This window comes from Haliotis cracherodii, unplaced genomic scaffold (genome assembly GCF_022045235.1).
Source record: "Haliotis cracherodii isolate W230 unplaced genomic scaffold, xgHalCrac1.p SCAF_11, whole genome shotgun sequence".
NCBI lineage: Eukaryota > Metazoa > Mollusca > Gastropoda > Lepetellida > Haliotidae > Haliotis > Haliotis cracherodii.
Window position 1 is genome coordinate 23,236,290 of NW_027266266.1, and position 64,218 is coordinate 23,300,507.

The following is a 64,218-nucleotide window of genomic DNA, read 5'->3' on the forward strand; positions in this document are numbered from 1 at the left end:
TCTAGTAGTAGAGCGTCCGTCCGGAGAGCGGAAAGTCCGGGGTTCGATCCCCGGCCGCGTCATACCAAAAGACGTTAAAAGATTGTACTTGTTGTTACCCTGTCTGGTGCTCGGCATTAAGGGGCCTAAAACAAGGACTGGTCGGCTTAGAGTCAGTGTACTGTGTCTGAGTGGGGTATTCATGTTAAACTGCGGCATGGTATCTCAGTGAGCTATCACTATACATCGGCATGAGTCCGGACTAGTACAAGCAGTCACACACACACACACATATATTGAAATCAATCAACCCGCACCATAAATATAGCTGAACAAAATTAACATACAACATACATATTTGTATGTTGCTTATTGCCAATATAATCACTTTGTTTAATAAATACAATTCAATGACAGCTAACATGTTAATATCAAAATCTAATCAAAACAATGTATGCAATATTGTTTATTGGTGTGAGTCTGTAGATGATACACGTTTACCACTTAGCAAAACCCGACGAGCACCGATTTGATTAATGATCTATTGTACCCTGTACATCAACGAAAATCGTAATGAAAAAATAGCGTCCTTCCAAGACGAGCATCTGTTAAGTCAATTGTTGTGATTATTCCACACAAGTTGGCAATGATCATACTTGAACGAACCATGTTGGATGTCTCGGAACCAAATGTCCCCCTTGCCATTTCAACAACCTCTGTTGAAGTGTCCAGTTTTGTTTTCAACAGTTGCGTTTGGCACAACTGTGATACCCGCTGATACCAAACAAATTGCGGGCCTATCACCTCTGTGCCTGTGATATCGGTATAGTCCGTTGAAGTATTAGAATACCATGATGCATTCGCACAATTGCGCTGAAGATATTTCTGTCATTTTTACCGTTCAAGTAATTAGTGTTGAAATAGTTGAAATACACAATCTCAGTTTTGTAACAATGTCGATCCGACAATACTAGTATAATTTTATAAAGGTTTTCTTCAACAAAAAACTGATTCAACATATTGTTGATGTGATGGTTGTCATTGTCAATGATAACCCGAGTAGGATATGACAGACGGGTGTTCAAAGGTCCGACTGACCATGGCTACTCGTTTCACGTTCTTGTCATGCTTATGTTCTCTTTCGCATGTCAAGTAAGCAGGAACAGTCTTGGAATCAATACCCGTGTATATGCTCAAACAAATTTTGTGTTCACATTGTCAACTCCAAGTGAATGAAATTATCACGAATACAAACGCGATCGTTCACTTCTCCCCCCTGAGTTTGTCAAACATTTTGGTACTACTAGATGGCTTCTGTAAAAGAAATATGGTTTATCGGGGTTGTTTATGTACTCTGAGTTGTGAGAATAACCGATGAAGCATCCTTGATTGTTGAGTGACACCAACTGTCTTTGTAAAGAACGGAACTAATATCGGCCTTCGACTAAAATTAGTCCCAGAAGTAAAGTTGTCCTATTTAAACATATAATTATGTCAACAAAATAAAAAAAATAAAATCCAAATGAAACCCTGAACATGCTTAATTTCAGACTAGATTTGCCAAATCATTATGGACTTGAGTTTGATGTGTTGTTTTTTAATTTATTCTCCTGTGTCTGGGAGATACACTGCCCTTAGTCTGTGCACCTATCAGACCAGATTTGCCAAATCATTATAGACTTGAGTTGGATTTGGTTTTTAATTATTCTCTAGTGTCTGGGAGACTGACTACGCACTATAAATCGGCATTAGTCCGGACTAGTACAAGCAGCCACACACACACACGTGCATGCAGGTCGCTATTTAAGTGCAATAATCTTGGACGCGACGTTAAACCCCATTTCACCTCACCTCACCTCACCTCACCTCACCTCACCTCACCTCACCTCACCTCATGACGTGTATTCTGTCTTTATTCAACCAATAATCTGTGTTCTACTTGTAATCTATACTGAACAACAAAAGTTCCTGTGACATTGAATAAGATTTGATGCAAAGTTATGATTTTTACCAAATCTGGGCTTGGCTGTTGCATCAGATTCACAGTAAAAGAATATATCAGGTTAGAATGTCCACAAACACAATCGATAACATCAACGTATTCCAATGAGTTTCAAACGTCTGGAACTCAAGTTTTATGTTGTGTGACAAACAAACATCACCACTACCATTTAATCACGTAATTACTTTATGTAAACAATCCTGTCATCAGTTTTACTTTCAAACCCCATGGATACAGTTGAGGCTGGTCTTGTTTTAATTTCAATTATTGCCACACCTGTATAACACTGATCGCATAAAATTCTTTCATTCTGTGACACGTGAAGATCCGCTTTACAATAGCTCTTTAGCAGCAGCCCATGCATGTTCTGTCCTTATTAGGTGTGAAAAATGTCGTAGGTGGTGTATGGTAGATGACTGAATTAATTAATCTGTACATAGTCGCTGCGTGTGGAGAGAAAAATAACACAACCATTGTGGGACCAATTAATTACAAAATGTGATCAATGGACGACCCGTTCTTTAGTACGCGTTATGTATGATACATATTAATTCATATTATTAAAAATTCAAGCGTTTTTTTAAACAATAAACCTAGGATGAGCTGTGACAACTGACCGGACATTTTTTAAGTTGCTGGTCCAGATGCTGTCGAAACCGATCAATATTGATGAATCGCACCAAACTCTGGTCGATACATATATCTGTTTATGAATGTCAAACCGCAATTAATCCCATGTTGCTTTTGTAATATGTTGTATTTATATATTTTATTTTGTTCAGCACGATTGCCAACCAAATAAAGGATAAAAAACAATTGTCGAACAACTTAAAAGAAGGAACAATAATTAACTTAATATTTATGTAGATAGGAGACATATATTGGACATGGTCATCAAAGCCAGTCACGGTGTGGGGAACATCTGTATTTCTGGAATTATAACATGTGGACAGCAGTTTACAGTTTGGAAAATGTATATGTTGATGGATTTTTTCTTACAATATGAACCTTTAATTTAAACTATATATTCTGTGACTGGCACAGTTTGATGTTATTCTAAGGGTTTTATCATCCAAAACTGAGTGAGTTGGGTTTTAGCGCCGCATTCAACAGTATTCCAGTTATAGCACGGCGTCAGCTTAATGTGGGAGGAAATCCCAAAGTGATGCAGGTCTCAGACGTTTAACACTCAGGCCCCTTGTGACAACCATCTGGTTTCAAAACAACGTGCGTTGGCGGAGAATTAACGAAGACCGAGACTTGGTATTGTGTAAGGCTGATTTGACCTTCTACAAAGCAGGGATAACTGACCTGGAGAAGAATGTTGAACTGCAAGAGGGCAATTTTAATTTAAAATATTTAAATCTCACAACAATATTCCAGTTTTATGTTTCCTAGGCTCAAAACGCTTTTAAAAAACCCTCGTTAATCATTTAGTGAAGACAGCCTCCCGAGCTGTCCCATATCGCGTGAAATGTGTACGTGTGCACTGCGCAATCGTCCATCGAATACATGAGTGACCATCCCCTGCTCTGCCGGTGATACAAACACACGCATAGGCAAGTCAGACGGATGAACACCTCCCACCCCCACCCCATCAATGATGATTCAATCAAGGAGATAGAAAAACAGATAGACGTTTGAGCAGATCTAAGCAACGGATCCATTGAAACTATTATTTATGAACATTTACAGATGAAAATAAGAGATCTGTTCGTTGGGTGCCACAGTTTCTGAATTGGGATCTTAAGGAAAAACGATCTGACACTGTCAGAGAAAATGTAGAGCTAATTGAGCAGGATTTTGTCAAAGAGATTAGCAATGGTTTCACCACCATGATCCCGAGTCAAAACGTCAATCCATAGAATAGCACCATTCCACTTCTTCAGCACCAAAGAAATTCAAGTCTTCAAGATCCGTGAAGAAAGTTATGGCCACTGTAATCTGGGATGCAAAGGGTGTGATCCTTGTTGATTACTTAGAATGTCAAAAGATGATTACCAGTGCCTACTATATTCATTTGCTTCATGGCCTGAGATATTCTATCAAAGAAAAGTGGCGAGGAATGCTGACTGCTGGGGTTCATGAGTTCTGCTACTATTTCATGACAATGCTCTTCTCTTCTCACCACTCGACATGCAAAGACTGCTGTGCGACAATATGGGTTCGAAGAGATTCTACACACCCATACACGCCAGACCTGACACCAAGTGATTTCCGCCCTTTTCCGAAACTGAAAGAACCCTTCATGGAAAGGGCGATGACGACACCGATGACCTCAAAGTTGCCGTGAATGGATTTTTTCAGGTTGGCTTCAGATAACTTCTTCCTGATTAGAATTGAAAAGCTTCACTTCACACGATATGAGAAGTGTATTGAAAAGCAGGGAGATTATGTTGAAAAATAAAATTTAAAACACTTTTAAAATTGTTAGTTTTTGGGGTGGGGGAAAATATTTGTACAAGTATCACTGGTCCCCAACTTGTATGCCCCAACTGCCCCCTACTCCACCCCCCGGCTGGCTGCGGCACTGATACCAACTCGTTAAAAATAGTTGGTTCCATTCTTAATTCATCACAGTTCAGTTCTTCCATTGCTCATTTACCTTGACATTCGCAATTCGTTCTATCTTTTATCACCCTTCGTATCTCCTTGCTTCCACTTTTTAATGTCTGCTGCGACGTTTTGATAAATGATGAATGGAATGAAGCATTCATAAAATCCACATTTTGTGTCCGACTGGAAGATAGCTTACAGTGAATATCTCATATGATAAATGGACGACTCATGGTCGTTGTTTGTCGTACAATAAAACGCTGTGCCCCTCATGGTTTATTCTCCCTGTGGTGTTTCATCGTACAAAAAACAACCCCCTCTCGTCGTATTTTTCTTGAATGCATATAATGGACGTGTGACGGTTGAAATAAGGCATTTGCTCATTTTACCATGTGTTCATCAAATAATTATATCTCGTTATGCAATTTTACCCACGCCCCTCCACCCAACCAACAAGCACGGACACGCAGCCGACAGACTCACCTCCGAAAAGCAGATTCTGGTACAATTAAGGGACGCAACTCTCACAGTGACGCATGTCGGGTACCCGCAAGCGCGTTAAAATCATATCTTATAGACATCGACAATGTAAATAGATTCACGAAATATCGCGAAGATCATTTTTGAAGATAGATGCACGTGTGCTGATACTTGTTGAGGGAAAAAACGAGCCATTCCGGCGGTAAGGAAGACAAAAACTGCCAAGTGCGTCACCGGACTGCCAATTCTTACCTGCAAATCAAAACTCAATGATGGTGTTTATCGCAAGCAAAATAGATATTTCTTGCATAGTTTTTTAAATAAACTCGAAATAACGATAGTTAATCAAAGTAACGAGAAAAGAATCGAAGTAACGAGAAAGAACCCGAAATTTCGAGAAAATAGTTGAAATAACGAGAAATTTCGATGTAAAAGTTGCTTCTAAAGTGTCACCATTAGGCTTTCGTAAGGATTTAACAATTCACACATGAAATAATTACAGCAATAACAATTTATTTTTCATTTGTTCAGATTGAGGGTTACATACAAAACGTTACATACATATACACGTATTGATGTACTCAACACATATTTGATACACATAAACAGTGCTCTATATTCGAATATGGAAAATACAACAAACATGATTATCAGTAGGTATTAAAGGCGGACCTAGTGGGGAATTGCACACGGTATGAACAATTGCGGGCTATCGAGATGTCAACATACAGACTGTACATGTGATACAACACATACGTGTAACTGACTTGTTGCTTAACATTGCTGCATAACAATATCATATTTCCATAAGTGTAAACATATATATTCTTTCATAGAAATATGAAAATACATCACAACATTTCTAGGACTATCAAGGGCTACAATTGCCAAATATATGTCAAGGACTAATCAAGGTCTACAATTGCCAAATATATGTCAAGGACTAATTAAGGGCTAAAGTTGCCAAATATTGGCTTACTTTGAAGTTTCCAGATAGCAAGTGTTTCCGTTATGACAAACGTCCGGTTGCAATCCTATGCTCTGGAGAGACGACCCTTGGTGCACGTACACGCTACTGCTAGAGGAATTGTCCGAGGCTGGTAAGTGAAGACTCCATTCTTACATCCAGTTCTTTCTAGAACTTGGATGTTGATGGACACAGGTTCACACATGTTGATGTTGTTACGGACACAGTTGCGACAGCGACATCTGGCCTCTGTAAGCTGCTGTGGGTAGTAGGTGTCTTCATACTTAATGACAGAGTAATACCAAGGGCAGATAGAGCGTGCACACACTGGGTCATCAGGATTGTAGCTGACGTCCAGCGGACAAGTCTGGAAACCGCAGGGACTTCCAGGTGTTCTCGATGTTTCAGTCAGATTGTTTAAGCTGGTGAAGATCAGTGCAAGGTTTGACGGCTGTATACACTTCGAGCCTGGGTGAGCCCTGGCAGTAGCATGCACAGCGAACGTTATCATGACGACGACCATCAGTGCAGAGCATTGCATCAGTTCCATGTTCATCAACAAACGTTCTCTGCAACGTGGGTAATCTTCTCGGGAACTTTAAACTTATGTTTCAGTTGAAGGCGAGTTGAGGTTTGTCTGTCCAACAGCGAAGAGGTTATTTTATACCTTAGGGTCACCCACATTGTCACGAGGAGAAGTAAGGAAAATGAAGGGACAGTGAAAGAGATTTGTGACATCGCCTACTGCCGCAGCTACAACTACGTCGTCTCCAACAGCTACGTCATATTCGCATCACCATTTCCGGGTTTCATCTGGGGAGGTTTTCATATTTGTGTCATGTGTGTTTCTGGGGGCGTTTTATCGTATTCTTTTATTGTTTATCTGGTTCAGGATGTAGAGGACAATGGTGGGGACATCGCAGACATATCAGTTGAGAAATAGATCAGATAACACTTTATCATAAATTATACCGCCTCAAATGTCTCTTGCTTGGTATCAATAACACCTACACTGCTTGAAGAGGATGTATTAATCATGCACTGAGAGGGAATCATTGTCAGTTTTTTTTATCTTCACTAGCAAACATTCACTTGTCACGAATGTACATACCATTCAAACAGGATCTTGACATTAAACCTGTTGTTCGATGTCGAATGGACATTACAATTCCTTTGAATGGCTACGCTCACCTGAGATTATTCCTATTTGATGGCGATCCATAAACACACGCTAATGATATGGTCGGATTCATACAATGGACTGTGCTTTTGCGCAGATTTTTCTTATGCTTATGGAATGTTTTTTTCTCGCTTATTTTTGTTTGTTTTCGTTATCTTCTTCCACGCTGTAGTTGTTTTGGTTTTTTTTCATTGTGGTGATTATGAGGGTTAAATTGTTTAAACTTTCTTTATAATTCAGAATTTGAAAAGATTTAACATGTGAATATAGTTTTGGGATAGGTCACTGAATTTTCTGTGTACATTCGCAGTCGGCGAGACGGTCTATTGAAAATTCCATGAATATTTTTACTGCATTGATCCCTTCTAAATGATACCTTTCTGTGAAGTTTCCACGCCTGTATAGCGATAACCTAAGCCCTCATTAAAGTCTTGAAGGCAACATCATTACCTCATTAGCTTCAAAGTATAATGCATAGACTCCTAAATCTACGGCCCTATAATTTCAGAGACTTTCCAAAGATTAATGGATGTAGAACAATGTTAATTCAGTGAAAATGTTCAGCTAGTCATTGCATTGGAAAACATCATCATGAAACTATGATTAGGAAATATACCTCAATATAATTAATGAATCATTAGTAATCCCATTCTTCCTCTCTTCTGAATTGTCACAAGAACTGGATACTCGTGAAATATTCTAACCAATAAAATCAAATTTGATATGACCTTGGGGACCTATATGTACAAGTATCCTGTCCCGGTTTACGATCTAGATGCGTCACATGTTTCATTCTAAAAAGATCTGATTGTTTTGATAAGATGGCATGGAAGAGAGTGATTGAGTGAGTGAATATCGCTTTACGCCCCGTTTAGCAATATTCCAGCAATGTCACGGCGATACACACCAGAAATGGGCTCAACACAGAGTACCCAATAGAGAATCGAACCCGGGCATTCGGCGTGACGAGCGAACGCTTTAACCACTGGGCTACCCCACCGCCAAGTGTAAGAGAAGCCTCACCATGGCAGACATATAGTAATGTGTAGATTGGGGTAGGGAGATATTGACCGTGTCTGGGTGTGGTGGGAGTCTTCTGATCATGTGATTGTGTTCTGTATAAATTTGTGTTGTAGGATTCTGATCTCGCTAAGTGAGATTTTAACAGTTTTAAGGGTGCGTTGGATAGTTTTCAGTTATACCACTAACACAGCGTGTCAGCTTGATGTTGGGGGAAAGTCCAAAGTAATGCAGGGACGGTATTCATATAAATTCTTAGAGTGCTAAAGAGGTCTGAGAAAATTCTAAGAAATACCAAAAGTTACACTTAAATCTAAGAATTTTCTTAAGTCATATTCATAAAAACTTTTAGCACTAAGAGTACGCCTAAGATGCTTTTCATGTAAACGATTTGTAGATTTACATATTCGCACGTATGTATAGTTACACATGTGTAAAATTACTTACGTTAGTAGATGTTGTGCATGTGAACGGGGTATAAAATAGACAATTGCGGCGCCCTTTCCGTACAAAAATACACATCTGTTAAAGTTGTACTTCATGTAAATGTTGCCTGTTCTGTGGTCGAATGACAAGTATCTAATAAGTGGTTTTCTATAGTTTGACATGCACGTACATGTACGTGTGTTGTGTGGCTGCTTGTACCAGTCTCGGCTAACGCAGATTTTACCTGAGATACCCTGCCGCAGGTCAACATGAATACCCCACTCAGACACAGTATACTGACTCCGAGCCGAGCAGTCCTTGTTTCAGCCCCTTAATGCCAAGCGCCAGACAAGTAACAACAACTACCATCTTTTAACGTCTTGTGGCAGGACGCGTTAGCGGGGATCGAATCCCTGACCCTCTGCTCTCCGGGCAGACGCTCTACCACTAGGCCACGAAGGCGGTCGGGCTGACAAGTGGCGTTAAAGAGGTTGGCAACACCCTTTGGCACGTCGGATGCCGATCCCTGTTACATGGTATCGACCTGGGACATTTAACAAGCATAAATACCCAAATTGTAACAAAGTTATTTGTTGCAACGGTGCAACGCCTTATGTTGGAATATAAGTCTAATTGGAGGGACAAATTATTGTTTGAGTAAGGAAACCGTGGAAGAAACAAACTAAGAAGCTACCCCCTCAACCGTGCTCACAGGAGCTCCCCAGCTAAATTCAGATGCGGAGTGGCGCCTTTAAAGATAGAGACTGGACGTTACACAAACATACCACCAGAAGAGAGATGTTGCTTTAATTGTACAGACCATTTGGAAGACGATATCCATGTTTTACTTATCTGCCTTTATAAGACGACGTGAAGGCTGATCTTCTGAATAGCTGTTGTTTTAAATTTACTAATTTTAAGAATTACTCTTATTGTGAAAAGGGGGCGGTCGGGTAGCCTAGAGGTTAAAGCGTTCGCTCGTCACGCCGAAGACCTGGGTTCGATTCCCGACATGGGTACAATGTGTGAAGCCCATTTCTGGTGTCCCCCGCCGTGATATTGCTGGAATATTGCTAAAAGCGGCGTAAAACCATACTTACTCACTCACTATTGTGAAAAGTTTACACAGATTTTATCAAACGTTGATTTTATTTCTTGCGTCGCCCAAACTGCCATAATATTTTAGCAAAGCGACGTTCCATTTTATATCATGATGTGTATATGTATATATCTTAGCGCTGTGTATGTCGTCTAGCGACTGGTTGTAGAATTGTATGTGTATACTTCTTTTGATACATTATAAGTGTATTCTACGAGTGAGACGAAAATACACGTGTCTGTCTGTCTGGTATCCCGAATGCGCAATGCAGTATGATGGATGCCATGAAATGTTTATCTGGTACGCGGATACCAATATTTCAACTTTGAAAAACATTTTTCGACTTTGTTTTCTTGCAAAGACAAATAAATATAATATTTGGCCCAAAGCTTTTGAGCATGCTTATGCATACTATGTGAAAATCTTGACACCCTCACTTGACACATTACATACGCTGATATGACTCCTAAGTTCTTAAATTGAAAGCCAACACGAAATACGTGGTATGCAGGATGTTTGGGGATGGGTGTTGCACCTTCGTAATGACCCAGCCCGATTTAGAAAATTGGTATTTCTCGCATTTTAGTCTGACTTCAAAATCATCGTTTCTTTCCTGGTTCCTTGTCCGGTAAATCTTCTCCGATGCGTTTTATAATGCACGTCAATGACAAGAACGCCAATTTGGGCTAAGCAATCAATTTAGAATGATTTTCACAGGGCGTGTCGTCATGATAGCGATCCCGATGTCACAAAACGTGACGTCATTTGATCCCGAACAAACTGAAATTTATTTCCGCATTGCAAAGGAAGTTCAATTAGGTATAAGGGTTACCTGATACGCTAGACTGGTAGATTGTGTGGGTTGTCTTCGATTTATATCAAGATTAGACTTATATCTTATTTTGTAGATCTGTGTTTATTTTAAAAATACACGTTTCTCATATGTTGGATCAATATTGTACCCAGTGCATACTCTTTTGTCAGTGCATACTCTTTTGCAACATTGTCACAAAATGGTAATTAAACTGCAGGGTAAAAAAGTATACACCCATGTTTGATGGTGGCTAAAAATGAAACAAACACGAAAAGGCTATGTGATGGTGGTGTATTTGATACAGGTATCATTGATGTGTTTGATACTTTTGCATCGTTTCGAAGTCTTAGACTGTTTTCAACCTAGTAATGTTTTTGCCTAATCCAATTTTCAAGTGCATACTTTCTTGTGACAGGGCGTTTAACATGGCACACAGTTCGGCACATGGTCCCGTGTACATCACACAGGTCACAAATCAGGCGAAGTTACCCGGAATCGTGACCGGGTGGAAGGGTTAGTTTGCTTGAAAGTTGTTTAACGCCGCACTCAGCAATATTCAAGGTATATGACGGAGGTCTGTAAATAATCGAGTCTGGACCACACAATCCTGTGATTGATATCATTAGCATCGATCCACGCAATTGGGATCGATGACATGCATCAACCAAGGCAATAGGAATACGATGACATGCATCGATCAAGTCAGCGAGTCTGACCACCTGATCCCGTTAGTCGCCTCTTACGACAAGCATAGTTGCCTTTTACGGCAAGCAAGGTTGCAGAAGACCTATTCTACCCCGGATCTTCACAGGTCGCAATCCACATGTGATTTCAAAGAAGGGATAAACACCTTTATTGAGTTTTGATTTGCAGGTAAGAATTGGCAGTCCGGTGACGCACTTGGCATTTTTTGTCTTCCTTACCGCCGGAATGGCTCGTTTTTCCCCTTAACCGGTATCAGCACTCATGCATCTGTCTTCAATAATGATCTTCGCGATGACATGCATCAACCAAGTCAGCGAGCCTGACTGCCCGATCCCGTTAGTCGCCTTTTACAACAAGCATGGACACATTTTACGGCAAGCATGGGTTGCTGAAGACCAATTCTAACCTGGATCTTCACGGGTCATGTTTGGATCCGGGCCTACCCCACCCTGAACACGGTGTCTACCTGAGGCAAGAGACTTTTCCCCAGCAAGATGAGATAATAACTTTTGAAAACCTTCTAGTCTTCCATATAAGATAGCTTGAGGTGTATACTCCCCGGGGGGTCTTGAATAAAAAAACTATGTGCAAACCGATCCAATAGCAGGGGTATTTATAATGTAGCGGCGTGAACATTCACATTGACAATGACGTCAAACATGACGTCATTATGACGTCATACAACAGATTCGAGATTGAAAAAAGCAGAGAGGCACATCTCAGTCCAAAATTACGTTCGGCCAGCACTGGCAGGAATATATTATGGGACACGTTTCGTGCACGTAACATAACACAACCTGGCGGCAGTCGTAAACCTTCTATGACTCTTCAGATTGTTTCCATTTGCTTTTGTCTTCAAATCAAAGTGTATACATTTTATACATATATATTCACCTCAGAATAGCTAGTCAATAACGTTCGTCGGATAAAGAGTTACATTGTCCGTATCAAATACACTCTAACCCCATTAGACGGGTTACAGTGTATAGTGTATACTGTTAGTGAAAAGCCCAGTCGCGGGACGATCATCGTTGCGGCGTCCGTATTCACAAAAGGACCACGTACCCATAATTCATGTATCCAGACATCTATTAATCCGGCGCTTACACTAGGACAAGTACCGTCCGGATGAACGGGCTTTCATTCTGTGTTACATATGACCAGCCAGACATATTTCAAGGTCGAATAAAAAAGTAAGGAAGTTGGCAATTCAAATATCTTAGGTATGAATTACGATTACGAGCGTCTAAAGTTATCCACTCACATCACCTGTCAGGATTTGTCAGTAACCCTGATTTGTGGTGTAATTGATATGCTGGTCGCCATAACAGCTACAGTGCTTACAACCTGAAATAGAATCTGCCTATATTACCCGATTTCAGAGACTAGATGTTAGTCTACCCGGGTTGTGACCACCTATTCAAAATTCAATGATGATGTTTGTCGCGAGAAAGGTGGATATTTCTTGAAAAGCGCACTTTGCAATTTCTTTTTATTGCTATGTGTAATATTCCCTATCGACGGAATGGCTTGGTGTCACTTACAAGTATAATCATACACGCAGCTGTCTTCCTTAATAAATCATCGCGATATTTCGTGATTCTCGTTCAAGTGACGAAGACGATACTACCTTGTCGTGTCCGTAAGACAGCTGATTAAAACTATACTGCCGCGCAAAAGAAAGTTAAGACCAATGTCTGACTGTGGTTAAACATGAAACAAACAAACATTATTTGATGGTTATTTATTTGAACCAGTATTGGACCTGAAGTTTGCAGTGTTTTGGCTACTGTTTCAGACTAGTCACGTTTTGTTAATGTTTCTAATATTTGGTCAAATGTGTATACAAAGTGATACTTATTTTGCCTTACCGTTTATATCAAAGCCTCAATTGTACGATTCCGATTCACTCCATCTATCCCCACGTCACATACTTTTGAGCCTCATCTATTTTCGAGCCCCAAAATGATGTAATCCACGTATATATATATATATATATATATATATATATATATATATATATATATATATATATATATATATATATTTATATATAGATTATTTTTTTTATTATTTTTTTTTTAATCCACGTAGATGCCTCAAAGTCCACTGAAGACGTCAAGGTGTTCGCCACTTGCCGCTGAAGAAATGTTAAAGAAATTAAGCTACACGGGGTAAGATCTTCAATTAGTAATGAAAATATACATCAAAATTTACTTTTTCATGGGCCCATGGGCGACATAGTTCAAATGTTGAGTTTTAAAAAATATTTTTTTACATTTTCTCTTCCTTGTTATGTACCCATGAGAACAGCATGTTCAGTTTTGTAATACCTTTGGCAGAGAGTGGCCATAGCATGAAGAGTTTCTGGACAAATGGGTTTCCAGAATTAAAATGGGACGTGTTTATTTATTAAATTTATTATCTGCACATCTGCGAGGCACGTACATCTGTGAGTGTCTTATCTCCAGCTTGAGACAGTGATTAAGTTTGGTTTAATTCGCTTTGAACCAAACAATTATATATATCAAGGCGTCAGCTTGAGCGTAATGTGAGAGGAAACCCCAATATGATGAAGGTCTTAGACGGAAACTACATGAGGAAAGCCCACTGTGAAAACTGGATTTTTATAGACCGTTAATACCTTTGCCTCGGAAAGATGGACATGCAGCTGTGCTCGAAAATAATGGTTGCTCCCTCCCTACTCGATGCGGGTGTAAGAATAATATACAGAAGCAACAAGAAGATGGCTTGTTTTATTTCAGCATTCACTTGCAGTATATCACTCTTTGCAGGCCAAATGCTCAAAATATTAAAAAATAACGACATTCACGCTATGGCGTCCGCAAAGGTTATGGCTTCAGTTTCCAGACTTTGACGTAGTTGATTTGCATAGCCGCATCTTCCCCATTGTTTTGGTTCGGTTTCCAGGTGGGGTACCACAGATTCCTGGCGTTCCAGAACGCGGTACTGTCGGCATCTTTCCAGGGCTTGGCGTACGCAGTGTTGGTGAAACTGTCGGGGAAGAAGTTCTGTCCGCCCACGGCGACGTTGAGGATGATAAAGAACTGCAATAAAAGCGACAAAAAGCAATATATCATAATCGTAATGATAATCATTACCTTATTATACGAAATCTGAACTCAAAGCAGAGACCACTGTACGATTCCGGTTATATCAAGTGTTTATGAATCACTATCAAATAGTGGTGTTCGCGAAAAGGTGAGCGTATCCTGTCCCTTCAATAGCAACCCTCACAAACACATGCAAAGGCAAATGAATTGTTCACCTGAAAAAACACGTGAACAATAGGGAATTGCATCGGACATCAATTCTGTCACTGATACGAAATTTGATCAAAGGGATTTATCAATTTTTATGTCCGACGCCATGAACATCGAGCGTATTTTTCCGTAGAGTCATCTTCGGAGAAAACGTGACTGAGTGATTGTGTTGGATTTAACGTTCCTATGAATAGTGTTTAAGGTATATCAGATTGATACAGCTTAATGTTGGAAACAAGTGAAGATGGTAGTTGACATTTACCCACGAGGAACCCACTCTTGGATTTGGAGGTGACAAACATAGGAACATAATTGGGAACTGTGGGTCTTGAATCCATGACTACTAGATCATGACTTGGATGAGGAATGCCACAGCGTTTATCTCCACCAAACGAGTTGAAATACGGTGCGAGGCTGCCGCGTTTAAAACCGCACGTGCACCCGCCCGTGCACCCGCCCGTGCACCCATGTATTATTAGGAAAGCGTTATTGGACGTCAGCTGGCCCTTATTCAATGTTAAATAAGCGTTTAGTCGACGAAGTCATTTATATCCCCCGCCCATTTGAATACGTTATAGACCCAAACCAGGTAACTGACCCAACATTTCTCTTAGCCCATGTCAAAAGCTGCAATGGAAATTCTAAAATAAACTCCTTATTATCAAATGGCACCAGTTTAGTATGTGTCTGGTAAGCATGCCAAGTCTTGTTAGAAAGTATTGAATGAGTTTTGAGTTCCGGAAATGAACACCACCCTTATGGAACCTAAGTCCAACTTGTTGCCATGGAAACGTAAAAATTAAAAAAATCTAAAATTCCTAAATAGCAAAAGGCACCGTTTCAGCATGAGTCTGATAGACATGCAAACTTTCGTAGAGAAATATTTAACGGTTTCTGAGTTATGCTCCGGAAACGATTTCGGGACGCACGCGCACACACGGACGGACGGACGGACGGAACCCATTTCAACATCCCACGCCAACTTCTTTGGGGCGGGCATTACAAGCAATGTTATTAATGAATATATGAGTCCAAAATCTGTACAAAATGGTACTCAATAGTAACGGAACACAGAAGTAGTACATTATCCCAGCTTACCGAAATATGAGGCAAATTTTAGGCGCTTACCATTCCCGGACCCACAACCTCGTTTAGAAGTTATAGCTAATGCAAGGCTTCGGTACACATATTATCATATTGGAGCTTTGAAAATCCGGGTTAGAATTGATCTTCAGCAACCCATGCTTGTAAGTATGTTCACGTGTTGATTGTCAAAGTTGAATCGCGAAGGTTAACCCAGAAATCGTACAGAACTTAATTGTGAAATAAATAAATAACAAATAAAGAGAAAATGCAATTGTTCCAATATGTATCAGTAGCAATATTACCATGGTAACAGGCCCTATTACCTAATGGGGCCTTTACACAGGATGGCGACCTTCGTGCCTCCCGTGTGTGACCATAAAATTTGCCAGGTCGTCCTTGGAGGCTCAAAGGAGGCAGAATGGTTGCCTAGGCCGTTCCAAGGTGGTACACAGGAGGTTCAGACATCGCCATGGACGCCATGGTTGCCGTACATTTTTTAACATGTTCAAAACAGTCGCACAAAGGTCGCTGAGGAGATTGGTTGCTGAAAGGTGGCTCAAAGGAGGCAGAAGGGAGGCATAAGCATTGCCGTTGTTGCAGAATGAAGGCACAGTGCTCGCCCAATTGTCGCCAGGTAATTTTTCCCTTCTATCTGGGTAATGCTTCTGCATACCTTGTGCCTCCCTTGAGACACCATGGCATTGCTTCTGCCTCTTTTCTGGCTCCTTTGAGCTACCTGTAATGCGTACTCAGCCTGCCTATAAATAGAGGTCTTGTATCTGTTGTGATTAATTGTGATTGCAGACGCTGCACAACACGAGTAGTTCCTGCTGAACAACTGCTGGAGCAGTTACATAGAAACATAATTTTCTGGGTTTAGGCGACCATTGAACGTCCTGGCCAGTTTTCGATCGCTCAAAGGTGGCACAAAGGTCGCTGCCCTGTGTAAAGGGGGCTTTGACAAGATGTCTGGTTTTGCAGGTGTAGCTGAAAAATATGCATCTCCATCCCAAAACATCCAAGCCCCCTTCCTCCTCTCACAACAGGTGTTTTATAGTGTAGGTCAGCTATATATTTACCTCTTGGTCAAAGGGGGCCATCTTTGATGCTCCAGCCCAAGGATTGGTGAAATGTGTTTTGTCATAGCCGCCATATTTCCAGAAGCCGTCGTTACCTGGATCCACAGTGAGGATTAACTCATCGTCAAGGAAGAATCTGATTGCAGGGGTAAAAACAGAAAGATGAAGACCGCTGCCGGAATGGGGTTTGTGTAATATGGCCAGGAAAGGTCGAGGTGGGATAAGAGGTCGTTATGGGGTGCTTGAAATGACAAACCTAAAAGTAATATTCAACTTTGAAATATTGGTATTGGAATTATTAGTCTTAAATATGTCTTACATTTGTAGGTTTTGCAACCCCTACATGTTAAACAGCATCAGCCTATTATCATTATTCAACCTATATTACTCCTTCCCCCGGGCCCTCAACCTGGCCCCCTATCCCCACCCACACATACGCGCCCTCATAAACATAACAACGACTTCTACCCTTTGGTTGGCTATCTATTTGTCAGACAGTCAGTTGTTTGACAACTGGTCGCTAGACAGTGGAGTTGGGGGTCAATTTTGAAATTACCAATTGATAGAAAAAAACAGTTAAAATCAGCGGGCTTTACTCAGCGAGGAATACTTTGAACAGGCAGATAAATCTTAATTCCTCCAATGTAGAGGATGTAAACTCAGTAGCTATTTCCACTGAAACATAGTTTAATAAAACAGTCATCATATCTAACCAGAGACAGTATGGAACGCCTTTCAAAGAAAAGCTTATACTCCAAAGTAGAATTTCCTAATATAATCATCGTCTTGGACCACATTTTAACAGCATCATTTACATCAACAATGCAAATGATGGAGTCAAACATCTTATTTCTTTCCTGAAAATTGCGAATATTAGGACCAGTGAAGATCCGAGGTAGAATAGGTCTTCAGCAACCCATGCTTGCCGTAAAAGGCGACTATGCTTGTTGTAAGACGCGATCAAAGGGATCGGTGATCAGGCTCGCTGACGTTGATGCATGTCATCGTATCTCAAAACGCGGAACACGAGACTTCGATTTTAAATCGGTCACGGTAGAAAGGAGATAGAGAGGACTAAGATCTGCTTTTATGAAATTGGTGCTATACATACTTCATGTTATTTTCGTCCCACTCCAGGCCGTACTTGTGGAAGGAATCTCCAAAAGTTCCATGTTTACTGTCCCTGAAATATAGAGACGGTCTTGTTCATAACTGTAGCAGGGGTAGCCATCTTGGATGACTGTATACATGTGCTAAAGGTACATGTTCGACACGAGATATGGTCCAATACACCTGTAAAAACCTCGTTATATCGAATTCCGTCAACTCGATATATTACTTTATGAGATATGCCTTTAGGATCCCGATAGAAACGTTATCGATGATATGGTATTGATATGATATAGCATGGATCACTTTTTGTCTCGATTCTGGTGTCCCCTAGAATATTGGTAAATGTGACGTCAAACTAAACTCACTGATTCTTGTCTTGAAATATGGATGGAATATAGCTAAATGCGACGTTAAACGATACTCACTGATTTTTGTGTCGAAATGTGAATAACTCGTTTATTTTTATCAGGTCTTGGAGTCGGGGAGGTTAAATATTTGGTTGTAGCAAAGTTTAAAGCATACTTTTATGGGCGTGTAAGAAAACGTTTTTATAGAACGTAGACCGATTTTTCTGCAGCCGTACTTTTCTGCATGTCCACGTCCCCAATTGTCGTGTGTCCAGTCTGGACCGAAGTGGATTGTACTGCCCATGTGGTTCACGCCTTGCGACTGACCTTTGGAATCGTGGTAGTGCAGGTTGCCTAGCAACATACAGCAGTACAAACGTAACGCATAAATGTAAGAAATACCCAATCACCTCATCTCTCTCTCTCTCTCTCTCTCTCTCTCTCTCTCTCTCTCTCTCTCTCTCTCTCTCTCTCTCTCTCTCTCTCTCTCTCTCTCTCTCTCTCTCTCTCTCTCTCTCCTATATACTGACCTCGACTCTCCACGATGTCGATTTCACCGGAAGCAGGCCATCCGCCATAGCTGTCGTATGTCGGCATCATCCAGATAGCTACGGAGGACATACTCGTTAGAATACAACTGTATCAACACCTATACCTATAGTATATCGTGATTCTTACATTATCTATCAGATGAAACTGTACGTGTTCCAGGAATTCATTGTGCAAGGGCAAATTAAATCTACCATCTATTTGATAGATTGTTAAATAGCTTATTTCGTAATAACTTTAAATCATTTGTGATTTGTTCAACACCTAGATTTTCCTTTTTTCTGTAAGCTCTGATCGTGTTGTAAAGTTTGCTTCACCAGGGCCATTCGCAAGCTCTGATCTACTGTACATTCTGAGAAGTTCTCCAAGTTCTCCCCTCTAAACTTCGCCCTTCCTTATTTTGACATAACTTGCTAGCGGATAATATAATAATACTGAGTTTAATTCTCTACATCAATAGTGATGTAAATGTCATGAAACTATAAAGGTTTATATGAATAATTCCATTATTTTGTAATTCGCCCTGATATTTCTAGGTTTGTCAAAACCATACCCATGCAAGTTGGATTCACCAAAGTTGCACTTTACTCCCACTTCAAGCTGACACGCCGTGGTATAACCGCAATATTGCTCAAAGCGGCGTTAAACTAATCTCACTCACAACTGAATAAGACATTGAAATGCATCACCATATTAGCAACACCGGTGACAACATCAGTGGGCGCCCGGTTATTTTTTCGCTAGCATTTATTTTTTTCAAAACCCTTCTTTTCTAGACAACCAGCATATCCGGCTCAGAAAAAAATTGTTTATTGTTTACCTTTTGCAGTATTTTCTCGAACAAATTATTTTCGTCCCCCATCCAGAATATCAAATGCTCTGTCCCTGTCTACCTACCCGGCCACAGCCAGTCTCCTGTTGGAAGCTTAGCCTCGATCTCAACCTTCCCATATTTGAAGTTAAAACCACGTGAGCTCCTGATCTTCGCTGATTGGATAGGGTTCACCACACGCCCAGGGGCGCCCTGTCTCTCGCAGCCGTAGAACTGGTTTCCGGTGCATGTGTCGTATGGACCAGCGCCTTCGAAAGAAAGAAACAGTCAATGCATAAAGATTAATCTTTCTTTACACATGAAAGTCGGATTTTGAATGGCTGAAACCCATAATATATATTATTTTCTATCCATACCCCGCTAACACGTACGGTACATTTCGCCGCACTCAGTATTCCAACTATATGACGGCGGTCCAGACAAACCAGTGATTGACATCATGAGCTTCGATCCACGCAATTGGGATACGATGACATGCATCAACCAAGTCAGCGAGCCTGCCCACCTGATCCTTTAGTCGCTTCTTATGACAAGCATAGTCGCCTTTTAGGGCAAGCTTGTATTGCTGAATACCTATTCTACCCCGGATCTTCATTGGTCAGTGAACGAAGTGGATAAATACCTAACGTTACTGTGGTATTATTGACGATTCGGGACAAAGCATGCAAGCATAAGGCATACCTACAATAGAATAAGTCCACCGGTCCCTTGTGCGACATAGGTCGATCATCTCATGTCCTAGTCAAGACCTGTTGACAACTTATGTTATACTCTGCCGATATGTTATGAGTATCTACTTGAGCAAGGGAGGTAACTCACCCCACAGTTCCAGTTTGCCGTGCTCCAAGAAGTTAAGGCCGTACTGGTCTGATGTCAATGTCTGCAAACATGACGCAAACTTATTTAACATTTACTAGATATTAAAAATACAAAGTTTAAGTAAATACAGTCTAAAAGGGTTTAAATGTTGTTTATTTGGTAAAAAGAGTGAAACTGGCTGTGCACATGTGCTTGATGAAACTTGTGAAGACGTTTAGGTTATTAAACTAAAATCAGTTATCAGGTGAGGTGAAATGGGGTTTAACGTCGCGTTCAAAATTATTGCGCATATATATGAAGAGCATGCGCGTGCTTGCGTGTGTGTGTCTGCTTTTTGTAGTCCGGACTAACATGGATACCCCACTCAGACACTGTATACTGACTCCAAGCCGACCAGGCCTTGTTTTATACCCTTTATGCCGAGCGCAAGGCAGGCCTAGGGTGACAACAAGTGTCATCTTTTGACGTCTTTTGGTATGACGCGGCCGGGGGATCGAACCACCGACCTTCCTCGCTCCGGACAGACGCTCTATCCACGGAGGCGGTTGATTAGCAAAGGAAATCATTTACAAGAACAATGTGAGATTCTTACAAGTCGGGGGATATGGTTGGGCAATGGCCTGTTTATATATCATTTAACAAAAACTCCGCTTTTTTGGTAAAGGTTATACATTTGGTTTTAACATACATAAATGAGAAAAAAGTTTAAGAAAGAAACTAAATTCATGTTGGGAATCGAACCCATATCGCCGGTGCAACGACTGAACACTTTACCCACTAGGCTACCCCATCGCTCCTTGGCTCATCCCACACCCCACTGTCCGTGGTCGAAACCCTTGTTTAGGAACAACGAGGCCAATAAAACGCAGCAATTGAATGCAGTTTCGTGTTTACGTACGGGTTTCAAGTAGAGAACACCGTTCTTCACGTAGCTGTTGGTTCGGTTGTTGGTGTAGTACTGGAATTCCCAGTTCTGTAACAAAACATAATCTATGTCAGATTTTACAAACGCTTCAACCGCATACGATTTTAGAGCACGTCTTGAGCGCGGCTCTCTGAAAACCAAGTATCCACGAAACAGAAGATCGAGTACATTACCTGCACTGTTTAAAGTAACAGTTTTATAGTTGCATTGACAACTTGGCACTTGCAGATCAATAGTTTTTTTGTTCATACATATGCCTAAGTATTCTCAGTGAATATCCGGGTTAGAATTGATTTTCAGCAATCAATGCTTGATGTAAGAAGCGACTAACGGGATCGGGTGGTCCGGATCGCTGACTTGGTTGATGCATGTCATCGTATCAAATTTACGTGGATCGATGTTCATGATGCCAATCACTGGATTATATCTGGTGATTATATACAGACCGCCGTCATATAGTTGGAATATTACTGACAGAGGCGTTAAACAGCAAACAAACATATATTTAGACTGAAAGTCTCAAAGACGTCGTTCAAAATAGTATCTTATATTTTGTCTTCTTCACCTTATAGGAATTCATTTCCGTTTATCGCCCTTCGTGATTATGTAAGGCAAATTTGCATCCATCATCTGTACAGAATAGGTTACAAGACTGATGTTCAAAAATCACTTTTGATATCAATGTTGACAACCATCCAAAGAAAAAAGAATATCCACTCATTCAGGCCTACGCGGTATATTGCGTTTAGGACTTTGTCATTGTGAGATCGATAAACCAGCTACAGAATGGAGGGCTCACAGGGCTAGCCGCGATGACTGAAATGAGCCGAGTGACTACCCACCCCACCTCCTCCCGCCGTGATCTCGTGCTCCCACGTCTTCAGATCAAAGGTATTAAATTCATCGTCAAAGATGAGGCACGGGTAGCTGGTGCAAACAGGCGAGTCTACAACAGAATAGTGACTTAGTGAGCGAGAACAGCTATTATACAACGTTTTCCAAACCATACCAGGATGAAAAGGTCCTCTACCGGCTATGATACCGATCAAATACATTACCATCGAATAACAATTTCTTCTTTGTTTCAATTTTCAGTAACCATGAAACAAGGGAGTATGCTTTCTTTTGCCCGGTAGTGTATGTATTTCATAGCAACAGGCTTAACACCGAAACCCAGCAGTGTGTAACAATACCCGTCCAATAATCACTTTTTCACAAAGAAATCCAAATCATATGATACAGGAGTGAGTGAGTGAGTATAGTTTTACGCCGCTTGGAGCGATATTCCAGCAATATCACGACGGGGGACACCAGAAATGGGCTTCACACATTGTACCCTTGTCGGGAATCGAACCCGGGTCTTCGGCGTGACGCTGTAACCACTAGGGTACCCCACCGCCCCTATGAGACAGGTAAGCTGGTTGTTCCACATCGCCCATATAGACGATACATGTGGAATCCAGTCTGATGTATTCGTATGTGACATTTAGTTATTGTAAAGCGTAGACAATAAAAATATCCTCACCGTCGCAGTCTTTCTGGACAGCGTTGAAACTAACGCTGTCTATGCTGTGGCCGCTTGATGGCGTTTTGTGAGTGACAGCTTCCGTCTTTGGATTATGGGCAGGTTTGTTCGTCACAGGTGCGTGAGTTACCGGGGGCTGTGTATTGGGACCACCTTTATAACAATGTCAATGAGTGAGTGAATGGTCTTGTTAATCACACCTGACTGGTCCAAGTTACACAAAGGGTAACGTAAGCGACCCATCATATCTATTTCTGAATGTTTAAACGCTTAACAGCAAAGATGTCTTCATACCGACCCACAGTGAGAGGCAGGAGTGGCGCATGTGTCTAATTGAGGTAGGCCGTAGTTCTCTTTTCTCGTAGTTGAAATTTTCGTAGGCAAATCTACTCTCAGACAAGTTTCTCTCCCATCTTTAGCCAAAACCATGTTTAGGTCGTCGTATATCAGCAATAGTCCTCTTGAACCATTCTCTCAATCACTGTAGGTTCGCACCTCGTTTAGGTCCACGTGCATGTAAGCAATTGTGTCCTTGAATCATTCTCTCACACACTGTTAGCCAAAACCATGTTTAGGCCCTCGAACATATGAACCTTAGGTCTCTTAAACCATTACGCCACTTACGGTAAAACAAGTGATAAAACATGTGCTTAGGTCCAGAAACAAACAAACAATAGTCCCGGTGATCCACCCGTTACTCACTGTAGGTCCACACCTCTTTTAGGTCCACGTGCATGTAAGTAATTGTGTCCTTGAACCATTCTCTCACATACATTTAGCTTAAACCATGTTTAGGTCCTCGAACATGTGAACCTGAGGTCTCTTAAACCATTAAGCCACTTACTGTAAAACAAGTGATAAAACATGTTCTTAGGTCCCCATACAAGTAAACAATAGTCTTGGTAACACATTCATTACTTACTGTAGGTCCACACCTGGTTTAGGTCCTCGGACGGCCGCCCACGTGACAGTGCGTACAACCAGTAGTGTACGGTGTCCCCGGGATGTAAGGTGACTCCGTCCTGCACGTACACCCACGACGACCCTGAGGGAGACAGATTCGTTCAGATCCCTGATGCGTGTATATGTTACAGGGAATATATGCACATGAACGACAGCTTCCTAACAAACAACAATAAAGAAGGGTGGTTTATTTCACGATAAACCATTGGTCTATCATGACGTCATTTCTGGTGATTCTAATATACGCTTGAAACATGATGACGTCGGAAATTGGACAACGTTATTTTTTAGAGGGAAGTGACTTGTGAGTTCTTCCCCATAGATGTAGCTGGTCAACCCATATAAACGCAATGGCCGAACGATCGCGTACGATAGTGGGGAAGAAAGGACACTCAGTATTGAGAGAAAAGGTTCGGATAATCGACGTGAAAATTGTGAGAATATCCGGGAATTAATAAGTTAATAAAGTTACACCAATCCAACCCCATAAAATCGACCATATATTTGTTCAGGTGAACAATTGACTTGCCTTTGTATGTGTTAATGAAGAATGCCACCGGTGGGGCAGGATACGGTGATTCATAAACACATGCTAATGATATAGTCGGAATCGTACAATTATAGAGAATTCCTATGATTATGGAAAAAAATTGTGTGGATGTTTCTTAACGACAAGTTGCTTTCACGCAATCTGCATTCGGATGTTGTAGGAGTGAGTGAGTGAGTATTGTTTTACGCCGCTTTTAGCAAAATTCCAGCAATATCACGGCGGGGGACACCAGACATTGTTTGTTTGTTGTTTAAAGCCGCACTCAGCCGCACTCAGCCGCACTCAGACGGCGGTCTGTAAATAATCGAGTCTGGACCAGACAATCCAGTGACTGACATCATGAGCATCGATCCACGTAACTATGATACGATGCCATGCATCAACCAATTCATCGAGCCTGACCACCCGATCACGTTAGTCGCCTATTACGACAAGCATAGTCGCCATTTAGGGCAAGCATGGGTTGCTGAAGACCTATTCTACCCCGGATCTTCACGGGTCGCTTCACACATTGTATCCACGTGGGCAATTGAATCCGGGTCTTCGGCGAAACGACGTTGTTATAGGAGTGAGTAAAGACGTGGATGTGAGCCCACGGGGGATTCCGTGTTGGAATATGCTGGACGAAAGAGGCAACTAAATGGATCGGTTGGTCAGATGGCGAGTCATCGTACCCTCTTGCTCACAATATCAATCACTGCATGCATTGTCTGGTCCAGACTCGAGTATTTACCGGCCGCCTTGACACAGTTGGACCATTGCCGAATGCGGCGTTTAACAAACAAACAAATATGTGGGCGTGTAAGTACACACTAACCTTGCTTGGTCCTGACGTCAACGTTGTAGCGGCCGGCTTGGACGCCTGTGACATCCTGGTTGATGCTGAAGTGAATGGCCACCAAATCATAGTCGGCGTCTGTTGCCATAGAAACATGTACAGTTTTGTGTTGTCACAGACACGTGTAGTCGTTTCAACATGGCATCTTATGTTATGTATTAACGACAAAGATAACACGATATCAGGGCACCCACTTATAATTCCATGGCTTGTAGAAAGTCTGTCAGATGTCAACAACAATAACAACAACAATAATAATGAGGAAAAAAAGAAGAAGAATTATAATAACAATGTATATGTTAATAATGAAATTACTTAGTTAATAAATGGCAAATGGTGTCGGTGAAGGTAAATGGCGTCATTGTTGGGGGAGGGGGTCTTTCAGGTTTTCCTCCGACATTAAGCTGGCACGCCGTTATATAACTGGAATAATGTTAAAAGCGGCGTTAAAATCCAACAGTTATGTCATCTGTCAGATATTTAACAGACAGGTCTTTTCATCAACTGTTACTCTGTTATTGCGAAACTTTTGCCCTAGCGAATTTTCGCTCTTTTGTTTTGTCCTAATTTGGAGCAAAAATATTTTAAATATGTTCCAGGCAATACATTCTCTCCAGACACCCACTACACCTATGCCAAGTACACTATCCAACCCACACCCATACCCGACATGGAATACAACAAAATGGCCAGCCCCAGAGACGATTATCAATAAGAGGTTTGACCTGCCGGGCAAAAGAAAGCATACACCTGAAAATTGGATTTGACCAAAGTATGACTTACGTTATCAAAACGTTACACGGCTGAAAACAGTCGCCGAAAGACTGAACACTTTTCCAAAACACAACTATGTATCAAATACATCATCATCAAATAACCATTTCGTCTTTGTTTCAATTTTCAGCAACCATCAAACATAGGAGCATACTTTCTTTTGTCCGGCAGTGTAAGCAGTGCGATGCAGGTCTTAAACATTTACGGGGCGGTCGGGAAGCTTAGTGGTTAAAGCGTTCGGTCGTCACGCCGAAGACCCAGGTTCGATTCCCAACATGGTTACATTGTGTGAAGCCCATTTTTGGTGTCCCCCGCCACGATATTGCTGGAATACTGCTAAAAGCGGCGTAAAACCATACTTACTCACATAACATTTACAGCTTCGGTGAAACTTACGCGTATGGTACAGTGCTGACAAAACAATAATAACCATCACGTTGATTGTGGGATTCGAACCAACGATAACTGGATTCAAGTACGGCTAGGGGACGCAACTCTGGTGGCTGTCGATCATGAACGATTGGCTTATCAATATCAGAATAACGGTATGGACGGAAGGAAAGACTCACCTGGTATTTCCCATCTTAGTCCCGAGGGGGTGAGTGGTGTGATCGTGGGTTTCGGGATAGCCCACACCAGAGGCAGAAGAAAAAGTACCCACATGGTCCAGCTAAGGGAACAAGATTGATTGATTGTTTGTTGTTTAGCAGTATTACCAATTACATTGAGGCGATCTGTACATAATTCATAATCGAGTGATTGTCTGGATATCCAGCTTCTCTGAACAAAAAAGTGCTTCATAACACTCAAACCGCTATAGAGGTACATGGTTGTTATACGTAGTACACAGTATTGAGTCATCATGGTCATGATTAGGGGCGGTCGGGTAGCCTTGTGGTATAGTGGATAGACCGTCTGCCCGGAGAGCCGAAGATCGATGGTTCGTTCCCAGGCCGCATCATACCAAAAGGAGTAATAGTACTTGTTGTTTCCATGCCTGGCGCTCGGCATTTAGGGTTAAAAAGGAATGGTCGTCTGTGAGTCAGTATAATGTGACATGGTGAACCATCTATGTTATTCTGCGGCATGGTACCTCAGCACTATAACACCGTGCAAGTCCAAGCAGACACGCACGCACACGCACACGCACACGCACACGCACACGCACAGCAACAGCCACAACCACAGCCTTACACACACACACACACACACACACACACACACACATCCATGCACATCGCTGTATATATGCAATAATCCTGAACGCGGCGTTAAACCCTCCCCTCACCTCGAGAATCTTACCACAGTCACAACGTCTTCGGTAGGAGCTAACCGGGGTCTGACAAACAGTTTACTCGAACCAGTCCTTGTAACCCAGGCGCGGCCATCTTGGAATCCTCGGGAGACTGGAGCAGCAAATATGGACACGTACGACTATGAACAAAACGACCTTTGAACATCGTTCGTTCTCGCGTGTTGATCTTGTATAACGAGTTCAGATGAACTGCAACCGCACAGTGTACGGCCGCCATAACCGTAGGAGTGCTGGAAGTCACGTGGTCAGAGTGGAGTGAGTGTTGCCAGAACTTTCTGAGTGACGTGAAAGAGTGTACGTTTCCGCTGCAGTCACTATTTTACACTATGTCACAGCAATCTGCAAATAATATATGCTGGGTTAACATATGTGAGGTTGATAGCATGGGCACCGATCCCCGCAGTCGGGGTCCGAAAGTGCACTATCAGTCAGGTGGTACGTTATAAGCACCCAATCCTCATCCGTTCTTGAATACCCACGGAATAGTGCATAAACATGGTACCACCAGCCTGGGACCAGTTTGCTGGAAGTAACACAATAGACAACTAAATATACAGTTTCTTGAGTTTCTTGAGTTTCTTGAGTGAGTTTCTTGAGTGAGTGAGTTGGGTTTAACGCAGCTTTTAACATTATTCCAGTTATATCACGGCGTGTCAGCTTAATGTGGGAGGAAAACCCGAAGTGATGAAGGTCTCAGACGTTTACCACTTCGGTGAAACACACGAGCACGGGTATGGTGCTGACAATCCTAGAAACATAATCGGGGCGTACAATATCTTGACCAGCATTTGGTAACAGCATCAACTAGAGGTCAAGATGCCAGGCAACAATAACATACAAACAGTTAGGTCACTGTCATCAACCTAGCGCCCTTTCAGTCAGCTCCTATAGAGGACCTTTGTGTTAAGATTGGATTGTTTACAGGTCGTCGCCGTATGGCAGGAGAACGGCGTCAGGCAAAACACAAACACTCACGCAAACACGCAAATCATGGGAATGACGAGTGCTGTAGAGAAGTACATGCTTACCCTTTTCGCTAGCACCTGGTGTCATCACAGATTTTTAGTGATCTTTTCATATAATTTTCACCTATGCCTTTTACGTCAACTGGATTCATTTTCGGGAGATAATCGAAGTTGATTATTTTCTGGCGTTGACATTGTATGTGTGCACAAATCATATCCTTCTCATGCCTCGCGAATATCCCTCTGAACCCATGTAGTGAGTACACCTTATAATAATGCACATCCCATTCATATTTCCCTGAAGGAAATATTGTAGCAGCTTGTTCAAATGCTTTGTCCTGAAATTGTCCCCCTAATATTTCTATATACACGAACACGTCAAAAATGGTACTTGTTAATACCCTGTCTGGCGCTCGGTTTGAACGGGATGAAACAAAGACACACACACACACACACACACACACACACACACACACACACACACACACACACACACACACACACACACAAACACTGTGCAGTAACATTGAACACGACATTATACCACATTTTACCTCAAATAATATTTCTTCAATATAAGGCAATATCAAGAAACGACCGCTTCAATTTCAATTTCGTTTTTGCACGCGATTTGTACTTTTTGCTCTCGCCAGTCCATTCGTCATCACTCGCCCCTTTCCGTAACCTGCAAGCATTCGTGACCAACTCGTGTTATTCCGGGACAAGCCGAATAGCGACTCGTGCCCCTATCATGGCCATTTTTGCGACCGGGTTCCGTCTTTGCGCAAACGGGCATACCTAAAACAATTGTCAACTCGTTGCGTAATGGTTCACATTTATTTCCCCATATATTATATATATTTCAGATGCAATTTAAATCACATCTGGACATGCGGATTTATACAGTATGATTGAACACATTTAACTGTGTCTTGGGTATATTTTCAGATGCAAGACATATGTAAAATCAAAAATTATTTCTGAGGGATTCTTTGACGAAGAACTTGAAATCATACGCACATTCTGATTGGTTTGTCGTATTTTCGCACATAACATTCATCGATAGGGGGACGAGTCTTCTTTCAGGTTACGGAAAGGGACGAGTGGTGACGAATGACCTGCAAGAAGAAGGTTGTCCCGGAATAACACGAGTTGGTCACGAATGGCACGAAGAGGGTTGTCCCGGAATAACACGAGTTGGTCACGAATGGACCTAGTCGTGCTCACTTTGGACCTTGACTCGTCATACTTCGAGCCGCAGGGTGTGTGGCAAAAACAGGTCACGTGGTATATTTTAATCATTATAGCTATGTAAGCTATGAAAGAAATTTAAAAAATCTATAAATAATTTCTACTAGTCACATGTTGTATTAATTAAAATACACGACCTGTCATATTGTGTGGATACCAGCTCATGTTGGGCTGCATGATTAACAGCAGAGATAGCAGACTACGGTTACAATGAACCTATAGTGCATGACACCAAAAAAATCTACCACGTTCAAGAACCAGAATGCAATCACCTCCATCGCAATAACATATGGCCATTATTAGAACTGCGGTGAATTGAGTTGAATATCAAAGAGTTGTCAAATTGCGATCCCCCATCCTTATCAGTATAAAGCATCGCCCACTCTGCTCACGAACACTCATTTGATTTGTGATTTAATATATACCGGAAAAAGCTTTTGTTGTTTAAATTGTAGGTAACATTGGCTGGTATTAATACTACACTGACGAAGCAAGCTTCTTGTGACGGCACGTGTACTTCAGGCTGGTGCGGTATAAGGACACTATCTCTTGTTTCGAGACGTGTAAGTATGGATGGCATGTTATCTTTCATGCCATGTACTGTTATTGTTGGAATATTGCTAAAATATTACTCACAGCGGCGTTAAACTATATTCCCTCGAGCTCCCGAGATGATTTCGTTTTGAAATTGACTCGGTATGTTTGATTATGATCAAACTGACAGCATCAACAGAAAAGAATATGCTCTTGCGAAAGAAATTCTTTCTTAAACTCGACAGGCATGTGATTTCGAATATACTACCAATTTTAAATAAACTGACGGCCAAAAGAAACGTTTCCAACGATATTTCTAGGATAAAATATGACCAACACAACTTGAAGCAGCAATAACAATAATTGTATTGTAGAAAGTCATCATTCAGAACAGTAAAATGCGAATTTACTAATTCAACAACCAAGTCCTTGACCTCCAACAGGGTCATTTCTTGACAAGGGATCATTCGTCAAGTATTCGATCAACAACATTGGTTATAACTTTAAGGTGACGACGGCCCAGACCGTTCAATACGGGATATGACCTCCATGAGCGGCAATGCATCTTCGAATGCGGTGTCGAACTGAGTAGACAAGCGTCCTCACATCGACTGCAGGTATCCGATTCCATTCCTCAGGGAGAGCAACGATAGGGAACAGATCCGTGCGTAATTTATACCAGGAAATTGCACGATAAATTGGGAAAGAATGTTTTAAAAAATTGCTGACAAACACCAATATCTCCCAAAATCCGCAAAGCACGTGCAAAGAACGACAGAGAACATGAAGGCTGTATTCGTGAGATGTGTTCTTTACTGTTTTTGAACAGGTTGGCATCTTTGTTTCAAAGTGGCAAATCAGTTAATGTTGGTAACGTTTCTTTTGGCCCTCAGTTTATCTAAATTCATTTAATTTTAAACGTAGTAGTACTCTTGCGCTACAATACAAATGTATACACCGAAATAGCAATAGCTTTATCATCCATTCATTATTTTTGTTTTGGTTTTGTTTTTGTTTGTTTTTTGTTACACCGCAGTCAGCAATATCCCACTTTTGCGCAGGCTAGTACAAAATATCTCCATTGTATTGCGATAAATACCCTGTGCCCATATTTTACCCCCATAAGTACGAGATAATAAAAGAAGCGTCGATGCTTTAGCATAACCAGTCTCGATTTTCCAACGAAACAGATTCCATTATGCGAAAAGGTTAAACAGCGTTGAAAATTATATGAAAAAATTCCTGAAAATCGATGATGACACCAGGGCCCACTTGCACAAAGCGATCTTAGCGCTAAGATGATCGTAACTCCCATACTTTAGCATAGGCTTACAATAGTCTTAGCGCTAAGATCGTTTTGTGCAAGTGGGCCCAGGTGTTCGCGAAAGGATAAGCATGTCCTGCCCATCGGCAGCACAGGCCACACAACAATTTGCATAAAAGATTGTGTTCAGTGGAATATTCCTAATAAGTTCAGGATATTTATCATCATTTAATGGGGATACAATACACTGGATAATGGGGGATGATAAAGACGATGTTTTTACTGAGTGAAGCGTGAATCTATATGCAAAATCATCCTTTTATCCTTTAATAATCACAATTGCAGATGAAGGTGCTACAATGGCGGCATCACCTCTTCTCCTATCTGTGCTGGTTACAGCATGGGGTGCGGAGGCAGGGAAGATCCTGTACCTCACCTTCCCACAGTATAGTCACCTGCAGTCAATGAACTTCGTCATCGACGACCTCCGGCAATACGGACACGAACTATGGACTGCACACCCTGACTATCTATCACCCACAGTCAGGAACTCAAGCCTGAACGTGATCAGAATGAAAGGGCTAGGATCAATGGATGTAAACGAAGAACTGTATTCTGCCTTTGTCAACATTCTTGACCAACGATGGACTTTTTCAAAATTTCTCGATGAGTTGAGAAACTGGAAACACACTCTGAAAAGGATGGTTGATAAAAGGACCCCTCCTATTTCAGCTCTTACAAAAATACGAGAAATTAACCATAAGATTCTGACAGACTCTGAGATGCTTGAAGACATCAAGGGGAAGAAGTTTGACCTGGTCATTGCAAATGGCGACATTGGGCTTCCATACATTATTATTCCATACATACTGGATCTACCGTTTTGTATCCTGGCAAATTCATACGACCCTTGGCGAAGTGGAAATCCAAGTCTTCCTTCATTTATTCCTTATCTTGCTCATGGTGACATTGGCACAGATGACATGACGTTCTTCCAGAGAGTGAAGAACACGTTGGTTTACCTGCTAATGCTGGACTTGCCACCATTCATCCTTGAAAGCGACGTGACCACTTATGCCCCAGACAATACACAGATGACCTTTACCCAGCTCATGGCCAATGCCAAGCTTTGGATGATTGAACAGGACCTAGTTGCGGACTATCCAAGACCGCTAATGCCAAATACGATTCTAGTTGGGGGTCTTTCGGCAAGAGATGCTGGTGTGCTTTCAGGAAGATTCAAAGACTTTTATGATACATCCGATTCCGTGGTCGTCGTGTCATTTGGGGGCAGTGTCAGTTCCCTCACGACGGAGCTCACTGACAAGCTACGACATGCATTTTCGATGACCAAGTATAATTTTGTATGGAAATCTGATAAACCATCTTGGAACCCGACTAAATGCTTTCTGACGGAATGGATACCACAGAATGACCTTCTCGGGAATCCCAAGACTAAACTATTTATCACCCACGGAGGAAATAATGGTTATTTCGAAAGCTTGTATCATGGTGTGCCAATGTTAGGAGTTCCGATATTTGCAGATCAATATTATAACACTCAAAGATTACAAAACAAGGGCTATGGCTTAGCGTTGGATCTCAACCGAAACTCGGCGGCAGATTTTGCTGATGCAATTACCCACATCGTTGAAAATCCGGTATTTAAAAAGAATGTGTTAAGAGCGTCGAAAATCCTGAGAGATAGACCAATGAATTCTCGACAACATATTGCGTATTGGATCGATCACGTGATCAAATATGGCGATACACATATGCGTTCCGTTGGCCTTGACCTACCCTGGTACAAATACCTCTGCATGGACGTGTTGTTGTTTTTTATACTTATCGTGGTGTCTGCTTTTCTCGCTTTAGGTAAACTGATACAAGCATTAATTTCACGATTACTGTGAATCAACCGCGATCTCATTTTAGCGTTTAAATATTTGAACATGACAAACTGAAAAAAATCCATCATGAACGAGTTTGGTGTAGATTCGAACACGCATTGACTACTTCATTCACAGTAAATGGACTTCGAAAATTATGTCGTAGTGAATTACCTCCCTTCTTCAAATTCACTGGTCACCCGCAGACAAGTGGGCGTTCATTCAGGTCGGGACCTATATGCATCGGTGACATTTACGCCTATCACCAAAGTATATCTAACCTCACAGGTATGTAGCATTTAACCTAACAAAGATTTCATTCCTTAAAGTATATCTTATTCATACGATGCATGAATAAATATACACCAACACGTATATAATGGTTGACAGTTTTAACAAAACTGCTTCAGCTTTATTGGATTTGTCTTGTCTATGTAATTCAATTTCAATCAAGTGTATATTTAAATCTTTAATCTTGAACTTAATAACATTTTCGGGTCAAAAAGACTTTACTTGTTTTAATACTGTTAACCCGTGCTGAAATGGCTGCAGAGACATTTTCGAGATTGAACTTGTTTTCGGAAAATGAACACCGTTTCACAGGTTCGTTGGGGTTTTCCCTGGAGTCAGAAACCATATAATTCTATTATATGGTCTCTACTGGAGTGCACAATCACCAACTAGACAGTACATATATTATTGTAATATGAAACATTTTAAATTTGATAAAAAGAGAAAGGTTTGAGATAAAAATATTCTAATGAAACCCTTATCCGTGATTATTAAAAAAGAGTTATTTTAACAAAATTTGCGAAACATCGTGTTACGTTTTTACATGGTACACCATCGCCTACAATGTTCCTGTGAAAGAATTTAACATGTTAGTAACCGATATTTTAAATTTTAAAAAACGAGAAATAAAAATAAATACTACTGTACTCAGTTATTTTATGCAATTTAACTAAAATCACAGTGACGTCCTCCAATCCTGGTCAGCTAAGATATTGAAGTATTTATCACTCATGGCGTAAAGCCTTTGTAAACATAGATGACCCAGATATACTTGACGCAGGGTAGAAAGTACACTGATATCCTGCAATCGTACCAAGCTATGTCGATTCGTAAATCGTAATGCTATCTTCGGGGTATAGGCGAGGGTGGTCGCTTTGGGGAATCGGGGTGCGGGACCATCTTCACAAAACGATCTTAGCGCAACGATAGCGTATAGAGTGAGTGAGTTTAGTTAAACGCCGCTTTGAAATTTATCAGTTATACCCTGGAGTGGAAGCATGACTTGGGAGAAAAGCCTGAGGTGATGCGGACGTTTTCCACTTTCGTGAAACCAACGAATAGCAGTACGGTGCTTGATACATCAAAGAACGTAATCAGGTAGAAGTTGGGATTCGAACTCATCACCACCGAGTTTATGCTTGGTTGGTTTGTTGTTTTACGCCGCACTCAGCAATATTCCAGCTATATGACGGCGGTCTGTAAATAATCGAGTCTGGACCAGACAATCCAGTGATTAATATCATGAGAATCGATCCACGCAATTGGGATACGATGACATGCATCAACCAAGCCAGCGAGCCTGACCACCCGATCCCGTTAGTCACCTTTTACGACAAGCATAGTCAGCTTTTACGGCAAGCATGGGTTGGTGAAGACCTATTCTACCCCGGAATCTTCACGGGTCACCGTGTTTATGGAACTATGGAACACAATTATATATAGACCCCACAGACGTACAAAAACTGTCACAGTCGTTTTGTAACGAGATGAGTATTGTTGGTAATCTGTAATATAATGTTATATTATGAATATAACCACACCACCAGATCCCTGGTACAAAGCATTTTCGTGAAGAACCAGCTTAGAATAGGTCTTCAGCAAACCATGTTTGTCATAAGAGGCGACTATCGACATGGGGTGGTCAGGCCCGCCGACTTGGTTGATGCATGTCAATTGTGTGGATCTATGCTCATGATGTCAATCAATGGATTGTCTGGTCCAGATTCGATTATTTACAGACCGCCGTGCTATAGCTGGAATACTTCTGAGTACGGCGTTAAACAACAGACGAACGAGACCCAAAGTAATAAAAGCAAAATCGTTGATACTATTTTGCATCCATGTTGATACAGCTAATCTCGCTTTGTGCAACGGGCCCTGGCGTGATAGATAAGCTTTGTTGTACAAATATGACCGTGTACGATTGTTGTATTATGTCCTGCAACAGCTGGTATAACGTTATTCATACTCAGTACATCGTCCGATGAATAGACAAATGAATGTTGAATTATTATAAATATGGTTCAAGATAATAAACTTCATAAATAGGAGCCCATACGTGTTATATTGATCGCGCACATGCAGGCCGTGTGAGTGAGTGAGTCGGGGTACCAAATATCAGATATTTCCCGGCGCGTCAACTTAATGTGTGAGTTAAAGTCTGGAAGGTAATTTAAGGTACCGACGTTTACTACAATATCTGAAAAACTATCGGACCTACTCCAGTCAAAGTTGGTATGAGATTATTAAACAGTCATACATAACTGGATATTACATTTAAAGACAATCGATGCATGAATAAAAAATCTGTCTATTTAGCTATCACTATATTTCATTAACAACCAGACCTGTTCGTCACGGGTGGAACGAGCATTCATTGAAACAGCCATCTGCATAATGCTACCCCTGCGTCACAGGGCCATATGACACAGTTGAACCAATCAACTCAACTCGAAAGAGTGCACGGGAATCACGCACGTTGAGACGCCCAGCGCAAACACCGTATTCGTGCGTGCGTAATTCCCGTGCGATTGTCTTTAAATGTAATATCCAGTTATGTATGACTGTTCAATAATCTCATACCAACTTTGACTGGAGTAGGTCCGAGAGTTTTTCAGATATTGTAGTAAACGTCAGTACCTTAAATGACCTTCCAGACTATAGTTTGGTTTAACTCTGCTTTCAAAGCCTTTCAATTATTTCACGGCGTGCCAGTTTGAGGATGGGGGAAATCTCACAGTGGCATACACATTTACCACCTTGGTGAATCCTACAAGCTCGGCTATGGTGATGGCAAACCAAGAATAATAATTAGGGTAATTCTAGGATTCGAACTCACGACCATATGATTGTGGCGCATAGTAAAGGACGCAACATTTAAATGTTGACGCCAAGAGGCAAAAAGCGTGTATATATATAGCAGATATATTGACCTTTATTATCTTCCATTCGGAAGTGGATGTTTACAATTGTTTTCTAGACACAAAAATCGGAGTCTCAATCACGTTCTGTATTCCAGGAGTATTCAATATGGCGACCTCGTTCCCTGTGTTGCACACCAGGGGGAGCTACTACGACGTCGGTTACAGCGTGGGCAGCACCTTCAAGTCCCGCATACAGACATACATAGAATCATCCGCTCTCTTCAATGACACGTTGCTGCCCTTTTACGACACTCGCGAAGGACGTGATTTGGTGGAGACCATTATGACCCTGACGGAGAAGAACTTCCCCAAGTACGTCGACGAAGTCCGAGGAACCGCAGAGGGGGCGGGACTGTCGTTTGAGACGTTGTTCGTCAACAACATGCTGATGGAGATCTACTTCGGCTACTCGAAAAACATACCACGTCTTACACGCGAGGACCTCGGATGCAGCACCGTTTATATCAACCGCCCGGATGTTAAGGTCATAGCTCATAACGAAGACTGTGAAGTGCTGGTGAAGCATCTCGGCTACGTCGTCGATGCCACAATAACCGGAGACGACGGCGTTGAAGAGAAGTTCACAAGCCTTTGCTACCCGGGGGCACTTCCGGGTGTATCGATTGGTTGCAACAACCATGGGATGGCATTTTCGATCAATACTGTTGTGGCACCAACGGTTGGAGTGACAACACCAACCAATTTTTTGACGAGAGCGATATTGAGAGCTTCTACCATTGACGAAGTGAGAGACATCATCACTAATACAGGTGATGGAATATCGACCGGTTGTAACATCAACGTCGGCTCCATAGTGGACACCTCCACTCAGTGGTCAGTTGAAGTCGTGCCCAGAGTGTCCGAATCCAAAGTGTCCATTAAGGAATTACACGAATCGGATGACCCCGAGGAATCGACGTATTTTCACATGAATGAGTATCGTCACATGGACATCAAGGTCGAAACAGCTGCAAGGTCGAGAGCGAGGCTCGACAGAGCAATGTCACTTCCGGTGCCAACGTGCGCAAGGGACGCTAGGAATATTCTAGGTGATGTCGAAAACCATATACATCCCATTTATCGAACTGTTCGCCCGACAGATGGCGCAACCACAGCGTGCACGGGGGTATTTGATCTTCTGAATAAAAGACTCGATTTCTACTTCGATAACCCATCTATGGACATAGAACCATTGTTAACGTTCAATATGGAATGCAAGCCTCAGCGTTAAACTATCAGGAGTCATGCATTCCATCCTGGTTCTTCTGAAGGAACAGATAAGTCCTATACTTTCGGACACACTGTTTTCAATTACCACAGATTTATTTTAGGAACGTCTTGGTTCATTGATTCATCGACAAATAACAATAAATAAAATAAAATCTGTTCTTATCCACCAAAACCTATTTCTTATATTCATGATCATCTTCTATGCTATAGAAGCATAGAATTGTAACATTGTCACATTGTCGTGTTGTTACAAAACCAGAAACAATTTACAAATTTTCCAAAGCGTAACATCACGACAATGACTGAAAATGTAGCGTTGTCTCAATACTGCGCTGTGATTTGGGAATGATGAGGATTTCTGCTTGGTTTTAGGTGGGTGTGTTTGTTGTTTAACACGACAATTGGCAATATTTCAGCTATATGACGGCCGGCTGTGAGTAATCCTGTCTGAACCAAACAATAATGTGATTGACATCATGAACATCGATCTACGCAATTGGGATACGATATGCATCAACCAAGTCAGCGAGCCTGACCACCCAATCCTGTTAGTCGCTTTTTACCGCAAGCATGGGTTGCTGAAGACAATGTCCCTTCTACCATTCCATATTTTACAGAAGAAATGATCAATCTGTTAATTGAGACGTTTAACAATTTCTTTTAATCTCATTAAAGCACAAAGAAACAAAAGAAGTAAAATACGTGGCACTACAGCATGGCTCTGCTTGAACACAATCATGATTATTAACCGCACGGTGCGATGGATTTCTTATTAATCAATCCTATATGAATGTTGAAATAACGTTGAAGGCGACAAAAACAAAACTCATTCACTCACTCGTCTCCCCACAAGATTATTGTATGGTGTAGCAGCTCTCATACAAAAATTCGCCGCTTTTTTGTGGGTGATCTGGGGCGGTCTCAGTGGCTGACCACGTCGGTCAGGTTTTGTAGGTAGAGGTACTACCTAGGTAGGAAGATGGTACATTAGGAAGTGTTCGTGTCAGTCTTCCTCAAACCACCCACGGTGCTACAAGGGCATATTTACATAATTACACGTGATGAAAGTCAGACACATAAATACTTGTAGGATATACAACATTTTTTGTTGACAGTAGTGAAAATGTTTAGAATTCTTTTAGATAACATTAAGTCTTATAGGCCATAACTCAAGTTTACATCGGTCAAATAATACACAACAATCAACAGTTGAGCGGAGGTACTGAATACCCAAAAACAATTAACAAATTAGGTGAGCGCAGGTTCCGGCTCGTACACACAAAACCTAGCACAGGTTCCGGCTCGTTCGCACAAAACACACCGCAGGTTCTGGCTAGTACACACAAAACCTAGCAAAGGTTACGGCTAGTACATACAAAACCTAGCGCTGGTTCCGGCTAGTACACACAAAACCTAGCGCTGGTTCCGGCTGGTACACACAAAACCTAGCACAGGTTCCGGCTAGTACACACAAAACCTAGCGCTGGTTCCGGCTAGTACACACAAAACCTAGCGCTGGTTCCGGCTGGTACACACAAAACCTAGCGCTGGTTCCGGCTAGTACACACAAAACCTAGCTCTGGTTCCGGCTAGTACACACAAAACCTAGCGCTGGTTCCGGCTAGTACACACAAAACCTAGCGCTGGTTCTGGGTCGTACACACAAAACCTAGCGCTGGTTCTGGGTCGTACACACAAAACCTAGCACTTTCCTGCTGGTACACACAAAACCTAGCGCTGGTTCCGGCCAGTACACACAAAACCTACCGCTGGTCTCGGCTAGTACACACAAAACCTAGCGCTGGTTCCGGCTAGTACACACAAAACCTAGCTCTGGTTCCGGCTAGTACACACAAAACCTAGCGCTGGTTCTGGATAGTACACACAAAACCTAGCGCTGGTTCTGGATAGTACACACAAAACCTAGCGCTGGTTCTGGATAGTACACACAAAACCTAGCGCTGGTTCCGGATAGTACACACAAAACCTAGCGCTGGTTCTGGATAGTACACACAAAACCCAGCACTTTCCTGCTGGTACACACAAAACCTTTAGGTGAGCGCAGGTTCCTGCTGGTACACACAAAACCTAGCACTTTCCTGCTGGTACACACAAAACCTTTAGGTGAGCGCAGGTTCCTGCGGGTATACACAAAATGAAGCACCTTCCTGCTGGTACACACAAAACCTTTAGGTGAGCGCAAGTTCCTGCTGGTACACACAAAACCTAGCATTTTCCTGCTGGTACACACAAAACCTTTAGGTGGGCGCAGGTTGGGCACGTACACACAAAACCTTTGAATTTGTTGCTGGTACAAACAAAACCTGGCAATTTCCTGCTGGCAAACACAAAACCTTTAGGTGTGCGGAGGTTTAGGCCCCAACACGCAAACAATGGACGAGCGAACAATGGCAAATCCTGCTCGCGGTCACACGTTCAGAAGGAATTCCAGACGGAAATGAACATTTATTATCACAGTTAATAATATTGAAAAAGACAATAAACATCATTAAAAACAAATCATTCCGATGACAAACACATTATGTACGTAATGCGTTGGACGTTTGTACGTGAATGTAATATCATCTTGACCGAAAGATATTTGAAATTGGGAGTTTTATATTGTGAGCCTTGACTCGACAATGCTGGCAGATGTGGGATTTAATTTTCGGTAAAAGTAAATATGTTTGAAGAAAACCTAACCAATTACAAAAGTCTAATTACGTGTAAGAGAGATGTTGTTTCGTTATATTTCAAGACGGTCTTAATATTATTCTCCCTGTCGACGGGCATTACGATTGAGTATGATTTTACGCAGTCTTTAGCAATATGCCAGCAATATCTTGGAGGGGACACACATTGTACCCATGTGGGTAATCGAACCCGGGTCTTTGGCGTGACGAGCGAACGCTTTAACCACTAGACTACCACCACCGCCATGCACCAGAACGAACGTGGTCCGGGCTAACGAGTTTTCACTGTAATAAGTAATGTTTGTTTGTTTGTTTGTTGTTTACCGCCACACTCAGCAATATTCCAGCTGCATGACGGCGGTTATTAAGTAATGAGTGGGTTATTGTGATTTTACTCCACTTTTAGCAAATTTTCAACATTCATGGGGCTGTGGGATAGCAAAGTGGTAAAAGCGTTTGCTAGTCACGAAACAAAAGATGTCACTAGTTGTTGGATTCGAACCCCTAATTTCTTCACATCACGCCTGTCACGCAACCTGATCAGAGTTACCTCCCTTCTACAATGGTTTCAATTCGTTGTGGGCGTTCGACCACAGTTCGTCAGCGGCTAAAACACTGTAAAAGGCCTGCTTGAAAACACCTCGTAAACACATGCATAGGTAGGTGTCGCTGTTTCTATATTCACAACTAACAGATTGTTAATAATTCCTAGGTATATACATGTATGTTAACCCCTTGTATAGATTTAATAAGTTTCAAACTATATTTTCATACGCAGGTTATACATGTTGTGCAGAATATTCTATTTACAAGCAGTAAATGAATGTCAAAACACTTTAGGGATGATGTCGTGACCCAGTTTTAGACAAGCGGTAGACATGAGCTGAGAACTTTTGAGTACTAGAGGTCACGATACCCATGTTGAGATAAGATCTCAAGAGTAACTGACACAAACACTTCACACCGGACAGATACAACACTGAATAGCGAGCTTACCCTGCTGATAAATGTACCGGGTTAGAATCGATCTTGAGCAGCTCAAGAGACGGCTGTGCTTGTCGTGAGAGGCGACTAACAGGATCGGGTGATCAGGCTCGCTTACTCAGTTGATGCAGACCGCCTCCGTGGTCTAATGGTAGAGCGTCCGCCCGGAGGGCGGAGGTCCGGGGTTCGATACCCGGCCGCGTCATACCAAAATACGTTAAAAGATGGTACTTGTTGTTACCCTGTCTGGCGCAAGGGGCTTAAACAAGGACTGGTCGGCTCGGAGTCAGTATACTGTGTCTGAGTGAGGTATTCATGTAACACTGCGGCATGGTATCTCAGTGAGCTAGCACTATATATCGGACAAGTACAAGCAGCCACACAAACACCCACACGTACATGCACGTCGCTATATAAGTGCAATAATCTTGGACCAGTTGATGCATGTCATTGTATCCCATTTGCCTAGATCGATGTTAATTATACCATTCACTGGATTGTGTGGTCCAGACTCGATTATTTACAGACCGCCGTCATATCGCTTGGAGTGTGGCGTTAAACAAATTACTGATATCTGAATATTACTTTCATTAAGTATCATTAAGTATCATTAGATTGATTTTGTCGGAGAGAGCTTATAACTTACACTGTCACAAACCAACTGCAGTTGTTGCATGTCATGCTTGAGTCATTCACAATAACTGCAATTTCACATTGTAAGAGCCGTAAAAGGTGACTATGCTTGTCGTTAGAGGCGACTAACGGGATCGGGTGGTCAGGCTCGCTGACTTGGTTGATACATGTCATCGTACCCCAATTACGTGGATCGATGCTCATTACATTAATTACAGACCTCGATAACGCATTCGTTCTGTGTGTATCGGCAGCTGTCTGACTACTGAGTTAACTATATTTAAGCTGGTGTAATATGGTTTAGTATAGTTTCAGTTTCATATCGTTTAACGCCGCACTTAGCAATATTCCAGCTCTATGACGGCGGTCTGTAAATAATCGAGCCTAGACCAGACAATCCAGTGATTGACATCATCAGCCTGATTCCGCGCAGTTCGGTTACGATGACATGCATCAACCAAGTCAGCGAGCCTCACCACCCGATCCCGTTAGTCGCCTTTTACGACAAGCATAGTCACCTTTTACGGCCCACCTTATATACGTACTACAAGTTGACATTGCCGAAACAAATAATACTCACATAATAATAACAACTATAAAGCGTCAACGCCAGAAAATAACCAGTCTCGGCTATCCGACGAAACTAATTCCAATGTGTGTAGAATGCAGTGAAAAATATATTAATGGATCACTGAAAATCAGTGATGATACTGGGTATTCGCAAAAAGGATAACTTGCCTTATCCTAACTTTCAAGGATATTTTCAAAACGGAAATATTTTGACTTTGCTCTGAAAACAATAATGTATCATATAATGAAACATACTCCTCAGCTCAAAGATGTACGTGCGTACCATCCGTCTCGTAATTCGATGTGAAGAGTTGCGTCCCTTAGTAGTGCCGGAACGATGCTCGGCGGTTCGAATCTTATATTCGCCCTGGTTATATTCGTTGGTCTGTCACCGGCATACCCGTGCTACGACCTGCGCCCTTTCGTGATAGACAACGTACTAGAAACACTGAAGAAGTTATTATTCCTTACTCACTAGCAGACCGCCTCCGTGGACCAGTGCTAGAACGTCCGCCCGGAGAGCGGAAGGTCCGGGGTTCGATCCCCGGTCGCGTCATACCAAAAGACGTTAATAGAAGGCACTTGACGTTACCCTGTCTGGCGCTCGGCGTTAAGGGGCTTAAACATGGACCGGTCGGCTCGGAGTCAGTATACTGTGTCTGAGTGGGGGCTAGCACTATGAATCGGCATCAGTCCGGACTAGTACAAGCACACACACACACACACACACACACACACACACACGTGCATGCACGTCGCTATATAAGTGCAATAATGTTGGAAGGGACGTTAAACCCCAGTTCACCTCACCTACTCACTAGCACAACCTTAGCTTCAGTCAGCTGATGCGTGACCTATGCTGTTAAGGTTAAAGTCCTCATACTATAGGTAGAGCATTGCCAGATAACATAGATTCATAGCAGTGGCTAGACACTAAGTAGCCAGCTATATATATCAAGTAATCAGTAACACCATGTTAACGCAGGTATGTTGGAACGCTGTAATTTAGGCCACAACAATTTATCGGACCCCATAGGCCTGCACAAAGCGATGATCTGTTACTACTTCCGAACGCTGTCCGATCCTCTTTTTCATATAATCCAAAACACCATATTGAAAACAAGCACGCATTCTCGCACGCTCTCATTCAGACATGCACGCTCTGTGTTACCTTTGCAATACAAAACAATACTCAGAACAAGACTTATTTTCACTCAAAACTATGCCCACATAGTATGTTAAGGCTAACAGAGTAGCGTATTCCTGTCCCCCAGACCCATAAGAATATATTGAAAAATGAATACAAAATCAAGTAACATATAATTTGGCAGAATTTAATCTAGATTACTTAAGCTCTAGGCCTGAAATTAAGCATTGGTCTTGGCTCCATTTGGATTAAATGTGTTTTATTTTGTAGATATGAATGTTTAAATAAGATACCTTTATTTCTTGGAGTAAATGTTAGTCTAAGAGTAGGGTATCTAACTTAGATACAATTCTTTCAATCATAACCATCAATGTTTCCCGTGGAAATATAAAAGATACATTATATAATTATAAATAAAGATTTCCTACCATATACTCAACACGTGTTATTCATGCAATAATGACCTGATTTTGACTTCAATACTCCAACGATACGAACGTGCAATGCCATAGGGAAATGTTTGTTAAGAATAACGTTAAAAGGAAATACATTTCGAATTTAATCCCAAAGATGAATACCTTGAACATATCAAAATACCATATAACCTAACTGCTTCGGATAGCTATTCTTAGGTTTAGGCATACGGATGAGCCATCTTCTCACTCAGGAGGAACCTGTGGCCCAATCGTCACATGCGCCGCAATTCGTTGCTCGTCCTTTGGGTGTGCCAGAAACCTATGATCGTGGGTTGGAATTCCAAATTATCTGTGACTATTCCTGGGTTTGTCAATTCGTGAATTTCACCAAGTGGTAAAGGCCTAACCTTTACATCTCTTTTTTTCTCCCACATCAATCTGACACGCCCTGATGTAACTGAAATACTGTTCAAAGCGGCGCTAAACTCTCTCACTCACTCGTTCATGCTGACGAATGCCGGTTTCTAGGTGTCCTGAGGTGTTGCTAATGCTCACTAGAACTAAACCTATCTTCTCGCTCATGTTTCTAGGGGGCGGTCGGGTAGCCTACTGTTAAAGCATTCGATCGTCACGCCGAAGACCCGGGTTCGATTCCCGACATGGGTACCATGTGTGAAGCAAATTTCTGGTGTCCCCCGCCGTGATATTGCTGGAATATTGCTAAAAGCGGCGTAAAACCATACTCTTTCACTCACTCACTCACTCGCTCATGTTTCTAGGCGTCCGTTTCGACAATGCATCGCTTGGAGAACTTACTAAGGTTACGGCAGAAATTCTGACGCAAATATACGGAAACAAGAAACGCTTTTTTTCAGTAGGAACCAACTGTAGGTACTACGGTTTAATTGTTAGATATGTTTTTTTACGAGATGTTTGGTTTCATATTATGTCAACCATTGCAATATTGGTCAAACTGCATTAACAATATTAAATTCACAGAAGGAATTCTATTTTCCAGGTATATTCATTATGGCGACCTCGTTCCCAGTGTTGTGCACCAGGGGCAGCTACTACGACGTCGGCTACAGCGTGGGCAGCACCTTCCAGTCCCGCATACAGACATACATTCAGAAGTCCTTTCTACTTCAGGACACGCTATTGCCCTTTTACGACTCTCGCGAAGGACGAGATTTCGTGGAGGCCATGTTAAGCATGACGGAGAAGAACTTTCCTAAGTACGTCGACGAAGTCCGGGGAACTGCTCAGGGGGCGGGGCTGCCGTTTGAGACGTTGTTCGTTAATGATTTACTTATGGAGATCTACTTCGGCTACAATCAGAAAACGCCACAACTGACAAGAGAAGACCTCGGATGCAGCACCGTTTATATCAACCGCCCGGATGTTAAGGTCATAGCTCATAACGAAGACGGTGAGGACATTGCAAAGACATTCGGCTACGTCGTCGATGCCACAATAACTGGAGACGACGGTGTTGAAGAGAAGTTCACAAGTCTTTGCTACGGGTGTATCGATTGGTTATAACCACCACGGGATGGTATTCTCGGTCAATAGTCTGGCTGGACCAACCGTTGGCAACACAGCGCCGTCCGACTTTGTACTGAGAGCAGTGTTGAGAGCTTCTAGTATTGACGAAGTGAAGGACATTGTGTCAAATGCAGGATTTGGATTATCGTCAGGATTTAACATCAACGTCGGCTCCATATTGGACACCTCCACTCAGTGGTCAGTTGAAGTGGCGCCGAGTGTGTCCGAATCGAAAGTGTCCATTAAGGAAATACACGAATCGGATGACCCCGAGCAATCGACGTATTTTCACATGAATGAGTATCGTCACATGGGCATCGAGGCCGAAACAGCTGCAAGGTCGAGAGCGAGGTTTGAAAGGGCAATGTCACTTCCGGTGCCGACGTGCACAAGGGACGTTAGGAATATCTTAGGTGATATTGACAATAAGACTTTTCCGATTTTTCGAACTGTTCGCCCGACAGATGAATATGCCACAGTTTGCACCGGAATATTTGATTTGTTTGACAAACGATTTGATATTTACCTCGACAATCCATCCAAGGACACAGGACCATTATTGACTTTCAATATGCAATGCGGAGCCTAGTTGTCACATACATAACACCACACTGTAAAAAATGTGTTTAGAATGTAAACACATACAAGACCTGTTTAGATGTTCCGGAATGTTCCAGAACTTTTAGTGTGTTCCGTCTTAACACATTTATGGTCTAAACACATGAAATGAGCTATCGTCTCACACTCGAACACAACATCACCAAAACACAACATCCCAATGTAAACATGTTTAGAATTTAACATGTCTAGAGTCTAAACATGTTCAAAATTTAAACATGTTTTGAACTTAAACACGTTTAAACATGTTTAGAATTGAGTGGGCCATTAAGTCAAATATGGATAATATGAATAATACATACTGACATTTGACTTGCAAATCATATTCACAGGCATTTGCATAACGCACATACCACCAGGACTTTCAACGACCTTGGTATAAAGTCAACATAAAATGTACAAATGTACGTTAATGACGTTGACGTTTCTGACGACTGCAGCCTCATAGAACAGATGGTGGCATGAAGGTCGACAAACTAAGCGTTTGAACATTTTTATCCCGCCGAGTTTTTTAAAGTGTTGTTCCTGTATGACTCATAGTATTTCCCAAACACAGGAAACGGAAGCTGACAATGAAAGTATATCTGATTACTACAATCGACCCTTAACGTGTTTTAGTTACACATACACACCCTTCTGTACCCTCATTAAACGCTAAAACACATAGAAAGCGCCTTTGTCAAAATAACCTGCAATGAATTTCAATGGGTATGCGGGTCTTTCCATCATCTAGACCCTAAATACGTTTAGCTGTTAAACACAATCCTAAACATGTTCAGACCTAAACATGTCAAATTAGGAACGCGTTTAAGTTTGTGTTTAAGATCTGAACACATTTTTGACATACATACGGGTGTTTGGGTCATGGCATGACGTGTTTAAATTTGACAAACACGGTACAGTCAAAGGCGTGATCCTATATAAGCAGTCACTAATACATGTTATTGTTAATTTCAAACCAACAACGTTAAAGAATAATCAGTACCGATTATCTGCCGAAATAGGTTCCACTGGGCGCAAACGACAATTTCGTAATGAAAAATAAATAAATGGATCATTGAAAATCTATGGTGGCCGAGAGGGGACATCGCTTTCTCGCTTTATCGCTCTATCGCTTTATCGCTTTATCGCTTTCTCGCTCTATCGCTTTCTCGCTTTCTCGCTTTATCGCTTTCTCGCTTTATCGCTTTCTCGCTTTATCGCTCTATCGCTTTCTCGCCCTATTGCTTCTTCTAATGACTAACCATAGTCATATGAAGGAATCGGGTGTTCTTTAACTTCTTTTGAATAGTATGTGCTGTAAATCTTGAAATTAATGTTAATTATAAATGAAAAAAAAATAGCGTAGACATAATTACCGTATTCGACGTAATAAGTGCCCAGGGCGCTCTCAAGAATAATATTTTGGCGAAAAAAAAAGTTGAGTTGAAAGATAAATTTCGTGGTTTATGCTGACAGCCTGAAATGTTGATATACGACAGATATATTTTTCCCGAATTTAATTGCCCATAATTAAGTGTGCATATAACGCACGAGTGCGTATTATACGCGAATAAATAAGTCTGGTGTAGATTAATCAATCGCAAGGGGTGCTAATTGGGATTGTTCACTAGCCAATATTTTAGCAAAAATAGCGTTGAATAGAGCAGGGCGCTTATTACTTTCGAATAAGGTAATTATACTTTGCATTTATGTCTCAGAAATGACTGTTGATAAGACGGCCTCACTGAACACTTTGAATAGCGGAAATACCAACTTGAATATATAACCAATCAAATATCTATTTCCACATTACGGTTACTGAGAACAATATGTCATCCAAAAACTAGAAATTACATAAAGGACATCCGGTAGTATTAACCATTGCTTGGGTGAGGACTTCCACTTTGATGACATCTACTCCGCAAACAGAATAAACGTTGATATAAGCGTTGTTTTTAGGAAAACACTATTGCTTTTTAGGAAGTACGTACTACTCAGCGCTATTGAGCGGTGTTAATTGCTATTTGTTTTGATAACTTGGCCTGGGGGCGGGGGATCCAATAGCTAAATAGGGTCATAAATCAATCAAATTCTTTTTTACGCAGAAATACGTGGATTGTTATAAAAGCACATATGTCTGTACTGTTAAATTATATTTCAGTAGATAGTGAGAAAATTTCAACATTCCGTCCATATGTATAATTTGAAATGCGACTGGAAAAATCTCAGCTCTCTTTTATGATTAAAACCCACAAGAGGGAATATTGCTAAACCGCGAGAAAGCGATAGAGCGATAAAGCGATAGAGCGATAGAGCGATAAAGCGATAAAGCGATAGAGCGAGAAAGCGATAAAGCGATAGAGCGAGAAAGCGATAGAGCGAGAAAGCGATAGAGCGAGAAAGCGATAAAGCGATAGAGCGAGAAAGCGATAGAGCGAGAAAGCGATAGAGCGAGAAAGCGATAGAGCGAGAAAGCGATAAAGCGATAGAGCGAGAAAGCGATAGAGCGAGAAAGCGATATTTCCCATAATGCCGTACATTAAAACGGTTTTTGCTGATATTTAGTGATCCTGTAATTCTCACCGCTATTTTGCCTCTTATGATTATATTTTTTAAACATCTTGCAGTAGATAAATATGTTACAAAATACACACGTAATCTTTTCTCGTTTAGCTTGCATATTTTCTTGTTGTGTAATAAATAAGCAAGATTCAAAGAATACAGATAGACACTGTTCATATTTTCATTTTGTTCCGCCCCCCATTCCTCCATCAAACTTAAAACTGATAAAAAGGAGATCATATATGTCAGTTTTATTAGCCAGTTTGTATTGTTGCTTCCAAAGAATTATTTTGTTCGGTGATTAGATTTGGAATTGAAGCCGAATATGTGCTCGTCCTATTTCGGGATCACAATTATGTTCATTAAGTTGCATGTACATTATGCATACATGTACACAGTTATGTTTCCCTTACAAAATACAGATGAATTAGATATATGTCTCTACCATAAGTCACATATACGACTTTCGAGAGCGTCATTAACCCGTAACCCCATTCCTTGGACAATAGAAATGAAATGCGTTGTAAATAATTTTTTTAAACAACTCGTTTCTTATAATGACTTTCGATCAAACTGTCTTCGGGAATTAAATTTAATGCTAAAGTGCTTGTAAAATAAAGTTTAACTTTCCCGCAAGGAGAGACTAGATATCCAATTATAGTATAGGCTCAGGCAGGAATATACATATTCATGTAGCAATTCTGTATCCATTTAAACTGTATGGTTAACAATTGTGCGTTCTGATATGAGTTATGTTGTTATGTACTACCTTTTTACACAGACAATGAGTCGGAAACACACACACACACACACACACACACACACACACACACACACACACACACACACACACACACATACATAATTTTGACAAAACTATACTTAAGATATACATAACATATCACAATGATAGCTGATTTAATATATGTTATAGATAATCATAGTAATGCATTTCATATTGTTATCAACCTTAACTATGTGGCCACACTAATTATGTCTCTCCATATGTGTAATTTACACAAGTACACATATCAACTGTGGTAACGCCACAGCGATGGGGGCAGTGGGATAGCCTAGTGGTTACAGCGTTCGATCGTCACGCCGAAGACCCAGTTCGATTCCCCACATGGGTACAATGTGTGAAGCCCATTTCTGGTGTTACCCGTGATATAACTGGATCACAGCGGTGTTTATCAAATTACTATATGCAAGTACATATATTTGTAGATTTGCACAAGACAAGAAATCAATTCAAGTTAAACATACATCAAATGTCAAAAAGAACATTTACGGACAACATTATGACACACTGTAAATCATATACTACCGAAAACAAGTTATAGAACACCCACAATTATAAGATTGTATTTTTGCAAAACAATCAGCCATGACTAATTAACTATAGTCTTCTTAACTTCTTTTGAAAAGTATATATTTAGATTTTAACCTGATTTATTTAGAGCGTATTGCCATGATCTGCCACGCGCTTTCGGCGTGATGGTCACATACAACTGAATAGGGCCATAAATAAATCAATTACATTTTACGCAAAAATCGATGGATTGTTTTAAAATCACCTACGTCTGTACAGTTAAATTATGTTTTAAGTAAATAGTGAGAAAAGTTCAATATTACCTCCCAATTGCAGCAGATATCACATGCGGCCCCTGTAGTGGTCAAGAGGGGATACTGCTTAACCGCGATAAAGCGATAAAGCGATAGAGCGAGAAAGCGATAAAGCGATAGAGCGATAAAGCGATAAAGCGATAGAGCGATAAAGCGAGAAAGCGAGAAAGCGATAGAGCGAGAAAGCGATGTCCCCTCTCGTCCACCATAAAAATCAGCGATGACACCGGATATTCGCTAAATAGGATAAACGTGGATACCGGTAGCACCTGCCACTCGCACGATCTTCATAACAAGTATGTGGTTGTTGCCTAACGCCGCATCCAGCAATACTCTTCACACACAATCGAGTCTGGACCACACGATCCAGTGATCAGAATTTCGAGCAATAATCCACGTCCTTGTGATGCAACGCAACGCTGTAAAACCTCACGTTTTGTTTTATTTCCTATTTACCACTCGTCTGTTATTGTCTGTGATTGTCTGTGAATGTCTGTGAGTACCCTGGTGCCCTTAAGGTCTAATTTGTCCTAAGTCGGTGTGCAGAGTTGCTGAAAATGGCGGTGGCAGGATCCGCTCGCCGTGGACCGAATCAGAGATGGTCTTGCTTGATTTGTGTTCTGTTAATTCGCGTACAATGACTTAATGATTTTCACATGAAAAGTTTAAGTTTGATTTGTTTAAACCGATACGTGTACGCATCGTCCCCCCAACCACAGGGCCAACAGCTGAAACCATGACACTGCATTGGGACACTAGATTTGGTAAAGTATGGACATTAGAAACTTATTAAATTAATGTTTATATTTTATTAAGGATTGACTGTGGACGTTTTCGGTTCATTGAGGTACGAGTTGAAAATCCGATGTACAAACTGTATGTATCCGCATAGCAGTAACTGTTTACTTTATGAGTGAGAGGCTTTATAACGATTTAAAGATTATTTCAGTTCTATCAGTATGCCAGCTTCAGGATGGATTAAATCCCGAAGTGATGTTGGTCTCATGCATGTGCAGGCACAGGTGCAGGTTCCTATATAGCTGTAAACAAAATGAATCGTATTTTACGTGCGCTTTGTATTTATTATTGTCACCATTCATCGTTTCTTAAGGTAATGGGGTACATGGGCTAAACTAAGTCGACCAAAATACTGAGGAAGCCGATAAACCCAAAACGTTATCGGGGCGAATTAAAGGATGCAACTCGGTAATAGCAACGGGTAATAGCAGTACCGTAGGCCTATAAGCAACAACTGAATCTCACGCACGCACGCACGCACGCACGCACGCACGCACGCACGCACGCACGCACGCACGCACGCACGCACGCACGCACACACACTCTCTTCCAAGCAATATACCGTCCCCTCACTTGCATGATCCGTTGCTCATATTACCAACAGTTTGCGTGGCCCAGGCTCGATTATTGATACCTTGCTGTGAAGTTGCTGTGAGGTTTTATATGTGGCTGGAAGAGGAATCCTTAATGAAAATCTATGCAGTTATACCCTCAAAATAACCCCCAAAATTCGATCATGAATACATCTTTTTCACATCTAACATCCCTGTGATTGAATGTGGGTTAATGCCGCCTTTAGCAATATTCCAGCAATATCCGAACGATAGTTACGGGTTTAACGACTGAATCCATACAATCTAGCCATTCTATTAGCTATTCCAGAATTTTCTTTTGTTCAGGTTTCAAATTTGTAATAGAGAATATGTCAAAATATGTTTCGAAGCGTAGTCGCCACTTTGAAATTAGCGCCGTAAAGCACGAGAAAGCTCCCTTCTGATTGGTCATTCCATTGGTCGGTCAAAGTTCGCACAAGGTCGGTCTGACGTGACCCGTAATTGGATGTCCTCAGATCTTTGTTTAGCGGTAGCAAGAACTAAGATCTGATTTTAATGAGATTGGGAATATTCCAAATATATCAGGCCCGACAAACCAGTGGTTGATGTTATGAACATCATTGCACTTCGGGGGGACGATGACCCGAAATCAAGAACCTTGGTAGATTTTAGACCACTGTTACAAGCAAGGGGTTGCTGGGGACCAATTCTAACTAGGATTCTACCCAATGGGAATACCTTTCATGTCAACCGATTTGCCTAGTCAACTAAAAGTGTAAACAGAAAACAATACGATCGGCAAATATTGCTTTCTGTCTCATGTCAATCAAATTGGAAATGGATACACCGAGCTAGATTTTAATATCGCGTAGCGAAATTCCATGGGTGTTGATTTTCAAAAAATAAAGTAGTCTAATACGCAAAACAGTAATTCGACATACGCAGTTCATGATGTTTCGAGTTTCAAATTCCATTTAATCATCATATTGTGGCACACTGTTATAATTCCACTTAACCCGTTTGTTATACAATATGGCCGAGATATCGTTGCTGCATACACACGCATTTGGTTTACATGTTTGCTATCTTACATGGGCACTCTAAACACGTAATGGTGACATATGGTTCCACAAACTATGGCCACAAACTGCTGCCTTGATCGTGATTCAGATAAGTCACGACCTAGATCTGGCAGCCATCTTGATTTGGTTAGTCTGAATAAGGTAAGCGTATATTTGTCTCTCGCACCAAGATGGAAGAAAATGGCTTTAAACAAGTATTCTATGAATAAATTAGTTTAATTAATATTAAACTTGGATTATTCTCTGAGCATATTTTTTTTAAATGGTATTATCTCAAGAACATTCCTAACTATCGGTCCGTGAATAAGAATTGCCAAGTACTACAAGGGCGAGGAATTAATACTCGAAAAAATACGGCTTGTCGCATCCTCATCAGTGACATCCGTCAAGGCCAAATGTCAACAATAAGTACAGTAATATTTTTCAATAACTTAGCTAAAAATGACATTTATCTGTGATAGCATATGTTTCAGGGCGTTGTGTGGGAGCAAGCCCCACCAAACCCGTTATTTAAGCGAGGCGGTTAAAAAACTGTTTCTAACTAAAGGAAGGGGCACGTGCACATTCTGTACCAGCACGAAATAAGATATCCGGTATTCTGCTTTGAAATTTACTTCACTGCCAGAACAGAAAATAGTTCCGTCAATTCCTTTAACTGAAATGAGGCGCAAGATGATGTAGCCATTAATAACTGACAACCAACTGCCCATTCGTGATGGGTAGTTTAAACAATAGTGAAGTCACAACAGTGTTTAAAGTCAGATGGAAAATGATCACGACTCACAGGTTTCTCAAACCATTGAGGTTGTCTTGAATGGCCGTCCTGCTTGGTCCTTGAATATGTAACCTTTGTATTCAGTCACATCTGTTTTGCTTGATCAAGTTATCTAACATTATGTTCCACAAAATAGGCATCAAGTACAGGTATGTTTGTTTGTTGTTTAACGCCACACTCAGCAATATTCCAGCTATATGACGTCGGTCTGTAAATAATCGAGTCTGGACAAGACAATCCAGTGATTGACATCATGAGCATCGATCCACGCAAATGGGATAAATGACGTGCATCAACCAAGTCAGCGAGCCTGACCACCCGATCCCGTTAGTCGCTTCTTACGTACAGTTATGTACATGGCTTAGGAGGATTAAACACTGCAGCTAGTATATTATATATTCTGAGAAAAATGTAAATGCTATTTATTTTTTATATCAAAACAAATATATATAAGAAACATATCATCATCTGATATGACCACTCGCCAAAGGCCCCGCAGAGTTGCGTCACTTGGACACGCCAGAAACCTACGATAGTAGGTTTGAATCCCGGTTCGGACCGATTCTGTTTCCAGGTTTGTCAGCACCATACGTGCACCTGCTCGTGGGGTATTCCGCGGGCTTCCTTCAACATTAGGCTGACACGCCGTGATAAAACTGGTACACTGTTCAAAGCGGCATTAAACCCAAGTCACACACTCATCTTAAATGAGTGAGTGAGTGAGTGAGTTGGGTTTAACGCCACTTTTAACATTATTCCAGTTATATCACGGCGTGTCAGCTTAACGTGGGAGGAAAGCCCGAAGTGATGCAGATCTCAGACGTTTACCACTTCGGTGAAACCCACGAGCACGGGTATGGTGCTGACAAACCTAGAAACATAATTGGGGCGAACCGGGACTCGAACCACAATCATTTCTGGCGTGCCCAAGGGACGCAACTCTGCACAGCGAATCGCGGCGCCTTAGACGACTGGGCCACCCGTGCCCCCTAATCATAAATGACTATTCCAGCAACATGAAGATTGCCGTTGTGTCTTTGCTGCTTCTGCAGACCTGCCGTCTTGCGTTTAGGTGAGTTCTTCAGTCACACCTGCTTTAGTAAATACTAAGTACAACGAAACAAAATTTCATTGATTAGAACAGTTTCGAGAGAGTGAATACATCTTCCAAACACATAAATATACTTACATCACCCGGGATTGACGAAAATACTGAGGTTCTGTAATCTGATATGCTTTTCTTTTCTTGTTACAATTAAGGGGCGATGGGGTAGCCTAGTGGTTAAAGCGTTCGTTCGTCGCGCCGAAGGCCCGGGTTCGATTCCCCACATGGGTACAATGTGTGAAGCTCATTTCTGGTGTACCCCGCCGTGATATTGCTGAAAGTGGCGTAAAACCATACTCACTTTCTACAATTATATACGTTTGTGGATGATGTGACCCTCAATTCAGCCAAGATCTAAGTTCATCAAATTCATCCGTGTGCTGTCCATGTGACGAACTATATCGTCCATGCTCGTCGGTTTCATCGTAGTGAGTGAGTTTGGTTTTACGCCGCCTTTAGGTTTGTGAACAGAAATGGGGTTCACGGTTTTATTAGAGGCCGTATACCGAGATAAATATATTTTGTCTTGGTAAAAGATGGGCCAATGTACCCCTGGACTATCAAATGGTATATCCTTAATAATTGAAATACTGTCCCAAGCTGTAGCAGACCAATTAACTCACTCACTCGCATCTAGAGTAAGCTATTAGGTGACAATAAGAAAGTTCAAAACTAACCTTTTCTTCCCATCAGCGCACACGGCTGTCACCAAAACCACCACGGCTTGAGTGAAGTAGACGTTATCGGCCTCGTCACCAATGACCTCGACCACAACAGGGACGGCCACGTGACAAATGACGAGTTCACAAAAGAGTTCATCACCAAGTTTGACCACGACAGTTGGTAGTCACTTTATACCACGTCACTCTCGCACAATATGTAATTTATACCACGTCACTATAACAGTATATGTACTTTATACCACGTCACTATTGCAGGATATGTACTTTACACCACGTCACTATCGCAGTATATGTTCTTTATACCACGTCACTATCGCAGGATATGTACTTTATACCACGTCACTATCGCAGTATATGTACTTTATACCACGTCACTATCGCAGTATATATGTACTTTATACCACGTCACTGTAGCAGTATATGTACTTTATACCACGTCACTATCGCAGTATATTTGTACTTTATACCACGTCACTATCACAGTATATATACCAGTAGGTGGCGGGGTAGTCTAGTGGTTAAAGCGTTCGCTCGTCACTCCGAACAACCGTGTTCGAGTCTCCTCATGGATATACTGTGTGAATCCCTGTCTGGCGCTCGGCGTTAAGGGGCTTAAACATGGACCGGTCGGCTCGGAGTCAGTATACTGTGTCTGAGTGGGGGCTAGCACTATGAATCGGCATCAATCCGGACTAGTACAAGCACACACACACACACACACACACACACACACACACGTGCATGCACGTCGCTATATAAGTGCAATAATGTTGGAAGGGACGTTAAACCCCAGTTCACCTCACCTACTCACTAGCACAACCTTAGCTTCAGTCAGCTGATGCGTGACCTATGCTGTTAAGGTTAAAGTCCTCATACTATAGGTAGAGCATTGCCAGATAACATAGATTCATAGCAGTGGCTAGACACTAAGTAGCCAGCTATATATATCAAGTAATCAGTAACACCATGTTAACGCAGGTATGTTGGAACGCTGTAATTTAGGCCACAACAATTTATCGGACCCCATAGGCCTGCACAAAGCGATGATCTGTTACTACTTCCGAACGCTGTCCGATCCTCTTTTTCATATAATCCAAAACACCATATTGAAAACAAGCACGCATTCTCGCACGCTCTCATTCAGACACGCACGCTCTGTGTTACCTTTGCAATACAAAACAATACTCAGAACAAGACTTATTTTCACTCAAAACTATGCCCACATAGTATGTTAAGGCTAACAGAGTAGCGTATTCCTGTCCCCCAGACCCATAAGAATATATTGAAAAATGAATACAAAATCAAGTAACATATAATTTGGCAGAATTTAATCTAGATTACTTAAGCTCTAGGCCTGAAATTAAGCATTGGTCTTGGCTCCATTTGGATTAAATGTGTTTTATTTTGTAGATATGAATGTTTAAATAAGATACCTTTATTTCTTGGAGTAAATGTTAGTCTAAGAGTAGGGTATCTAACTTAGATACAATTCTTTCAATCATAACCATCAATGTTTCCCGTGGAAATATAAAAGATACATTATATAATTATAAATAAAGATTTCCTACCATATACTCAACACGTGTTATTCATGCAATAATGACCTGATTTTGACTTCAATACTCCAACGATACGAACGTGCAATGCCATAGGGAAATGTTTGTTAAGAATAACGTTAAAAGGAAATACATTTCGAATTTAATCCCAAAGATGAATACCTTGAACATATCAAAATACCATATAACCTAACTGCTTCGGATAGCTATTCTTAGGTTTAGGCATACGGATGAGCCATCTTCTCACTCAGGAGGAACCTGTGGCCCAATCGTCACATGCGCCGCAATTCGTTGCTCGTCCTTTGGGTGTGCCAGAAACCTATGATCGTGGGTTGGAATTCCAAATTATCTGTGACTATTCCTGGGTTTGTCAATTCGTGAATTTCACCAAGTGGTAAAGGCCTAACCTTTACATCTCTTTTTTTCTCCCACATCAATCTGACACGCCCTGATGTAACTGAAATACTGTTCAAAGCGGCGCTAAACTCTCTCACTCACTCGTTCATGCTGACGAATGCCGGTTTCTAGGTGTCCTGAGGTGTTGCTAATGCTCACTAGAACTAAACCTATCTTCTCGCTCATGTTTCTAGGGGGCGGTCGGGTAGCCTACTGTTAAAGCATTCGATCGTCACGCCGAAGACCCGGGTTCGATTCCCGACATGGGTACCATGTGTGAAGCAAATTTCTGGTGTCCCCCGCCGTGATATTGCTGGAATATTGCTAAAAGCGGCGTAAAACCATACTCTTTCACTCACTCACTCACTCGCTCATGTTTCTAGGCGTCCGTTTCGACAATGCATCGCTTGGAGAACTTACTAAGGTTACGGCAGAAATTCTGACGCAAATATACGGAAACAAGAAACGCTTTTTTTCAGTAGGAACCAACTGTAGGTACTACGGTTTAATTGTTAGATATGTTTTTTTACGAGATGTTTGGTTTCATATTATGTCAACCATTGCAATATTGGTCAAACTGCATTAACAATATTAAATTCACAGAAGGAATTCTATTTTCCAGGTATATTCATTATGGCGACCTCGTTCCCAGTGTTGTGCACCAGGGGCAGCTACTACGACGTCGGCTACAGCGTGGGCAGCACCTTCCAGTCCCGCATACAGACATACATTCAGAAGTCCTTTCTACTTCAGGACACGCTATTGCCCTTTTACGACTCTCGCGAAGGACGAGATTTCGTGGAGGCCATGTTAAGCATGACGGAGAAGAACTTTCCTAAGTACGTCGACGAAGTCCGGGGAACTGCTCAGGGGGCGGGGCTGCCGTTTGAGACGTTGTTCGTTAATGATTTACTTATGGAGATCTACTTCGGCTACAATCAGAAAACGCCACAACTGACAAGAGAAGACCTCGGATGCAGCACCGTTTATATCAACCGCCCGGATGTTAAGGTCATAGCTCATAACGAAGACGGTGAGGACATTGCAAAGACATTCGGCTACGTCGTCGATGCCACAATAACTGGAGACGACGGTGTTGAAGAGAAGTTCACAAGTCTTTGCTACGGGTGTATCGATTGGTTATAACCACCACGGGATGGTATTCTCGGTCAATAGTCTGGCTGGACCAACCGTTGGCAACACAGCGCCGTCCGACTTTGTACTGAGAGCAGTGTTGAGAGCTTCTAGTATTGACGAAGTGAAGGACATTGTGTCAAATGCAGGATTTGGATTATCGTCAGGATTTAACATCAACGTCGGCTCCATATTGGACACCTCCACTCAGTGGTCAGTTGAAGTGGCGCCGAGTGTGTCCGAATCGAAAGTGTCCATTAAGGAAATACACGAATCGGATGACCCCGAGCAATCGACGTATTTTCACATGAATGAGTATCGTCACATGGGCATCGAGGCCGAAACAGCTGCAAGGTCGAGAGCGAGGTTTGAAAGGGCAATGTCACTTCCGGTGCCGACGTGCACAAGGGACGTTAGGAATATCTTAGGTGATATTGACAATAAGACTTTTCCGATTTTTCGAACTGTTCGCCCGACAGATGAATATGCCACAGTTTGCACCGGAATATTTGATTTGTTTGACAAACGATTTGATATTTACCTCGACAATCCATCCAAGGACACAGGACCATTATTGACTTTCAATATGCAATGCGGAGCCTAGTTGTCACATACATAACACCACACTGTAAAAAATGTGTTTAGAATGTAAACACATACAAGACCTGTTTAGATGTTCCGGAATGTTCCAGAACTTTTAGTGTGTTCCGTCTTAACACATTTATGGTCTAAACACATGAAATGAGCTATCGTCTCACACTCGAACACAACATCACCAAAACACAACATCCCAATGTAAACATGTTTAGAATTTAACATGTCTAGAGTCTAAACATGTTCAAAATTTAAACATGTTTTGAACTTAAACACGTTTAAACATGTTTAGAATTGAGTGGGCCATTAAGTCAAATATGGATAATATGAATAATACATACTGACATTTGACTTGCAAATCATATTCACAGGCATTTGCATAACGCACATACCACCAGGACTTTCAACGACCTTGGTATAAAGTCAACATAAAATGTACAAATGTACGTTAATGACGTTGACGTTTCTGACGACTGCAGCCTCATAGAACAGATGGTGGCATGAAGGTCGACAAACTAAGCGTTTGAACATTTTTATCCCGCCGAGTTTTTTAAAGTGTTGTTCCTGTATGACTCATAGTATTTCCCAAACACAGGAAACGGAAGCTGACAATGAAAGTATATCTGATTACTACAATCGACCCTTAACGTGTTTTAGTTACACATACACACCCTTCTGTACCCTCATTAAACGCTAAAACACATAGAAAGCGCCTTTGTCAAAATAACCTGCAATGAATTTCAATGGGTATGCGGGTCTTTCCATCATCTAGACCCTAAATACGTTTAGCTGTTAAACACAATCCTAAACATGTTCAGACCTAAACATGTCAAATTAGGAACGCGTTTAAGTTTGTGTTTAAGATCTGAACACATTTTTGACATACATACGGGTGTTTGGGTCATGGCATGACGTGTTTAAATTTGACAAACACGGTACAGTCAAAGGCGTGATCCTATATAAGCAGTCACTAATACATGTTATTGTTAATTTCAAACCAACAACGTTAAAGAATAATCAGTACCGATTATCTGCCGAAATAGGTTCCACTGGGCGCAAACGACAATTTCGTAATGAAAAATAAATAAATGGATCATTGAAAATCTATGGTGGCCGAGAGGGGACATCGCTTTCTCGCTTTATCGCTCTATCGCTTTATCGCTTTATCGCTTTATCGCTCTATCGCTTTCTCGCTTTCTCGCTTTATCGCTTTCTCGCTTTATCGCTTTCTCGCTTTATCGCTCTATCGCTTTCTCGCCCTATTGCTTCTTCTAATGACTAACCATAGTCATATGAAGGAATCGGGTGTTCTTTAACTTCTTTTGAATAGTATGTGCTGTAAATCTTGAAATTAATGTTAATTATAAATGAAAAAAAAATAGCGTAGACATAATTACCGTATTCGACGTAATAAGTGCCCAGGGCGCTCTCAAGAATAATATTTTGGCGAAAAAAAAAGTTGAGTTGAAAGATAAATTTCGTGGTTTATGCTGACAGCCTGAAATGTTGATATACGACAGATATATTTTTCCCGAATTTAATTGCCCATAATTAAGTGTGCATATAACGCACGAGTGCGTATTATACGCGAATAAATAAGTCTGGTGTAGATTAATCAATCGCAAGGGGTGCTAATTGGGATTGTTCACTAGCCAATATTTTAGCAAAAATAGCGTTGAATAGAGCAGGGCGCTTATTACTTTCGAATAAGGTAATTATACTTTGCATTTATGTCTCAGAAATGACTGTTGATAAGACGGCCTCACTGAACACTTTGAATAGCGGAAATACCAACTTGAATATATAACCAATCAAATATCTATTTCCACATTACGGTTACTGAGAACAATATGTCATCCAAAAACTAGAAATTACATAAAGGACATCCGGTAGTATTAACCATTGCTTGGGTGAGGACTTCCACTTTGATGACATCTACTCCGCAAACAGAATAAACGTTGATATAAGCGTTGTTTTTAGGAAAACACTATTGCTTTTTAGGAAGTACGTACTACTCAGCGCTATTGAGCGGTGTTAATTGCTATTTGTTTTGATAACTTGGCCTGGGGGCGGGGGATCCAATAGCTAAATAGGGTCATAAATCAATCAAATTCTTTTTTACGCAGAAATACGTGGATTGTTATAAAAGCACATATGTCTGTACTGTTAAATTATATTTCAGTAGATAGTGAGAAAATTTCAACATTCCGTCCATATGTATAATTTGAAATGCGACTGGAAAAATCTCAGCTCTCTTTTATGATTAAAACCCACAAGAGGGAATATTGCTAAACCGCGAGAAAGCGATAGAGCGATAAAGCGATAGAGCGATAGAGCGATAAAGCGATAAAGCGATAGAGCGAGAAAGCGATAAAGCGATAGAGCGAGAAAGCGATAGAGCGAGAAAGCGATAGAGCGAGAAAGCGATAGAGCGAGAAAGCGATAAAGCGATAGAGCGAGAAAGCGATAGAGCGAGAAAGCGATAGAGCGAGAAAGCGATAGAGCGAGAAAGCGATAAAGCGATAGAGCGAGAAAGCGATAGAGCGAGAAAGCGATATTTCCCATAATGCCGTACATTAAAACGGTTTTTGCTGATATTTAGTGATCCTGTAATTCTCACCGCTATTTTGCCTCTTATGATTATATTTTTTAAACATCTTGCAGTAGATAAATATGTTACAAAATACACACGTAATCTTTTCTCGTTTAGCTTGCATATTTTCTTGTTGTGTAATAAATAAGCAAGATTCAAAGAATACAGATAGACACTGTTCATATTTTCATTTTGTTCCGCCCCCCATTCCTCCATCAAACTTAAAACTGATAAAAAGGAGATCATATATGTCAGTTTTATTAGCCAGTTTGTATTGTTGCTTCCAAAGAATTATTTTGTTCGGTGATTAGATTTGGAATTGAAGCCGAATATGTGCTCGTCCTATTTCGGGATCACAATTATGTTCATTAAGTTGCATGTACATTATGCATACATGTACACAGTTATGTTTCCCTTACAAAATACAGATGAATTAGATATATGTCTCTACCATAAGTCACATATACGACTTTCGAGAGCGTCATTAACCCGTAACCCCATTCCTTGGACAATAGAAATGAAATGCGTTGTAAATAATTTTTTTAAACAACTCGTTTCTTATAATGACTTTCGATCAAACTGTCTTCGGGAATTAAATTTAATGCTAAAGTGCTTGTAAAATAAAGTTTAACTTTCCCGCAAGGAGAGACTAGATATCCAATTATAGTATAGGCTCAGGCAGGAATATACATATTCATGTAGCAATTCTGTATCCATTTAAACTGTATGGTTAACAATTGTGCGTTCTGATATGAGTTATGTTGTTATGTACTACCTTTTTACACAGACAATGAGTCGGAAACACACACACACACACACACACACACACACACACACACACACACACACACACACACACACACACACACATACATAATTTTGACAAAACTATACTTAAGATATACATAACATATCACAATGATAGCTGATTTAATATATGTTATAGATAATCATAGTAATGCATTTCATATTGTTATCAACCTTAACTATGTGGCCACACTAATTATGTCTCTCCATATGTGTAATTTACACAAGTACACATATCAACTGTGGTAACGCCACAGCGATGGGGGCAGTGGGATAGCCTAGTGGTTACAGCGTTCGATCGTCACGCCGAAGACCCAGTTCGATTCCCCACATGGGTACAATGTGTGAAGCCCATTTCTGGTGTTACCCGTGATATAACTGGATCACAGCGGTGTTTATCAAATTACTATATGCAAGTACATATATTTGTAGATTTGCACAAGACAAGAAATCAATTCAAGTTAAACATACATCAAATGTCAAAAAGAACATTTACGGACAACATTATGACACACTGTAAATCATATACTACCGAAAACAAGTTATAGAACACCCACAATTATAAGATTGTATTTTTGCAAAACAATCAGCCATGACTAATTAACTATAGTCTTCTTAACTTCTTTTGAAAAGTATATATTTAGATTTTAACCTGATTTATTTAGAGCGTATTGCCATGATCTGCCACGCGCTTTCGGCGTGATGGTCACATACAACTGAATAGGGCCATAAATAAATCAATTACATTTTACGCAAAAATCGATGGATTGTTTTAAAATCACCTACGTCTGTACAGTTAAATTATGTTTTAAGTAAATAGTGAGAAAAGTTCAATATTACCTCCCAATTGCAGCAGATATCACATGCGGCCCCTGTAGTGGTCAAGAGGGGATACTGCTTAACCGCGATAAAGCGATAAAGCGATAGAGCGAGAAAGCGATAAAGCGATAGAGCGATAAAGCGATAAAGCGATAGAGCGATAAAGCGAGAAAGCGAGAAAGCGATAGAGCGAGAAAGCGATGTCCCCTCTCGTCCACCATAAAAATCAGCGATGACACCGGATATTCGCTAAATAGGATAAACGTGGATACCGGTAGCACCTGCCACTCGCACGATCTTCATAACAAGTATGTGGTTGTTGCCTAACGCCGCATCCAGCAATACTCTTCACACACAATCGAGTCTGGACCACACGATCCAGTGATCAGAATTTCGAGCAATAATCCACGTCCTTGTGATGCAACGCAACGCTGTAAAACCTCACGTTTTGTTTTATTTCCTATTTACCACTCGTCTGTTATTGTCTGTGATTGTCTGTGAATGTCTGTGAGTACCCTGGTGCCCTTAAGGTCTAATTTGTCCTAAGTCGGTGTGCAGAGTTGCTGAAAATGGCGGTGGCAGGATCCGCTCGCCGTGGACCGAATCAGAGATGGTCTTGCTTGATTTGTGTTCTGTTAATTCGCGTACAATGACTTAATGATTTTCACATGAAAAGTTTAAGTTTGATTTGTTTAAACCGATACGTGTACGCATCGTCCCCCCAACCACAGGGCCAACAGCTGAAACCATGACACTGCATTGGGACACTAGATTTGGTAAAGTATGGACATTAGAAACTTATTAAATTAATGTTTATATTTTATTAAGGATTGACTGTGGACGTTTTCGGTTCATTGAGGTACGAGTTGAAAATCCGATGTACAAACTGTATGTATCCGCATAGCAGTAACTGTTTACTTTATGAGTGAGAGGCTTTATAACGATTTAAAGATTATTTCAGTTCTATCAGT

At 41.3% G+C, this 64,218-nt stretch overlaps 4 protein-coding genes, 1 long non-coding RNA gene and 2 pseudogenes across 6 annotated transcripts; 5 read left to right on the forward strand and 2 right to left on the reverse strand.

The window, feature by feature from the left end:
- Positions 1-6,051: 6,051 nt before the first annotated feature.
- LOC139454954 (interleukin 17-like protein) lies at positions 6,052-6,534 on the reverse strand. The gene has a single exon (XM_071236551.1). It carries the CDS (start codon positions 6,532-6,534, stop codon positions 6,052-6,054), a length of 483 nt encoding a protein of 160 aa, XP_071092652.1.
- A 6,868-nt stretch (positions 6,535-13,402) lies between these two features.
- LOC139455595 (beta-1,3-glucan-binding protein-like) lies at positions 13,403-41,360 on the reverse strand. 2 transcript variants are annotated; one of them, XM_071237148.1, is made up of 14 exons: positions 41,265-41,360; positions 26,482-26,582; positions 25,118-25,216; positions 23,710-23,832; positions 22,788-22,940; positions 22,105-22,208; positions 21,236-21,310; positions 20,338-20,398; positions 19,584-19,766; positions 18,668-18,745; positions 18,374-18,491; positions 17,789-17,860; positions 16,678-16,813; positions 13,403-14,296 (listed from the first exon to the last, which is right to left on the reverse strand). In XM_071237148.1, the coding sequence occupies exons 2-14, from the start codon at positions 26,573-26,575 to the stop codon at positions 14,081-14,083; spliced, it is 1,512 nt and encodes a 503-aa protein (XP_071093249.1). In that variant the 5' UTR covers positions 26,576-26,582; positions 41,265-41,360; the 3' UTR covers positions 13,403-14,080. The 2 variants fall into 2 exon arrangements, with proteins under 2 accessions (XP_071093249.1, XP_071093250.1); XM_071237149.1 differs by lacking the exon at positions 41,265-41,360 and adding an exon at positions 27,201-27,207.
- Positions 29,928-33,154, forward strand: LOC139455593 (UDP-glucuronosyltransferase 2C1-like). The gene is made up of 2 exons (XM_071237146.1): positions 29,928-30,006; positions 31,587-33,154. Exon 2 carries the CDS (start codon positions 31,601-31,603, stop codon positions 33,152-33,154), a length of 1,554 nt encoding a protein of 517 aa, XP_071093247.1. The 5' UTR covers positions 29,928-30,006; positions 31,587-31,600.
- Positions 36,444-37,736, forward strand: LOC139455594 (beta-alanyl-dopamine/carcinine hydrolase-like). The gene has a single exon (XM_071237147.1). The coding sequence runs from the start codon at positions 36,452-36,454 to the stop codon at positions 37,574-37,576; it is 1,125 nt and encodes a 374-aa protein (XP_071093248.1). The 5' UTR covers positions 36,444-36,451; the 3' UTR covers positions 37,577-37,736.
- LOC139455596 (beta-alanyl-dopamine/carcinine hydrolase-like) lies at positions 40,844-46,194 on the forward strand (annotated as a pseudogene).
- Positions 46,195-52,911: 6,717 nt separating this feature from the next.
- On the forward strand, positions 52,912-55,499 carry LOC139455597 (uncharacterized). Its single transcript, XR_011652486.1, has 3 exons — positions 52,912-52,926; positions 54,573-54,632; positions 55,359-55,499. It is a non-coding gene; the product is annotated as an uncharacterized lncRNA (long non-coding RNA).
- Positions 55,500-57,933: 2,434 nt separating this feature from the next.
- LOC139455599 (beta-alanyl-dopamine/carcinine hydrolase-like) lies at positions 57,934-59,080 on the forward strand (annotated as a pseudogene).
- Positions 59,081-64,218: the final 5,138 nt, after the last annotated feature.

Bases quoted from the DNA above. Each gene is read 5' to 3' on its own strand.
- LOC139454954 (XM_071236551.1), bottom strand. From the start codon at position 6,534: ATGGAACTGATGCAATGCTCTGCACTGATGGTCGTCGTCATGATAACG.
- LOC139455595 (XM_071237148.1), bottom strand. From the start codon at position 26,575: ATGTGGGTACTTTTTCTTCTGCCTCTGGTGTGGGCTATCCCGAAACCC. The intron at 22,209-22,787 runs GTGAGGATATTT...ATTCTGTTGTAG, and splicing joins TGTCCAGAAAGACTGCGACG to ACTCGCCTGTTTGCACCAGC. The intron at 20,399-21,235 runs GTACGTAAACAC...TCATGTTTGCAG, and splicing joins GTGTTCTCTACTTGAAACCC to ACATTGACATCAGACCAGTA.
- LOC139455593 (XM_071237146.1), top strand. From the start codon at position 31,601: ATGGCGGCATCACCTCTTCTCCTATCTGTGCTGGTTACAGCATGGGGT.
- LOC139455594 (XM_071237147.1), top strand. From the start codon at position 36,452: ATGGCGACCTCGTTCCCTGTGTTGCACACCAGGGGGAGCTACTACGAC.